Genomic DNA, 61,727 nt, shown 5'->3' on the forward strand with positions numbered 1-61,727 from the left:
TTGAATCGATTATCTGAATTTTTCTAGAGGTGCTTGGTTGCTTAGAAAATTGTAACCCATAAGAAAATGAAAAATTATTGCTAAAATCAGGTCTAATAGACCGCAGCAATTGATATTGCAGTTTTTTGAATTTAAATCAGAAAAATAATCAAAGGCTCGTACAGAAATTAGAAATAAAATGGAAGATATAAAAATGTGTGATGCTATACATAATAATAAAGACTTGTTTTATGCTGTTGTTCTTAGATGCAAATCAAATTAACTGTATTGACTATGGGTCTGTTTGGCATTGCTGTTAAAATTGATGTTGATAAAATTATTTTTTTTAAATATACTAGTTATAGAGTGTTAAAAAATAATTAAAAATTAAATTTGATCAGTTTTAGTTATAAGAATACTAAAATAAAAAAAATAATTTTTTCTAAACTATTTTTCTCAACAGCATCTAAAATAGTACTTTTATTCAGAAAAACAGTTTAAGGCTTTGAAACTCAATGTCAAACAGGACTTATGATTCCTCATTATCTTCTATTTTATGGGGTGATTTTGTAAAATAACTAAATATTCCGTTTATTTTTTGAATATCTAAATTAACATTGTCATGCAATTTAATTATTTAGGCCAATGAGGAGAAAGAGAGGCTAAATAATTTGGAATTTGTGCAGGCAGCTTCAATTTATGCTGTGACTTCCTTCTCAAAGCTCTACCTTTTTGCCAAGGACAAGTCTGGTCCATTGAAGCCTGGTGTCGAGAATTACGGTAAAGAGTGTGGTTAGACCTGTGTATCATAACTACCGTAATGTTTCCAATAGGACTCTTAAGTTTGTAGACAGCACGGTGAGTCTTAATCTTCTATGTTCAACTTTTGTGTTTCTTGATGCATGTGAGGGGAGGTTGAGATCGAAGGACCCAAATGAGTAGTGTTGGTTACTAATTCTGATGAAAAATATTCTTGTGTGAAATTTTAATTGAGTTTGGATTTAAATCACAGCACAAAAGTTCATGCTATTCATTTTTCCATTTGAGTTTGGTTACGTATATACACAACATTTAGAGAGATTAGATACTATTGAAGCATTAAAAAAATTAAATTACAAATTGTCATGATCAATATTATACAGTTGATGATAGTGGGTAATAATTGCAATTTATTGTGATTGAATTTATTTGTGCTCATCTTTCTTTAAATAAACAGTTGCGAAGTTGAATGAAAATTGAACGTTTTTTCACGTGGTTGCAGGTTGATATATCTGTCACTAGTCTAGATTCCTTTGTTCCCCCAGTTTGTCAAGCAGGTGTCTACCCTAGCTTATTCAGTAGCTCGAGATGCCCCAAGAGCTACTCTTGCTGTGGCTTCTTCAGTTTACAATACTGGTTTGAAGGAAAGTGCAAAAACTTTATACACCAAGGATGAACCAAATGCAGAGCAATACGTGGTCACTACCAGGCTTGCCGTCAATAAGCTACCATTTGTCCCTCAAGTGGCAAATACAGTTGTACCAACCGCTGCTTATTACTCTAAAAAGTACAATGAGATTGTTCGTAGCGCTTCTGAGAAGGGATACAGAGTGTCCTCTTATTTGCCTTTACTGCCCACCTTGTCCACTTCGAGAATTGCTAAGGAGGCGTCATAATCCGTACCAATTGCTTCCAACTAAGCAAGATGATGATGTGTCCAAGAATAAATGTAGGATTTGATTATATATCTATTACGAGCTTTTTTTATGTACTTATCAATGTTTAGAATATGCTTTTGATGGTGTGTTTTAAATGTGGAATAAAGGGCCAATTGAATTAATGGCTAACATATATAATTGTATATAAATTTCATTATTTGAGTTGGAATCTAGAGATTTTATTAAAAACTAATGAGCTAAAATGATGTAAAGAACAGAAGAACACTTGTATTTCTTAATTATTTTGTTATATATTCTGTTTAAATCTATTTAAAATTCGAATGGATAAAATGAATGATTGTGACAATTATGATGTATGATTTTTTTTTTTTTTTAGAAATTACAATTTGCGATTTTAAAATACTTGATAAAATGAAAAGATAATTTATATAAAACTGTTATTAGACCAACTAGTTCCATTTATCTCTATAATCCCTATCATACTATAGTAACATTCTCTTAGGTTCCATGCATGCTCGTATTATTTTCCATTTATTATAAATCATTACAGATCTTCCAGCGTTCTAGAATCAGACCTTGAGGAAGAGTTCTTTCTACGTAGATTTATAGGTCATGGCTTGGACAAGTTTGTTCCAAATTTTAACCTTTGGAGGTCTAGTACCCGTTGGGGCTAAGAAGGCTAATCTTGACCTTTTCCTGCTAGATTTTCTCATCGAGTTTCCAAGGCCATTGCTCAATTTGAGAGGAGAATCTTTTGCAAAAGTAATAAATATGGCCATCAACTCTCAACTCTTATGTCTAGGGTGAGCATTTTGATAATCTAATCGAATTAATTAATTTTGATTATATTCTAATCAGAATTGAAAATATTCAATCGCTTAAATATAATTAATATATTAATTAATATAAATTTAATTATTTTATTTAATTCAAAAATTAATAAAAAAAATTTAAAATTATTAATTAAAAATCAAATTTATTCTTTTTAAAATAATTAAAATTTAATGATTTAATTTAATTATAATTAAATAATGCAAACTCCTACCTTTTTTTATTTTATTTGGAGCCAACTTCGTCATTACTTTCCACCTCATCCTTCTCATCCTCTTGTTGGACTCACAGTTTGGAGCAAAGTCAAAACCAAAGCTTGTTTACTGACGGAAAAGAGTTTTTTTTTTTTTTCAAGAAAATTTTTATTTTTATAAAAAGATAGAAAAATAGATGAAAATGGGTTCACTTGTTAATAATAAAGAGCAATTCTCTAATTCAAAATTTAAAAAAAAAATGCGTATTTCTTTCATAATTTAAAAAATAAAACATTATAAGATACTTTTAAAATTTTATTTTATTATTAAAATTTTTTAAATATGTGTCGTTCATTTAATTTATAATAATATGACATTGTAGATAAATATTTTTTAAATAATTATTTAATTATAGTTATGAAAAATTATAATATAATTTTGATGATAGAAATTTATTTTTTTTATTTGAAAAATAAATAAAAAAAAACTTTTGTTGTAAAGGAAAAACAATGGATTATAACTTAAAGTTATTTTTCTAAATTTTGGTTAATTTTTGAAAAACTTAAAATCATGGCACATTTGAATATGAAAATTCTTATTTTAATTTTCTGGGAAGATAAAACAACTCCAATTCTTTATAAGTGAATATACTCCAAAGTCTTCCTTATCAACAAGGTTAAAAAAATATAAAATTCTGTATGTTTTTGAGAAAATAATTTGTCTATATAAAAAACCAAAGATTAGTCGGAAGATATATATTTATTGTTAAAATTATTTTTAAACAAAAAAAAAAAAAACAAATATCATAAGTTTTATATTTAATCTACAACATGAGGTTATGCCCTCTCTTGTAATTGTTTGTAATGTTTGAAACTTTAACATTATTAATAAATTTATTTTTTAAAAATATTGTGTATAAAACAAATTTTTTAAGAAAAATATTTTTAGAAACAATTTATTTGGTTTGAATGCTGAAAAAATGGTTAAAGTATCAAAAAATATTAATTTCATTTATATTTATAATATTATAAAAAATATTTAAATTATAAAACTTTTTATTGTGAAATATATGAAAAAAAATACATAAATGATAAAATACATACTAGTAGGTGGTAAAGAGGAAATAGAAATTCAAGGGCAATATCTCGTTATAGTTTGATTTAGAATTAAAATTAAATTGGTTTAATTTAAAATTATAGTTAATTATTGAAATTAATTAAATTGAATTAATTAAAATTCATTTTCATTTTTATTGTAGTTCATTTTTGGTAAAAATAATTTTTTTTCATAAATTAATTTTAAAAAAATTAACTTAAATTTAATTAAAATCAGAATCAAACTAAAACTGAAGAAGGTTACTCTATTATTTAATTTCAACTCAAAATTGGTCTTGACCAGTGAATAACCTATTTGTAAGAGACAAGTTTTCCGTTGAAAATCTCGCGAAATTACCACAATTTTGTATGGAGGAGGTGCTGTGAGGTTTCTTGATTTTGGGAGATAAGGTCGCATTGATAGATTTCGTTTGGGCGCAATGATTTAGTTTAGGGTTTTTTCCATTTTGACTGGTTTATTTGATTATTGTTAAAAATTAAATTGAGACCTTATAATTTTACAGACATTTAAATATTATTCATTTGTTAATAAATATGCTAAATAAATTTATAAAATATAATTTAATGGTAAAAAATATAAAATAATGTAAAAGATGCTTTTAATTTAATTTATATAATTATATATTTTTATTTCAACAATTTTTGAAAAGGGTGAAGCTATTAAATTTTTATTTTATAATTAATTTAACTGATAAAATTTTATAGTCTTAAAAATAAATTTTTTATTATTAGAAAATTAAAAAAAAAAAAAAATTTAAAATAAAAAGAAAATATTATTTTTTTTTTTTTTAAGTGGTGTACGGTTTTATTTTTAATTTATTTAATTTTTAAAAAAAATAACTTTTTTTTTTTTTATAATTTTACTAAAAAAAAAAAAAATTCTTTGAATTTTTTTTTTTCTTCCGTAAACCAAAATGTTTAAGAAAAAAAAAAAAAATCCTTCTCGTCTTTTCGTTGGACTTACAGTTTGGAGCAAAGACAAAATCAAAGCTTGTTTACCGATGAAAATAGTTTTTTGTTTTTGTTTTTTATTTTTTAAGAAAATTTTTATTTTTTTATAAAAACATAAAAAAAATGTAAGAAAAATGCGTTCACTGGTTAATAACAAAGAGCAATTCTCTAATTCATTTTTTTTAAATAATTGTTTATATCTTTTATAATTTAAAAAATAAAAATTATAAGATACTTTTAAAAAACTTATTTCATTAATAAAATTTTTTAAATATGTGTCATTTATTTATTTTATAATAATATGATATTGTAAATAAATATTTTTTAAATAATTATTCAATTGTAGTTATGAAAAATTATAGTATAATTTTGATTATAGAAAAATTACTATTTTTTATTTGAAAATTTAATAAAAAAAAAAACTTTTGTTGTTATGGAAAAACAATGGATTATAACTTAAAATTATTTTTTAAATTTAAGTTAAATTTTGAAAAACTTAAAATCATGGCACATTTGAATATGAAAATCCTTATTTTAATTTTCTAGGAAAATAAAACAACGCCAAATTTTTCATAAGTGAACATACTCCAAAGCCTCCCTTTCCAAGAAGGTATATTTTTCAAAAAATAACTTGTTTATATAATCTGTATATGTGGTATGTAATAAATTTCTTGAAAAATATTTCAAGAATGAAAAATTTAAATGGTTATTTTAACATTTAAATTAAATAAAAAATTAGTGACTGCTTAGAAAATTTATATTTATTGTTAAAATCATTTTCAAACAAAAAATCAAATATCATGAGTTTTATATTTAATCTACAACAATGAGATTATGTCCACTCTTGTAATTTTTTGTAATATTTGATATTTTAAAATTATTAATAAATTTATATTTTTTTAAAAAAATTATTTATATAACAAATTTTTTAAGAAAAATATTTTTTGAGAAACAATTTATCTGGTTTGAATGCTGAAAATAATGAAAAATGGTTAAAGTATAAAAAAATATTAATTTCATTTATATTTATAATATTATAAAAAATATTTAAATTATAAATCTTTTTTATTGCGAAATATATGAAAAAAATGCAAAAAATGATAAATTGTGTTGTGTTAGGCTGTTAGCGACCACAGGTTACCAGAAATTGGGGCCACAAAGCCCACGACTAGTAGGTGCTTAAGGGAAAACAGAAAATCAAGGGCAATATCTCGTTATAGTTTGATTTAGAATTAAAACTTCATTGGTTTAATTTAAAATTATAATCAATTATTAAATCAATTAAATTGAATTAATTAAAATTCATCTTCATTCGAACTAGAATAGATCAGTTTATTGTAACTATTTTTGGTAAAAATATACTTTTTTTAAATAAAAAATTAAAAAAAAAACTCAATTATTAAATTTAATTAAAATTAAATTAAAAACTCAATTTAATAATGGATGAATATGTAAATTTATGCGAATTAAGTAAATATGTATGTACGAGTAAGTCCATAGCTTTATAAGTATCTTATAATTTAAAAAATAAATAAATAATCACTTTTATATATTTATTTAAATATTATTTATTTATCATTCATGCCAAATGCTGGCATGGGATCACTGGGATACTAGAGTAATGCACGCTAAACCAATAAAACAGCAACACGCTTCCGCGCTCCTTTTCATTTTCCATCTATAAATAAAGAGATTTGGTTTTTGCTTTGAGCCATAATGAGTTGATAGCTTCCGCCGTGTTTTAGGAAAGGCGAATAATTTTTTCAAACTCCAACGACTGCGTTTTGAACTTGTGATCTTCCATTTCTGCTGAAAGGAAATTTTCAATTATGGCTGAAGGGAAAGAAAACGAGAATTTCCAACAAGAGGTGATACTGCTCTCTCAAAATTTTGGCTTGAATTTTTTTTTTAATCTGTCGATTTTTATACTGTTTTTCTTATGATTTGAGAAATTGGGGTTCAATCACCCAATTTTCTTATTATATGGGTTTGAATCGATTATTTGAACCATTTTCAGAGGTGTTTGGTTGCTTAGAAAATTGTAAACCATAAGAAAATGAAAAATTATTGCTAAGATCAGGTCTAATAGACCGGAGCAATTGATATTGCAGCTTTCTTGAATTTAAATCAGAGAAATAATCAAGGACTCATACAGAAATTAGAAACACAACGGAAGATACGAAAATCTGTGATGCTATACATGATAATAAAGACTTGTTTCATGCAGTTGTCCTTAGATGCAAGCCAAATTAAATCTATTGACTCGTTATCTTTGATTTTATGGGGGTGATTTTGTGAAATAATTAAATATTTCATTTATTTTTTTAATATCTAAATTAACATGGCTGCGGAATTAATTATCTAGGCTAATGAGAAGGAAGAGAAGCTAAAGTATTTGGAATTTGTACAAGCGACTACAGATGATGCTGTAACTTCCCTCTCAAACATTTACCTTTATGCCAAGGACAATTCTGGTCCGTTGAAGCCTGGGGTCGAGACTATTGAGGGTGTGGCAAAGACCGTGGTTATTCCGGCCAGTAAAATTCCCACTGAAGCTATCAAGTTTGCAGACAGAGCGGTGAGTTTTTTTTTTTTCTTTGTTCAATTTTTGTGTTTCTAGTATACATGAGGGGGAGGTTGACATTGAAGGGCCATAAATGTTCAAGCTATTCATTGTCCCATTTGAGTTTGGTTACATTTAAACACAAGCATTTAGGGAGATTATAGATACTCCCAAAGCAGTAAAAAAGTGAATTCCAAATAATTTTAATGTTGTCATGATTAATATTATACGGTTTATGATAGGAGTCTTAATGGCAAACTATTGTGATTGAATTTATTTGTACTCGTCTTTCTTTGAATAAGCAGCTAAGATGTTGAATAAAAATTGAAAATTTCTTCACATGGTTGCAGATGGATGCATCTTTCACTACTCTACAAAACATTGTTCCCTCAGTTCTCAAGCAGTTGTCTACCCAAGCTTGCGATACTAGTGTGAAGGAAAGTGCAGAGTAACATGCGTTCGCTAACCTTCCCTCAATTTATGCGATCACTACTAGGCGTGACCCTCAATAAGCTGCCACTTGTTCGTCACAACGAGACTGTACGTAGAGAATTGCCAAGGTGTTTGGAGATGAGGCATCATAATTTGCACTGGATTTGATTATTTATCTATTGTGAGCCTTTTTATATGTACTTATTCAGTGTTTAGAATGAGTTTTTGGTGGTGTGTTTTGGATGTGGAATAAGGGGCCAATTGCATTATTGGTCAATATATAATTATGTATAAAATTTCGTGGTTTGAGTTGGCATCTAGATGTTTTATTAAGAATTAATGGGCTAAAATAATGTAAAGAAGAGGAGAATACTAGTATTTTTTTTTCTCTTTTTTACGGTCATATTGTTGCGTGTTCTATTTGAATCTATTCAAAATTTGGATGGATAAAATGAACGATTGTGAGGAGTGTGGTAGTGATAAAATGGTTAAGCGTGTAAAATATCTGATATAGTGAAAAATAATTTATATAAAAATGTGATCAAACTAAGTTCTTTTTCTGCATGAATCTTTAAGTCATGGCTTGTGATGTGATAAATTCGCAAGTACTATGATCTTTCAAGTAGCAAAGATAAGATAATGCCTCACCATATGGAAATATAAGGAAATAAGTAATAAAAACCTAGAATTAAATGATGGTAAAGGTGATTCTAGAGTTGGGGATTTAGTTAGGTAAATTCAATTTTTAAAGGACAAAAAAAAAAAAAAAGAATTGAAGGTAGTTGATTCTAAACTTCTCTAATCTCTCTCTCAAGCAAATTAAGAAGTCTTTTAAGAGAAATTAAACCCCACTCTCATGCAATGCTAAATTTACCTAAAACCCATTAAGCACTTTAATAAACTAAAAATACCTCTTAATCTCTAGTTTATATATAACACTTGGTAATTAAGTTCAATATCTTGATTATCTATCAATGATTTTCAATTTTTAGTCCTTCAATTAAAGATTAAAAACAAATCTCAAAGAGGCCTAACAAAGGATAAGCCAAGAAAGCACACAAGATATGAATCAAAACTTATATATATTAAAATCTGGATAAATCAAATCAAAAATCATAAGCAAAACTTAAATCATTCCATCAAACTCTGAAATCTCAAATATCTACTCACTCATAATTGTTTTTACAAAAAAGAAAAATGAAATAAAGTAGAAAAATATGAAAATAAGACTGAAAATAAAAGAACCCAGATGGAGAGAATCCAAATCTCTAAAAAAGGACAGTCGGAAACGTTACTTTAAAGAAGATGGTCTTACTTCAAAAATGGCGTCTCCTCTTTCCCTTTCCTCAATTAGATTTTCTCTCTCTTCTTGTTATGGAAATATTGAGAATAAGATGATTATATAAGTGTTAGAAATTTACTCTAAAGTATCTAATAGAAAGAAATGAGTGGTGAGAACTAAAAATAATCTTAGGCAGCCTAAAAATCTGCTGAGCAATACAATCCAGTGTTGGATTTTGATGCATGCATTTTATATTATCATGTAAGTGTAATTTTTGTACATAATTTACCCTTGTTCATAGCTATTATTATAGATATTAACATATATTTAGTCAATTTTATTATTTTTACACTTCTTAGTTTAATTTTTGGAATTTATTTGTTTTATAGGTTAAAATGATTTGGAGGAAATTAGAGTTGAATTGCAAAAATTTTTTTTGAAGTTTACTCTGATTTTATACCTCACTTTCTCTGGAATCTTCCACCTTTTTACCCATTCTAGGGCAGATCTCTGACCCATATAAAACCTCATTTATTTATTTCCTTCCATAAGGAGAAAGGGAGAGAGATTTTGGCAAGAAAGAAGGAGAAGGAGAGGAGGACGTGACGCCAGTTTTCCAGCAGCAGCAAAGGCCATTTTCTGCACTCTCCAGCAGCAGATTCATCAGCATTCTTTTGGGTTTTTCTATTCCTTAGCTTAGATTTTCATTATTTCTTCATTTATACACTTGGGTTTGTCTTGAAACTATGATTTGTGAGTAGTTATTTGAGATTCTAGAGATGGGTTTGTAAATATTATTTTGTATTGTGGTTTAGAACTGATTTAGTCATTTAAATGAGATTTGTTACATTTTGATTTATTGCTTGTGAGCTTGTTGCCTTGCTTGATGAATGGGCCCTCATTAAGTTAAGCTTTAATCCTTAATAGATGGACTGAAAAGTGAATATTTGGAATAGATAATCTTGCAATAAACTTAGTTTTCTTAGTGTTAGAGATAAGCTAAGAGGATTAATTGGGTTTTTGTTAGGTTTGAAATACCGTGAAAACAAGGTTTGATTTAATGAATACCAACTTTGAAATGCTTGAAAAAGGTTTCAAAGATTTAAGAATTGATTTCCTTCAAAATTACAATTCTCATATGTTTGACTAAATTGAAGATAAACCACATGCAAACAATATTGAAAACCCTATCTCTAGAATCACTTTAATTTTTATTGAATTTAGATTTAATTCCTCCAAATTTCATAAATAGCAATTTCAATTTAAATTTTGGTAATCTAGTTTAATTAATTTAGTTAATTATTTGATTTAGGTTAAATTCCTCAAATACCAATCTTAAATTTTAAATTTCATTTTATATCTTTAAATTTTACCATTCTAATTAGCTTATCCTTTTATTTCCAATTTAAGCACAATTCCCTGTGGGAACGATATTATTATTTTTAAAACTATACTACTGTGACCCGTGCATTTGCGGACACACATTCAAATTTCAACATGCCCCATGTGGATAAACTGGTGAAATAACATGGCGCTTGTGACTTCATCTAAAAATCGTTGTCTCCCTTAACTTTTCTATTTACTACGACTAACGAAGTAACATGTCTTATGTCACTTCGTCTGAAAATTATTGTTTCTCTTAAATTTTATTAGCTACTGAACTTAAGAAGTAACACTGCCCAGTGTTGAAGCTCAGGAAGATTTTGGCTTCTCTTTAAGTATAATATCGTCAATTTTTCACCACTCTTAAGACTCTAAATAATATCAAATCATTTCCATTTGTACCATTTCATCTTCAAATCACATCAAAACCTAACAAAAACATAAAAAATTTTAAAAATTAAATTCAAAATACTAAAATTAATAAATTAATTAAATTAAAAATTAAAATATTATAAAATAGTAAAATAAAAGGGTAAAATGAATGTAAAAATGATCCTAGAATGCCTATATAAAATATGTGTATTAGCTTGCGCAAGTTTGCCACAAATTTTAACCTTTGGAGGTCTAGTACCCATTCAGGCTGAGAAGGCTAATTTAACCTTTTCATAAGAGATGTTATTATCCAATTTCCAAGGCCATTGATCGATTTGAGGGGAAAATCATTTGCAAAAGTAATAAATATGGTCACCACCTTTCAATATTTATGTGGGTGAGCGTACAAATAACCTATCTGAATTTTAAACTAACAGAAATTTTATTTGATTCTGATTTTATTAATCAAATCAAATTAAAATTGAGAGAAATTAAACCTAATCAAAATTGAAAATATTCAATCAAATATCGTTTATAACTAAATTAATCAAAAAATTATAATATATATTTTATGTTATTAACTAATTAATAAAATATTATTAAAAATACATTTTTAATATTTTTATTTTTTTAAAAATAATAAATATGATTTATTAATAATAAAAAGTAATTACAAATTAAATATTATTAATAAAATTATAAAATAATAATTATAAATAATATATTATTAAAAATATAATAAATATAAATTCAATTATTTTGATTAGTTCAATATGCAAATTAAAGATAACTAAATCAATAATAAAAAAATCAAATCAAACTGAACTGGCCTTATCCAAATAACTAACTTTTATCGATTCAATTTAATTATAATCAAATGATACACACTGCTACTTATTTCTCTGGAGTCAACTTTCTCACTGCTTCCTATCTCATGCTCCTCATCCCTTTCATTGGACTTATAGTTTGGTGCAAACACAAAGCTCAAGCCTTTTTATTACTGGAAAATAATTTTGTGTTTTTCATTTTTTTTAAAGAGTATATTTATTTTTTTTATAAAATAATAAATATTATATTCACTTGTTAATAATAAGGAACAATTTTTTTATTTCAAAAAAAATTTTAAAAATTGTTCATATCTTTATAATTTAAAAAATAAAACATTATAAAATACATTAAAAACTTAGTTATTATTAAAAATTTTAAATATGTGTCATTCATTTACTTTATAATAATATGATTAAATTTTTACCATTATAATTAAATATTTTTCTAACTAATTATTCCATTTTATTTATGAAAGTTATATTATAATTTAATTATATAATGTCATTATTTTTTATATAAAAATTAGTTGAAAAAAAAAACTTTTGTTGTAAAGGAAAAAAAAAAGTGATTATCACTTAAAGCTATTTTCCAAATTTTAGTTCAATTTTGAAAATTTTGAAAACATGACACATTTGAATATGAAAATCATTATTGTAATTTTTTGGGAAAAATTTTCCAGAGAGCTACTCATGCTCCAAAGCCTCCATTTCCAATAAAGTTAAAAAAAAAAAAAAAAAAAAAATCCATTTGTTTTCCAAAAAATAACTTATCTACATAATCTGTGTATGCCATATGCAATAAGTTCCTTGAACATTCAAATCAATTAAATGACTAATGGCTGCTCTGAAGATTTATCTATTGCCAAAGTCATCTTACAAAAAAAAAAAAAAAAAAATTCAATATCATAAGTTTTACATCTGATTTACAGGAGTGAGGTTCTGTAATTGAAGAAGATTACTCTATTATTTAATTTCAACTCAAAATTGGTCTAGACCAGTGAATAACCTACTTCTAAGAGACAAGTTTTCCGTTGAAAATCTCACGAAATTACCAGAATTTTGCATGGAGGAGGTGCTCTGAGGTTTCCTGACTTTGGGAGGTAAGGTCGCGTTGATAGATTTCGTTTGGCCACCATAATTTAGTTTAGGGTTTTTTTTTTTTCATCTTGATTGGTTTATTTGATTATTGTTAAAAATTAAATTGAGACCTTGTAATTTTACAGACATTTAAATATTATTCATTTTGTGAATAAATATGCTAAATAAATTTATAAAAATATAATTTAATGGTAAAAAATATAAAAAAAATATAAAAGATGCTTTTAATTTAATTTATATAATTATAAATTTTTATTTCAACAATTTTTGAAAAGAGTAAAGCTATTAAATTTTTATTTTATAATTAATTTAACTGATAAAATTTTATAGTCTTAAAAATAATTTTCATACTACAAAATTAAAATTTATAAATAAAAATTTTAAAATTAAAAGAAAATTATTAAGATTTGAATTTTTAAGCGGTGTACGGTTTATTTTTAATTTATTTAATTTTGAAAAACAAGGCTAACTTATTTTTTGATAATTTACTAAAGAAATTCAAGAAAATTCTTGAATGACCATTTTCTTAGTCCGTAACTCTATATGTTTAAGAAAAAAAAATCCTTCTCATCCTGTCGTTGGACTTACAGTTTGGAGCAAAGGCAAAATCAAAGCTTGTTTACCGATGAAAATAGTTTTTTATTTTTTATTTTTTAAGAAAATTTTATTTTTTATAAAAAGATTAAAAAAATAAGAAAAATGCGTTCACTAGTTAATAATAAAGAGCAATTCTCTAATTCAATTTAAAAAAAAAAAATTGTTTATATCTTTTATAATTTAAAAAATAAAACATTATAAGATACTTTTAAAAACTTTTTTATTATTAAAATTTTTTAAATATGTGTCATTCATTTATTTTATAATAATATAATATTTTAAACAAATGTTTTTTAAATAATTATTCGATTCTAGTTATGAAAAATTATAGTGTTATTTTGATTATAGAAAAATTGTTATTTTTTATTAAAAAATAAATAAAAATTTTTTTTGTTGTAATGAAAAACAATGGATTATAACTTAAAGTTATTTTTTAAATTTCAGTTAAATTTTGAAAAACTCACCATGACACATTTGAATATGAAACCCTTATTTTAATTTTCTAGGAAAATAAAACAACTCCAATTTTTTTTGAAAAATATTCCAAGAATGGAAGATCTAGATAGTTATTTTAACATTTAAATTAAATAAAAAACTAGTGACTACTTAAAAAATTTATATCTATTGTTAAAATCATTTTCAAACAAAAAGATCAAATATCATAAGTTTTATATTTAATCTACAACAATGAGATTATGTCCTTTCTTGTAATTGTTTGTAATGTTTGATAGTTTAACATTATTAATAAATTTATATTTTTTTTATAAAAATTATCTATATAACAAATTTTGAAGAAAAATATTTTTGTGAAACAATTTATTTAAATTGTTTGGTTTGAATGCTGAAAATAATGAAAAATTGTTAAAGCATAAAAAAATATTAATTTCATTTATATATATAATATCATAAAAAAAATATTTAAATTATAAAACATTTTATTGTGAAATATATGAAAAAAATACATAAAATGATAAAATACATACTACTTGTGAAATGTATGAAAAAATACATAAAATGATAAATTGTGTTGTGTTAGCTACCACAAGTTATCAGAAATTGAGGCCAAAATAGAAAATCAAGGGCAAGGTCTCGTTATAGGATTTGACTATTTATCTATTGTGAGCTTTTTTATATGTACTTATTCAGTGTTTAAAATATGTTTTTGTTGGTGTGTTTTGGATGTGGAATAAAGGGCCAATTGAATTATTGGTCAATATGTAATTATGTATAAAATTTCGTGATTTGAGTTGGAATGCAAAGGTTTTATTAAGAATTAATGAGCTAAAATAATGTAAAGAAGAGTAGAATACTAGTATTTTTTTTTGGTTATTTTGTTGTATGTTACCACAAAACTTGAACACTTGCCCATGTCAGCAACCCGAGCAATCCAATGGCTAAGATGTTGTTAGGATTTGGGTCCAGCAGTAGCTCACCCCACTTGATATTCAATAAGAGTGGTTGATCTTTCTTCAAATCATCACCATCACTAGCGCCGCCGTTGTCATTAGCAAACCCATTTAGCTTTTCTTATTCTTGATCTTTGCATTCGTTGTGAATTGTTGTTATTTAACATGAAAAGGAAAAAAATCTCGATTGGGTAAAAGAAAGGAAGGACGGAAAGAGAATTCGGGTTGTGAAATTAATGAGATAGGTGATGGGAGTGAGAGAATTTTGAACCCTAACATTGTTTTTCTCCTCTGTTTGTTTATGCCAATGGGAAATTTAAATTAAGGCAAGATGATGGATGCGGATTCGTTCATCATTTAATTGTTCATGAGCCGAACTTAGGTTCTTCCTGTTGTTGCAAATTTATGGATTCTTTAAGGAGAAGAACATTTAGAGAGAATGAATATATTTGGGGATTTTTCTCTCTAAAAGCTATTTTGCCTAACCCAAAAACATCTCCCTTAGCTTATTTTGCCACCTCAGTTTTTTTTGGTCTATTTGGCAGCCACTTGCCAGGTCAGTTGTACGTGTTACTCACTTTCGAGGCATTATACAACTTTGGGTTTATGTGTTAGGTTTTTTTTAAGTTTAGGTATATGATAGGTAAAAAAGATATTTTAAGTGTGTGTTAAGCAAAAATGCGATAATTGATACGGTGTGTCCGCAAGTGCACGGGTCACAGTAGTATAGTTTTAAAAATTGATATCGATCCCACAGGGAATTGTGCTTAAATTGGAAATAAAAGTATAAGCTAATTAGAATGACAAAAATTAAAAGATATTAAAAATAAAATCTAAAAATTAAAATTAAGACAAAAATTAAAGATGTAAAATGAAATTTGGAATTAAAATTGGTATTTGAGGAATTAAAACTAGATCAATCAATTAACTAAAATTAATTAAACTAGATTACCAAAAATTAATTTGAAATTTCTATTTATGAAATTAAGAAGAATTAAATCTAAAAAAAAATAAAGTAATTCTAGATATTGGATTTAAATTGAAATTAAATTTAAATTGGATTTAAATTGAAATTAAATTTAAATTGGATTTAAATTGAAATTGCTATTTATGAGGTTTGGAGAATTTATATCTAATTTCAATGAAAAATAAATTGATTCTAGAGATTGGATTTTCAATATTGTTTGCATGTGATTTTTCCCTAATTTAGCCAAACACATGAGAATTGCAATTTTGAGGGAAATCAATTCTTAAATTTTGAAACCTTTTCCAGATCTCAAAATTGGTTTTCATTAAATCAAACCCCTGTTTCACGGTATTTCAAATCTAACAAAAACCCAATTAATGCTCTAATTGATTTTTGGAAAGTTCCCCTTAATCTTCTTAGCTTATTTCTAACACCAAGAAAATAAAGTTTATTGCAAGATTATCCATCCCCAATATTCACTTTTCAGTCCATCTATTAAGGATTAAAACTTAACTTAATGAGGGCCCATTCATCAAGCAAGGAAATAAGCACACAAGCAATAAATCAAAATATAACAATATTCATTTAAATGGCTAAATCGGTCAAAACCACAAAACAAATCAATATTTACAAACCCATCTCTAGAATCTCAATAAACTACTCACGAATCATTGTTTAAACATAAACCCAAATGAAGAAATGAAGAAATAATGGAAATGTAAGCTTAAAGGGGTAGAAAAACCAGTGATTTGCGCGGTTGATCCTTCTTCTTTGGAAGAAGAAATGCAGAAAGTGCTCCCTTCTCTCTTTCTAATCTTGCCAAAAAATGCCTCCCTTGCTCTCTATATGGAAAGAAAGTGATAAAATGGGTCTTTATATAGGCTAAGGGACTGTTCTAGAATGGGTAAAAGGGGAAGGATCCGTAAAAGGTGAGGTAAAAAGCTGAGTAGGTCGATAAATGCCACGTCAACAATTTTCCATGAAAAACGACATAAGCAGCCGGTGTTGTGTCGCGCGGGTTGTGTCGCTCGTGAATATCGACGATCGACACAACTGCGACATGAGAGCTAATCTTGTCTTTGCGGGTTGTGTCCGCTCTCTCGCCATTTTCTCAACTTCAAAATTTGTGCAAGTCGAATTTAATCTCCTCCAAATGGCTACTCTGATCAAAATACATCAAATTTCTCCAGATTTAACCTACAAAACAAATGAATTCCAAAAATTAAACTAAGAAAAGTGAAAATTGTAAAATTGACTAAATATATACTAATATCTAAAATAATAGCTATGAATAAGGGTAAATTATGTACAAAAATTACTCCTAAATGATGATCTAAAATGCATGCATCAAATTCCCCCATACTCAAACTCTTGCTTGTCCTCAAGCAAAATTTCATTAAAACTCATTTGGAAGGGAATAGAATCCTTTGAAAACTCAAAATTCACTAATCCAAACTACCAACTTACCTCTAGCCACCAACATTCCAAATTCCCACCAGCAAAAGCACAAAGAATGAAGCAAGCACTCTCAACTATTACAGAATAGCTAAGAATTAACCAATCAACCCAAGCAACAAATACCAACCAACTACAAGAGTCAATTGTGCCAAAACAAACCTAAATGAAATAGATAGCCAATGTGTCTCAAATAGATGGTGAGTAATGTATGGAAGATTATATTGCCAAACCCATATGCAAGCATAAAAGATCTAACTCTACTAATGTAACAAGCATTTTTCAAAGAATCATTAGGTCTTTTTTTAAGGGTTGTAATGGGGTCTAATAGGGTAAAATTGTGGTTAACAAAGAAAGGGAATAAGGTAAACAAAATATGAGAATAATATTAATCATGAAACTCAAAGTGCATCCAATATTTTTTTTTTTTTTTTTTATCAAGAGGAAAGAAATTCACAATGAAGCTCAAGTGCTATCACAATGATTATACAAAGGGACTATTTTTTTTTTTTTTTTTTTTTTTTTTTAAATGGCTATTTTGATTTTGTATTGGTCCCTATTTCATGTCACACCCAAAATTACCTTTGGGATATTTTGGTGACCTTTTCAACTTTTCACAATTACTCTAGCACTTTTCAAGATGTTTCAATCCTCCGAAATTTTTTTTTTTTTATTTTTTTTTATTTTATGCACTTAATTGCTAAAATATTATTCTCATAGATAGGTGGTAGTGTTTAGGTTTTATGGCTAGGTAAATGATTTGGGTTCCAAAGAAATTAGGGAATTAAGGTTCAAGGGGGTTTGCAAGGGTTAAAATGAAATTAAGGTAGGTTAAGGCTAAATGTGAGGTTTAAAATATGAAGAAATGCCTAAATCATATTCTTATCAAATGCAAGTTAAAAATTTCGCTTTGAAAGATCTAAGATGCTTGTTCTAGGAATGGTGAGACGACAATGACCATTTTCTTTCTTAAAGGCTTATCTAGACACTCAAAACTCAAAATAACTAATCAGAATCTGTATACCTAGATGAATGTATTAATTTTCAGCTATTAAGTAAGAGAAAGAATAATGCTTAAGACTTTGTACCCAGCTGGAACTTTCATTCCACTAACCATCTAAAGGCAAGTTGGATTGCTTGAATAAGTGGCTTATGGAATTCAAAGACTGGTTCAAAAATTCAAAAATTTTAAATGAGTGAATGATATGCATGAGTGTAAATGTATAGTCAACCTATATGCAACTAAGTATGCATAACTAAGTATATGAAGCTATATGCAAGTGTATGTATGTGAATATGTACAAGTATGAAGTAATGAATGAGTATGTCACTATATGCAAATGAAAAAGGAAAAAAAAATAATTTTTGCAAAAAATTTACCCTCTCCCCCATACTCAGAATGAACATTGTCCTCAATGTTAAAAGATTGCAAGGAATGGGATAATTTGGCTATATGTGCATAAAGAATTATTACCCTGATAGCACAACTTGTGTTGAAAATGACACAAGCTGAGATAAGAAGTGTTACCTCATTGAAGTGCAGCCAATTTAATTAGATAAAATTTGACAAGTCACGACAATTACTCATTACAAAAGAAACAGTACGATGGAATCCATTAAATCAATTAAACTCAAAAAGTTGAAATAGAGAGTTAAGCTCAAAAATGTAACCATCAAGTGTAAATCCGAAGTAGCACATAAAAGCAAGTGAGCAATGTACTAGAGATATAAAAGAAAAATGTATTTTATGAGGAACTAAAAAAAACAACACAAGCAAAATATTAACTAAACAAGTTCAAAATACGAATTAATTAAGCAACGAAAATAAAGACATGAAATCTTTTTTTTTTTTTTTATTATTATTTTTTTTTTATGCTCATTTGCTTGCAATACATTGTATCCCATCTGCACAAGGAAATTAGAACAATGTTAAACTCTGAATAAGGAGTATAGAAAAACTTAAAACAAATATATATATGAAAGAAATAAAGAATCAATGAAAAATTATGAGTTATGCCCAAAAATGCTAAGTTTAGGTCTTTAGCTTGACCATACTCACTCAAGATGTTATGGAGAATGAAAGAGATAGCAAGTTGCTATCTTCTCAATTGGCTCACCAGCTGAATAATGCCTCAACCTTTGCCCATTTACCTTGAAATTACCCGATTTTTCACCAAAAATTTCCACAGCACCATGAGGTAAAACTTTCACAATTTTGAATGGACCGGACCACCTTGATTTTAATTTTCCTGAAAAAAATTTCAACCTTGAATTGAATAAGAGAACCAAATCTCCTTCTTTAAAGTCCTTTTTCTTGATATGCTTATCATGCCATTTTTTAGTTCTTTCTTTATAGATCCTAGCATTTTCATAAGCATCAAGTCTCAATTCTTCTAATTCATCAAGTTGCAAAAGTCTTTTGTGTCCAGCAGCTTGTAATTTCAGGATTTCCTTTTTCACAACATTCTTCATTGTAGGATTCAATCTTCTTTGATGTTCAATGGAAGGTTTACTATTTGGCTCTAGGAAAATCCTATGCATACAAACTGTTGGGCTAATTCCCTTTATATCATCAATTGCATAACCCAAAACTCTTCTATATTCTCTCAAAACTCTCAACAATTTTTCATTCTCAATATCAGTCAAAGATGCATTAATTATAACAGGATATGTTCCATTTGGTCCAAGAAAAGCATACCTGAGGTTGGAAGGAAGAGGTTTAAGATCTACCTTTGGGGCATCCTCTACCTTTAATGATGGTGGTTTGATCTCCAAATTTTGCACTCCTTCAAGTTGAAAGATTGTGGCTTCAGGATGTGGTGGAGAGCTTTCCAAATATTGTGCAAAAGTAGCCATGTTATGATTGTCATCATCAATGCTCCCACCATGGACTAAGCAATTTTCAAGTGGGTCTTGTGGATAGCCTTTTCTAAAATGCTCTTGAACAATCTCATCAATAATGTCTACCCGCAAACAAGACTCAACTTCTTCATGTTTCCTTTTCATGGCTGGATTGATGTTGAATATCATTTGATCATCTCCCACTCTAAGTGTCAATTGCTCACCCTTCACATCAATTAATGCACCAGCTGTTGCCAAGAAGGGTCTTCCCAATAAGATAGGAACTTTTGTGTCTTCTTCCATATCCAAAATGATAAAGTCTACCGGAATGTAGAATTTCCCAACCTTGATAGGCACATTTTCAAGAATGCCTTCCGGATACTTAATTGAACGGTCAGCCAATGAAAGATACATGTTTGTGGGCTTCAACTCTCCCATATTCAACTTCTCATATATTGAAAGTGGCATTAGGCTGACACTAGCTCCAAGGTCACATAAGGCATTTGCCACACAATTATCACCAATATGACAAGGAATGGAAAACACACCCGGATCTTTGAGTTTGGGAGGTAACTGATTATAGCACTGCATTGCTCTCCCAAGTTGATGGTGTCATAATCTTCTAGTCTTCTCTTGTTGGAAAGAATCTCCTTCAAAAACTTGGCATAACTTGGCATTTGGGATAGTGCCTCAGTGAATGGCACATTGATATACAACTTCTTTAGCACTTCAAGGAATTTGCCAAATTGTTTGTCTAGCTTATGCTTGATGAATCTTTGAGGGTAGGGAAGGGTGGGTTTGTAAGGTTCAGGTGGGATGTATAGTTTCTCCCTCATCTTGCTCACTTTTGCTTTCTTCTTCTTTTTCATTTTCTTGCTCTCAACTGAATTTTCTTCTTTTGTGCTCTCTTTTTCTTCTCTCTTGTTTTCACTCTCTTGACCAACTTTTTTACCACTTCTCAAGGTTACAACCTTACATTGTTCATGAGGGTTTTGTGGTTGGCTAGGTAGTTTCCCATAGGAATTGCTTCCTGATGAGCTTGCTTGTTGCGCTAATTGAGTCTCCAACATGCGGTTGTGGACTTGTAATTGATCCATGGTTTGTCTCATGTGTTGCATTTCTTCCTCCAATTTTCTATTCATCTTGCTTTGTTCAGCAAAAAATTTCTCCATCATGTTCTCCAAAGATGGCTTCGGTTCATGGGATGGAAGGGATTGTTGTGCTCTTGCTTGATATCCAGGTGGTGGCTGCCTTGTGGGCTGAAATTGAGGCTGAAATTGAGGCCTATTTTGCTGCATAAACTGCTGGTTATGAGCATAATTTGAGCTTTGGCCTTGTTGAGCAAAGGTTGCTTGTGGTCTCCATGTTGAGTTGTTCACATTAGAATAAGCATTTCCCATAGGTTTCTGTTGATAACTTCCTGCATAAGCAGCTTGTTCTTGCAAATAATCATCACCATAAGAAGAGTAATCAACTCCACAACTTTGAGTTCCATCTGTGAAGGCAACTTGTTGCATAGTTGTAGGAGTTGAGGTTGTTGCCTTTGTGAAAAAATCACTAAGAAGTGAAAAGTCAAATCTTGCATTCATGTAGCTAATCGAGTCTAGTTCATAGATTTTCTTTGGCTCAAGTGCTCTAGGATTTCCCCATAAATGGGTATTATGAGCAATCTTCTCTAATAGATCATAGCATTCTTCACTTGTCATTCTCATGAAATCTCCTCCGCTTGTGAATCAATTGTGTTTCTTATGGTCGAGTAACTCGTGTAGAAATTAACAATCATCCATTTATTTCATGATGAGGACATTGCCTTTCAAGCTCCTTAAATCTCATCCAAGATTCATACAAAGTTTCATCATCCCTTGGTTTAAAAGCTACCATCAAATTCCTCAAATGAGTGGTCTTCCCAGGTGGGAAAAATTGAGATAGAAAAGCTTGAGATAGTTGCTCCCAAGTAGCTATAATAGCTTGTGGAAGTGAGTCATACCACTCCAATGCTGAATCCCGAAGAGAGAATGGAAATAAAGTGAGTCGAATCACTTCATCAGAAACTCCAGGCTGCCTTTGTGTGCCACATATCATTAAAAATTTCTTCAAATGAGAATGAGGATTTTCAAGTGGAGTACCTCCAAATTGTGAATTCTGAACCATTTGAATAAGACCAGTTTTTAACTCAAATTGATTAGCTCCAATAATAGGTCTGTTATCTCTCACATCAGTACATCTAGGAAAAGCATAATCTAACATGGATCTTCTTTGAGGATCATTTTGATTAATAACCACATTTTGCCCGTTTTGCTCGTTTCCTCCATTATCTCCACCAATAGCTCTATTTTGATTCTCCATATTTTCTATTATCTCCTCTTGCTCAAATATTTGTTGTTCTTCTTTTTCGGCTTCTTTTCTTCTTTTGTATTCCTTTTGTTGGCTCGGCAGAATTTTTCAATTTCGATTGAACAACAATTCGGTGTCATCGTCTCATAAACAAGAAAAGTACGAAAAACACAAGGAACAATAGTGAAAATAAAAGAAAATAAAAAATTAAAATATCTTAAAACAAATAAAAACCAACTTAAAACAAACAATTAAAACTTGATACGGTGTGTCGCAAGTGCACACGTCATGAGAGGTATAGTTTTAAAAATTGATATCGATCCCACTGTGCTTAAATTGGAAATAAAAGTATAAGCTAATTAGAATGACAAAAATTAAAAGATATTAAAAATAAAATCTAAAAATTAAAATTAAGACAAAATTAAAGATGTAAAATGAAATTTGGAATTAAAATTGGTATTTGAGGAATTAAAACTAGATCAATCAATTAACTAAAATTAATTAAACTAGATTACCAAAAATTAATTTGAAATTTCTATTTATGAAATTAAGAAGAATTAAATCTAAAAAAAAATAAAGTAATTCTAGATATTGGATTTAAATTGAAATTAAATTTAAATTGGATTTAAATTGAAATTAAATTTAAATTGGATTTAAATTGAAATTGCTATTTATGAGGTTTGGAGAATTTATATCTAATTTCAATGAAAAATAAATTGATTCTAGAGATTGGATTTTCAATATTGTTTGCATGTGATTTTTCCCTAATTTAGCCAAACACATGAGAATTGCAATTTTGAGGGAAATCAATTCTTAAATTTTTGAAACCTTTTTCAAGCATCTCAAAATTGGTTTTCATTAAATCAAACCCTGTTTTCACGGTATTTCAAATCTAACAAAAACCCAATTAATGCTCTAATTGATTTTTGGAAAGTTCCCCTTAATCTTCTTAGCTTATTTCTAACACCAAGAAAATAAAGTTTATTGCAAGATTATCCATCCCCAATATTCACTTTTCAGTCCATCTATTAAGGATTAAAACTTAACTTAATGAGGGCCCATTCATCAAGCAAGGAAATAAGCACACAAGCAATAAATCAAAATATAACAATATTCATTTAAATGGCTAAATCAGTTCAAAACCACAAAACAAATCAATATTTACAAACCCATCTCTAGAATCTCAATAAACTACTCACGAATCATTGTTTAAACATAAACCCAAATGAAGAAATGAAGAAATAATGGAAATGTAAGCTTAAAGGGTAGAAAACTCAAAGACCAGTGATTTGCGGGATCTCAAAGTGCGTAAACTTGATCCTTGCTGGAAGAAGAAATGCAAAGTGCTCCTTCTCTCTTTCTAATCTTGCCAAAAATGCCTCCCTTGCTCTCTATATGGAAAGAAAGTGATAAAATGGGTCTTTATATAGGCTAAGGGACTTTCTAGAATGGGTAAAAGGGAAGGATCCGTAAAAGGTGAGGTAAAAGTCAGTAACGAAATGCCACGTCAACAATTTTCCATAAAAACGACATAAGCCGTCGGTTTTGTGTCGCGGGTTGTGTCGCTCTTTGAATATCGACGATCGACACAACTGCGACATGAGCTAATTCGGTTGTGTCGCTCGGCCCATTTTTCTCAACTTCAAAATTTTTGCAATTCGATTTTAATCTCCTCCAAATGGCTACTCTGATCAAAATACATCAAATTTCTCCAGATTTAACCTACAAAACAAATGAATTCCAAAAATTAAACTAAGAAAAGTGAAAATTGTAAAATTGACTAAATATATACTAATATCTAAAATAATAGCTATGAATAAGGGTAAATTATGTGCAAAAATTACTCCTAAATGATGATCTAAAATACATGCATCAATAATATAGGTGTCTGGTAATGTATTTGGCCAATGAATGTTTGAGTCGCACTTTAAATATTTTAAATGTTATGAAAATGTTCAACTTCTGAACTGTTTTTAAAGAAAAAATGCATTATTTTTCAATTTTAGGTTAAAGTGTGATTGATATGAGTTGCTTAAATTTTGGTTAAATAAAAAGAATTTTATGTTAGACACGTTGTTAGACTTATTATGGGTTTCGACAGCCTTAAGCTGAATCGATCCCTAGTGTCCGTAATGACCCCTAGTTAGATTGTTACATTTTTAGAAAAATTTTCTCAGAAAATTACAATGAGGATTTTCATATTCAAATGTGCCCTGTTTTCAAATTTATCAAAATTGAATTAAAATTTAGAAAACAACTTTAAATAATAATCATTTTTTTCCTTTACAAGAAAAGTTTTTTTTGTCAATTAGTTTTTATATAAAAAATAATGACCTTTATATAATTAAAATTATAATATAATTTTCATAAATACAATTGAATAATTATTAAGAAAAATATTTAATTATAATGATAAAAATTTAATCATATTATTATTAAGTAAATGAATGACACATATTTAAAAAATTTTAATAATAAATAAGTTTTTATATGTATTTCATGATATTTTATTTTTTAAATTATGAAAGATATGAACAATTTTTTAAAACAAGTTTTTGAAATAGAAAATTATACTTCATTAACAAGTGAACGTATTTTTCATATTTTTTAATTTTTTTACAAAAAATAAAAATAGAAATATTCTTTAAAAATAAAAAATGTAAAAAAAAGAATATATTTTCCATTAGTAAAAAAGCTTAAGTTTTGTGTTTCCACCAAACTCCAAGTCCAACAAAAGGGATGAGGTAGGAAGCAATGAGAAAGTTGACTCTAGAGATATGAGTGTATATTATTCGGTTATAATTAAATCAAACTAATGAAATTTATTTTTTATTTTTTTATAAGAGTGAATTTAGTTTGACTCAATTTTCAATTATTAGTTCAGTTAAAATTTGGACCTACAAATATTAAAATTTGGAGCAAACTTGTCCAACCCATGACCTAAAAATCCATGCAGAAAGAACTCATCCTTAATGTCTAATTCTAGAACCATAGAAGATCTGTAATAATTTATAATAGATGGAAAATAATAAGAGCATGGAACTAGGAGAAGGATTATAAAGGCCTTAATGGTAGCTACACTAGGAGAGGGATTCTCACAATCATTCATTTTATCCATCCAGATTTTGAATAGATTGTCTTTGTCTCTGGGGCCATTCTGGTTGTTGCTCTTAAGTACTTTTTTATTGCTGCTTTTCTTATTTTCATTCTTATTACACTTCTTTAGTGATTTTACTTTCTTCATAGTAATTTTTTTCATTGATTTTTGTGCACTTATGCATGTAATTCCCAATTGTATGTTAAATCTTCAGGATTTGATATATATATATATATATATATATATATATATATATATATATATACACACACTGCTTTTATTGCCTATCTGAAAAGCAAGAGCTTTTGTTTGTGTAAAAGGAATAAGGGAATGTATATTTCTAATTGTTCATGTACCGCGTAGATAACAAAACATGTTTTCAATCACCTCTCCTAGTGTGAGATAACACACACACACACACACACACACACACACACACACACACACACACACACATATATATATATATATATATACACACACACACACACACATATATATATATATATATATATACACACACACACACACACTGCTTTTATTGCCTATCTGAAAAGCAAGAGCTTTTGTTTGTGTAAAAGGAATAAGGGAATGTATATTTCTAATTGTTCATGTACCGCGTAGATAACAAAACATGTTTTCAATCACCTCTCCTAGTGTGAGATAACACACAGTGCTAATTGTACAAAATTGGGTTTAATTATTAAGTTTTTTTTAAGTTTAGGTGTGTGATAGGTAAAAAATTTAGTTCAGGCTTGTGTTAGGCAAAAACACAATAGTACAGGTGTTTAAAGATGTATTTGGCCTACATCCATTCATAGAATATGAGAGTATGCTTAAAATTAAGGTAACATTCATACATACTTAACTTAGACAAAACTAATTACAATTCTTTACAATCATGCACAATGTCTGTCCATTTAAAATTTTACATGTCAAATCTAATAACATTAATTATACATAAAGAAATCTATAGCTGCTCTTATTGCTAGCTCTCCCAAAAGATACTTCTATCCTTGCAACTCTACATATGGAGTTAAGGGACTAGGGTAAGCTTCAAAGAGCTCAGTGGGTAAACTAGCTAAACATAAATTATTCATATTATTCATTTCAGATATATGCAATGCATCAATCACATAATTTTTTCACATCACAAACATTTCACATAAGATAGACTTTTCATCAGTGATTTCTTATATCCAATGTACATTGCTCATACAGAGGCTCTTCAGGATTTCTGCTTAAATACATAACATATCCAATGTGTCCAGCTCGTACAGAGGCTCCTCAAGACTTTCGATTAAAAAAATTATGAGCCAGGAGCTTATGAGGCCTCACCTAGTCTTACCACATTATGTCATACATGATCATAAATATATAGCATAACTGTGTCATGAAAAAACTAGTGGGTCGTCAAATATTCATCAAGCATCAACAACAATTATGCAAAATGCAGTATATTCATGTTCTAGATACATATATCCTAATAAGTAGTGAAATGATGCATGTGGATGATTTTGATTTCAATTAAATAAGTTTTCATTTATCAGGATTAGTGTTACTCACCTCTTGTAGCATATCAACCACTAGACTTGAATGGTAGCTATCCTTGGATCTTTAGCTTTCCGAGTTCCTCAAGTCCTATCCTATAAACATCGGACCCTAAAGGGTTATTCGAAGCTCAAAAACTCTATACATAAGCTAAATATGTTATTCTAGGTCCTTTTGGATCATAAAAAAAGTTTTGAAATCTTATAACAAAAATGCAAATAAAGCTAGCAAAACCAACTTCGATTTTCGAAGTAGAAGTCCTAAACCTTAAATGCCCTATTTAGGCAATGGCGACTGCAGCTGCTGAAGTTTTGGATTTCGACAGCTAAACCTGAAAATATCCAGAGATAATGTAGCCAATCCGGCTACTGAAATAATAGTTTTTGGCAGCTAAACTTGGGAATTTATAAAATTTCTAAGTAGAAAATCTGTAGAACCCCATCCCCTAAAATAACCAAAAACACATCTCAAAACTCCAAAACATGATCCAACCTTAAAAATACATTTCCAGAACATCTATCAACTTAAAAACTACAAAAGAAATCACATGCATCCAACCAACAAACAACAATCTAAGATTCTCTCAAAGAAAATATCAAAAACACCATAAAGATGAAACTACCAAAAACTAAATCAAATAACTTTAACATATTTCAAACCCAAATTCCATCATCATAAAACACATTCTAAACTTAACTAAAACCCTAAAAACCCACATGCATTCCAAGATCCTTCAAAATCATCAACATGCAAAACCTTCAAAATCTCAATTTGATTCAAAAAGCTAAAACAATTCTTTTCTTGCATGCAATCTAAACCATTTAACTCACTCATGTAAACATACTTAGAACTTCGCCTAAGTAGTTTGCGCTTAGCCGGTCCCAAGCCCGAATAAAGGAGGAGGGTTGCGGTAGGTGACAACCAGCGTAAAAATTTCGTCACACCCTATGATATGGATTCAAAATATATAAACGTTGGGGCGTCCTCTACTAACGATGAGCTACATCGGAGCCCAGGTGTAGTGATAAATATGCAAGGGTGTAGGGCGTTCACCGAAAGCGACGCGCCATGTCGGCGCCCGGGTGTGGTGTTAAGTGAGCAAGGGTTCCCACATCATGGACGGGTGTGGGTAAAGAAGTTAGTCCATAGGACAGATAGTAGAACAAATAGTGGAACAGAGCACAAGATAGACATAGAAAACAATAAAAGATATCATAGAAGGAGACCAATTAGGAAGGAGCAGGATAGGAGGAGGATCAGGGTTGGCACTTGGAATGTTGGATCACTTACAGGAAAATTAATGGAGCTTGTGGATACCTTGGAAAGGAGAAGGGTGAATATTGCTTACATTCAGGAGACTAAATGGGTAGGAGAGAAAAGTAAGGAAGTGGGTAATTCAGGGTACAAATTGTGGTTTACCGGAAAGGAGAGAAACAAGAACGGAGTGGGTATAATCATAGACAGAACATTGAAAGACGCAGTAGTAGCTGTGAAAAGAGTAGGAGATAGAATTATACTAGTAAAGCTAGTACTAGAAGGAGAAACAATAAATATAGTTAGTGCTTATGCCCCACAAATAGGACTAGACAGTGAGAGTAAACAAAGGTTTTGGGAAGATATGGATGATTTAATGCAAAGCATACCGAATGAAGAGAATGTTTTCATTGGTGGAGATTTGAATGGACATGTAGGAAGTGATAGACAAGGTTATGAGAATGTTCATGGAGGTTTTGGTTTTGGCAGTCGAAATGAGGAGGGAAAAAGCATTCTGAATTTTTCTATGGCATACGACCTAATACTAGCAAATACCTACTTTATAAAAAGAGAGTCACATTTAGTAACTTTCAAAAGTGGGCAACATAGAAGCCAAATCGACTTCCTCTTAACCAGGAAGACAAATAGAGCTCTATGCAAGGATTGCAAGGTCATTCCAGGAGAGGCTTTAACAAGTCAACATAGGTTGGTGGTCTTGGATGTCAAGTTTAGGAACAATTCAAGTAAGGTCAGAAGAAATAGTGTAGCTCGAACAAAGTGGTGGGAGTTCAAAGGAGTAAAGCAAGTGAAGTTCAAAATGAGCTTCTGAGTCCAAGTATGGAAGCTAGATATGGAGGCCAATGATATGTGGATACAGATGGCATCAAAGATTAGAGAAGTAGCTATAAAAGTACTTGGAGAGTCTAAAGGACATGGACCACCCTCAAAAGAGAGATGGTGGTGGAATGAGGAAGTACAAAAGGCAATGAAGAGAAAAAGAGAATGGTATAAGAAATTACCTAAATGTGATAATAATGAGGCATATGAACAATACAAGATAGCAAAGAAAGAGCCAAAAAAGGCAGTTAGTCAAGCAAGAGCACAGGCCTTTGAAAAGTTATATGAGAAACTTGGAACTAAAGAAGGGGAGAAAGATATTTATAGATTAGCAAGGAGTAGAGAAAGGAAATGTCAAGACCTCAATCAAGTTAGGTGCATTAAGGATAAAGAAGGAAAAGTGTTGGTGAAAGATGAGGACATTAAAGAAAGATGGAGAAATTATTTTAATGATCTCTTTAATAATAGTCAAAATGGAAATAGCGTGAATATAGATTATAGAACAATAGAAAAGAATGTAAATTATACTAGAAGGATTAGATCTTTAGAAGTAAAGGAAGCACTTAAGAAAATGAAAGTGGGTAAAGCCTGTGGACCCGATGAAATACCAATTGAAGTGTGGAAGTATTTGGGAGATATGGGAGTGGCATGGTTAACTAAATTATTTAATAAGATTCTAAACTCAAAGAAAATGCATTTAATGGAGGAAGAGTATTTTAGTACCTATTTTTAAAAATAAGGGAGACATACAGAGTTGCTCAAACTATAGGGGAATTAAACTCATGAGCCATACTATGAAGTTGTGGGAGAGAGTTGTGGAGCATTGACTACGTCATGATACTTCTATCTCTCTCAATCAATTTGGTTTCATGCCCGGTCGTTCAACTATGGAAGCGATCTTTCTCATTAGAAGCTTGATGGAGAAATATAGAGATGTGAAGAAAGATCTACACATGGTTTTTATTGATTTGGAGAAGGCTTATGATAGTGTTCCAAGAGAAGTCTTATGGAATGTGTTAGAACAAAAGAGGGTATCTATTAGGTATATACAAGTATTGAAAGATATGTATGAAGGAGCAACTACTATTGTGCGCACAGTGGGAGGGGACACAAGAGATTTTCCGATCTCAATTGGATTACACCAAGGATCAGCCATAAGCCCTTACCTTTTTACATTAGTTTTAGATGAACTGACGAAACATATACAAGAGAGTATTCCTTGGTGCATGATGTTTGCGGATGATATTGTTCTGATAGATGAGACACGAGAAGGAGTCAATAGGAAACTAGAACTTTGGAGAAGTACTCTAGAGTCAAAGGGTTTTAAGTTAAGTAGAACGAAGACAGAATACATGCATTGCAAGTTCAGTGAAGGCCAAACTGGTGATAGGGAAGGAGTTAGTTTGAATGGAGTGGTACTGTCCCAAAGTAATCACTTTAAATATCTAGGCTCAGTCCTTCAAGTAGATGGGGGATGTGAGGAGAATGTTAGTCATAGGATTAAAGCCGGATGGTTAAAGTGGAAACGTGCCACGGGAGTTTTATGTGATCGTAAGATTCCCAATAAATTAAAAGGAAAATTTTACCGTACAGCCATACGACCGGCTATGTTATATGATAGTGAGTGTTGGGCACTGAAAGAGTCGTATGCATCTAAGATAAGAGTTGCAGAGATGAGAATGTTAAGGTGGATGAGTGGCCATACTAGACTAGATAAAGTCCGTAATGAAAGTATTAGAGAAAAGGTAGGAGTGGTGCCAATTGAAGATAAGTTGAAAGAAGGGAGATTAAAGTGGTTTGGTCATGTGAAGCGTAGACATACGGAGGCTCCAGTTAGACAAGTAGAGCACATTAGTTTAGAGGATAGAAAGAAAAAAAGGGGTAGACCTAAATTGACTTGGAGGAGAGTAGTACAACATGACTTAGAAGCATTACACATTTCTGAGGATTTAACCCAAAATCGTTCAGAGTGGAAAAAGTGAATCCATATAGCCGACCCCAAATTTTTGGGATAAAGGCTTAGTTGAGTTGAGTTGAGTTTATGTAAACATACTTAGAAATCATTTCAAAGATTTAAAGAAGTGAGAAAGCACCTTTCTCCCTTGAATTTGAGAGTGATGGAGTCAGTAGAGAAACTTCAATTTACTCTTGATCTTTGAGTTTCCCAACAACATGCAAGCATCCAAGCTCACAAAACATCAATTTAGTAAAGAAAACTTCAATTTGGTCTTCTTTGCATGCAATAGAAAGAAGGACAGAGTAAAAAAAAATTACTTTCTTTGAAATACAAAACAAAATGAGCTATTTATACCTCTGTTGTTGAGGGGACTGTCAACTATGGAAGGCCTACACTATAAGAAATTAAAAAAATAGCTACTAAATTTACCGACTAAATATAATGATATTTAGTAGGTAATTTTAGTTATCGACTAACTCTGAGATGAACAGTAATTGATTATCGTTATCCATTACCGACTAATTATTTTTGTTGATAATTACCTACTAAATATATAGTCGGTAATATAAAATATTTAGTCGGTAATTTTATCGCCAAACCATAAGGTAGGAAGTGAATTAGCTACTTTTTACTTACTAAAATTTAGTCGGTAATTACCTATTAAATATATAGTTGATAACATGTAAATATTAGTAGGTAATTTTGTCCCAAACCTTATTATAAAAAGGGATTTAGCTACGTTTTTTTGCCCGTCGATAATTACCTACTAAAAATATAGTCGGTAATATAAATATTTAGTCGGTAAGTTTGTTGCCAAAGAGTAAAAATAGCTACCATTTACCAACTAGATTCTAATCAGTAATTACCTACTAAAATTATAGTCGGTAATATATAAATATGAGTCAGTAATTACCTACGAATTAAATAGTCGATAGTATGGAAAATTTAGTCGATAAGAAAATGGAATTACCTACTCATTACTAATTTAAATTTAGTCCGTAATTCCTAACTAAATACTTAATTTTACCAACTATAATTTATTTAGTCAGTAAATTATCAGTTATAGTCAGTAATATTTTGCATCATTTAAAATTTATTTACCAACAAAAAGAATAGTAGCTAAATTTTATACCTTGTTTTATGCATATTAATTACCTATTATTTTTTTAAACTTTAAATTTAAAAAAAATTATGATTAATTTGGAACTTAATAATAATAATAATAATAATAATAATAATAATAATAATAATAATAATAATAATAATAATATCTAACAATAAAAATAATTACTAAATATATCAAATTAAATATAAAATCCATATCTGTAAATAAAGCATGCTAAAATTCAATAAGTCAAATATAAAATTTAAAACCCACAATTTTATGAAGATGGAGGTGTTGGTAGGCCTCTGACTAGTCTCATCACTTCCTCCATCATAGAGCTTCTCATGCGTTACATATTCGTCTCCATTTGCAACTCCATTTATCGACTAATTTTTTCATAGTCGCTACTAAATTATTTATACATTATTTATTTTGTCCTAATAGGGTACCGACTAAAGTTTGGTCGATAAAGCGCCCACATTAGTAGCTTTAATTTGCTTGCCAACTTGGCGCGATAATTAGCGACTAAATGCTTTTAGACAGTAAAATATTGTAGGTATTTAGTCGGTAATTGAGTCGCTATAAATAATTAGTATTTAATAATTTCATTTAATCTTTTATTAGTCGGTGAATAGTCAGTAGTTGCCTACTGATTTATTTGGTCGGTAATTTTAGTAGCTATTTTTTTTTATTTTTTGTAGTGCTAGCTTTCGACTGCGAGAGTCCATTCTATCCAAAAGAGCATCTCAATAGTAAAAAGGATTTTGGCTACTAAAAATCCAACCTTTTGCTGTCGAAATTCCTTCTACCCAAAAACGACATTTAAACTCTTACTTGGCCAAAACAACAAATATATATATATATATATATATACATTCTTAAACAAATGCTTAACACATCATATCACACATGTAGAGCTTACCACTATTTTCTTTTATTTGTGAAATCCTAAGTTTCATGATAATTTCTTATTTATGATAGGAATTCTGATATTGGAAAGTGGTGGGTATTACAAGAAACCTACTCTAGTTTTTCATAAGTGAACACGCTCCAAAGCCTCTATTTCCAAGAAAATTAAAAAAAAAAAACTTCTATTTGTTTTCAAAAAATAAGTTATCTATATAATCTGTGTTCGCCATATGTAATAAGTTTTTTGAACAATATTTTAGGTATGGAAAATTTAGAAAGGTTATTTTAACATTGAAATCAATTAAATGACTAATGATTACTTCGAAGATTTATCTACTGTGAAAGTCATCTTCAAAAAAAAAAATTAATATCATAAATTTTATATCTGATTCACAGGAGTGAGATTCTGTCACTTTTGTGATTATTTGAAGCTTTGATATCATTAACAAATTAGTTTCTTTAGAAAATTGTCTACATAAGAAATTTTTGAAGAAAAATATTTTTTGAGAAATAATTTATTTAAATTGTTTGGTTTGAATGCTGAAAATAATGAAAATGGTTAAAGTATAAAAAAGTATTAATTTCATTTATAATTATAATATTATAAAAAATATTTAAATCATATTAATTTCATTTATAATTATAATATTATAAAAAAATATTTAAATCATAAAACTTTTATTTTTTATTGTGAAATATATGAAAAAAAATATATAAAATGATAAAATTGTGTTGTGTTAGCTTGCCACAAAGCCCACGACTAGTAGGTAGTAAAGGGAAAATAGAAAATAAAGGGCAATATCTCGTTTTAGTTTGATTTAGAATTAAAACTGATTTGGTTTAATTTAAAATTATAATCGATTATTGAAATCAATTAAATTGCATTAATTAAAATTCATTTTCATTCGAACTAAAAAAATCAGTTTATTTTAGTTAGTTTTGGTAAAAATATATTTTTTTCATAAAGTAAATTTTTTTAAAAAATAATTAACTATTAAATTTAATAAAAATCGAAATTAAACTAAAATTGAAGAAGATTACTTTATTATTTAATTTCAACTCAAAATTGGTCTAGACCAGTGAATAACCTATTTGCAAGATACAAGTTTTCTATTGAAAACCTCACGAAATTACCAGAATTTTGTATGGAGGAGGTGCTTTGAGGTTTCTTGACTATGGGAGCCAAGATCGCATTGATAGATTTTGTTTGGCCACGATGATTTTGTTTAGAGAGCCTCTATCTTGACTGGTTTATTTGGTTTTTGTTAAAATTTAAGTTGAGACTTTATAATTTTACAGAAATTTAAATATTATTCATTTGTTAATAAATTTGCTGCATGAATTTATAAAATACAATTTAATAGTTAAAATATAAAATAATTATAAAAGATACTTTTAATTTAATTTATATAATTATACATTTCTATTTCAAAAATTTTTTAAAAAGGTAAAACTATTAAATTTTTATTTTATAATTAATGTAAAAAAACTAAGAAATTTTGAAATAAAAATTCTGATCTTTATTGCCGCAGAAATAAAAAATATATATAAAAAATTATAGCTAACAAATAGGTCCCTAATCAAGCTAAACTACCAAAATTGTATCAGAGTCATACAACAAAAGGTAAGAACAGATATGCACACAAAAATTCCTAAACAAATGCCCTAAATAAATGCAAAATAAGTGGCAGCTAACAGCTTCCTTTTCAATACCCCCCTCAAGTTGGAGCATGGAGATCTCGAATGCCCAACTTGCGAAGAAGAAAGTCAAACTAATCATTTCCCAACGCCTTTGTGAAGATATCCGCAGGTTGCATTGAACTACGTACATAATATGTTCGAATGTTACCATTCAATATCTCATCACGGATAAAATGACAGTCCACTTCAATATGCTTGGTACATTCATGATAGACAGGATTAGTAGCTATATGCAGAGCTGCCTGACTATCACAATACAAATTCATAGGTTCAGTATACGTCACACCAAGAGAATTCAATAATTCTTTCAACCATTTAAGTTCACAAGTTGTAGTACTCATAGACCGATATTCAGCTTCAGCGAATGAGCGAGACATTGTCTGTTGCTTTTTAGTTTTCCACGATATAGGGGATTCACCCAAAAAAACAAAATAATCGGTCAAAGACCGTCTCGTCAAAGGACAACTAGCCCAATCAGAATCACATTAAGCAGACGATTTGAGATCACAATTGGCACGCAATAGTATACCCTGACCTGGATTTCCTTTCAAATAATGCACAACTCTAACAGCTGCCTCCCAATGAGCTTTCTTCGTTGTTGCATGAACTGAGCAAGAATATGCACAAAATAAGACAACTCGGGCCGAGTTATTGTTAGATAAATAAGCCGTCCCACCAGACGCCTATACTGAGCAGGGTCATCCACATCATCACTCTCGGTAAGGGCCAGCTTGTGATTTTGTTCAAGAGGAGTTTTAGCCAGCTTGCAACCCAGTAATCCAACTTCTGAAATCACATCCAACACATACTTACATTGACACAAGAAAATACCATTCGAGTTTCTGGCTACTTCAATCCCTAAGAAAAATTTCAGCTTCCCCAAGTCTTTCATATGAAAGCAACGACTCAAATAGTTCTTGAATTTTTGTACAGCAGAAACATCATTGCTGGAGACAATAAGGTCATTCACATAAATAAGCACATTCAATTGAACAGTCCCAGCTCGAAAAGTGAACAAAGAGTAATCTGAATATGATTGCTGAAATCCATAAGCTTTCAAAGATGCAGCCAATTTCCCAAACCAACATGTAGGTGCTTGCCGCAAACCGTATAGAGATTTCCGGAGTTTACAAACCTTCCCTGGTGATTGAGAAGCAAATCCAGGCGGCATCTTCATATAAACCTCTTCCTCCAAATCACCGTGTAAGAAAGCATTTTGGACATCCATTTGATAGAGTTCCCAATTCTTTGCAGCCGCAACAGCAAAAAATGTGCGCACAGTAACCATTTTTGTTGTAGGAGCAAAAGTCTCCTGATAATCTATGCCTTCAACTTGATTATTTCCCAATATCACTAACCGCGCCTTACATCGTTCAACACTTCCATCAGAATTGTATTTAATTTTGTATACCCACTTGCTTCCTATTGCTTTCTTCCCAAATGGCAGATTTTCAACTGTCCATGTACCATTATCCTCCAAAGCCTGTATTTCTTTTCTTATAGCCGCTCTCCACCGTTCATCCTTAACTGCTTCTGCATAAGAGCTTGGTTCATGTCCTGTAGTAATGGCTGCCAAAAAACATCGGTGTTGTGCAGAGAATTTATCATAACTCACATAATGTGCTATAGAGTAAGGCGTACCTGAGGAATCAGATTGGGAAGGTGAGCATACCGAGGAGCTTGTTTTGATGGCGTTTGTCACATAATCCTTCAAACGAACACTAGGTTGCTTGGCCCTTTGTCCCCTACCTAATTGCTCTTCAACAAACTTCGCCTCTATCCACTCCCTCACCGTTTTCATGGATCAATTCTTCCGTTTCAGGATTCACCTCACTTTCTCTACCCACACTTTCATCGTGCTCCTTTCCCAAGTTGTTCTCTAAACCATCAACTTCATCACCCAACTCCTCAACTCCATTTTTAATGAGTTCATCACCCATTATTTTCTCATTTGCATATGGAAATTCTGTTTCAGCGAATACCACGTCTCTTGATACAAAGTATTCTTTAGTTTCCAAATCATACAATCTCCATCCCTTCTTTTCAAATGGATACCCAACAAAAACACACTTACGACTTCTACTACCAAATTTATCTTTATCCCGATTCAGATTATGCATATAGCACAAACAACCAAAAACCCGAATGTGTTTGTAAGAAGGTACTTTTCCAAAGAGCATCTCGTATGGGGTTTTACCATTTAATAACATAGATGGAGTCCTATTAATCAAATACCAGGCTGCAAGTACACATTCTCCCCAAAATTCTATGGGTAAATTTGCTTGGAAACGCAAGGCTTTTGCCACATTAAGAATATGGCGATGTTTTCTTTCCACTCGGCCATTTTGTTGAGGTGTTCCTACACAGGAAGTCTGATGCAACATCCCTTGTTCATCAAAATATTCTTTCAAGCACATAAATTCACTTCCGTTATCACTTCTGACAATTTTCACATTTTTTTCAAATTAGCGTTTAACCATCATAATAAATTTCTTAAGAACACAAGCTACTTCTTGTTCTCCATTCAGCAAATATATCCAAATAGCACGAGAGTAATCATCAACAATTGTTAAGAAGTAAATTGCTCCACAAGAAGTTGGGACTCTATAAGCTCCCCACAAATCACAATGTATCAATTCAAAACAACCATCAGCTTTATTGTCACTAGAAAAGAAAATCTCTCTTGTTTGCTTTGCTCTAAAACAAACTTCACAAGTTTTATTAGTTTTCCTAACTATGCTACTAGCTTCTGGAATTAACTCTACCACCTTATAAGAAAGATGACCCATTCTCTTATGCCAAAGCTCAAAAGACCCCACATCAGCTACCTTGCAAGCATGTACCGATGTCACTCCCTTGAGAAAGTACAGCCCCTAGCATTGCTCACCCGCTCCAATCAGGTTCCTCGAATTTAGGTCCTGTATAGCACAAATTTTGTTAGTGAGTTGAATAACCAAATTTGAATCATTAAGTAGTTGTGATACAGAGATCAGATTGCAATTCAAATTTGGCACATAAAGGACTCGTTGCAATTTCAAGTCTCCTCCAAGCAACACAGTTCCTTCCTTCACCGCCAAGGTCTTTTCTCCATTAGGTAACCCGACTGAGCATGGCACAATGTCACACAATTCACTCAAAAATGCCAACGTTCCTGTCATATGATTGGAAGCTCCTGTGTCAATAATCCAAGGAAATATCCTCTGCGTACCTGTCAGCCTCTCATTGCCACCATTCTGACAAGAATTCAACATGCCCAGTAAAGCAGCCCACTGCTCTTCATTTAATCCACTAATACCCTTTCGATCTGAATCTGTCACAATTCCACGCCCACCATCAACTCCAGTTGCTTGTGTGGTGTTGGCACGAGCAACTCCTCTCTTACTACGTCCTGCTCCATTGCCACGCTTTTGACCACCTCCTCGTCCAGCAAAAGTTCCACGTGGTCTATTACCCCACCATTTTGGATAACCTATCAGCTGGAAACAACTTTCAGCATCATGTCCCTCTCGGTTGCAATTAGAACAAATTGAGGATTTGTCTTTATCCCCCCCTGAATTTCGACCACCTGCCCGAATTGCAAAACTCATAAGATTGCCTCTTTCTTCCTTGGTTCGTGTCATAGTTCGCACCCGCTCTTGCTGAACAAGCATAGCATAGGCACGATTCAAATTGGACAAGGGTTCAGTGCTCAAAATATTAGAGCGCACTGTTCCGTATCCTTCTTCATCCAAGCCCATCAAAAACTGATGAACTCTCTCTTCTTCACGCTTTCTTTCCAATTCAATGGTAAGATTGCATCTGCAGCCTGCACAGACACACACTGGTATCTGATCATAGTTGTTTATTTCATCCCATAACGTTTTGAGTCTTTCGAAATAGGACATGATCGGTTGACCTTCCTGCCTACAATTCGCCAAATCCGATCTCAGTTGCTGCATTCGTGGACCATTCCCAATCAAGAACCTTTGTTTAATATCCTCTCACAGATCCTTTATGTTCTCCATGTGAGAGATGGTCGAGCGAAGCGTCGGTTCAATGGTGTTAAACACCCAAGAAACCAGCATAGAGTTAACCGTCCACCAATCTTCGAGTTCCAGTGAGTCATCTACTGGTTGCTTGACAGATCCATCAATAAAACCATATTTCTTTTTGGCCCGTAATGCAGTCAGCATAGCTCGCGCCCATTCTTCGTAATTCTCGCCCTTCAACTGAACTTGGGTAATCAAGTTACCTGGGTTGTCATTCGAATTCAGTGTTTAAGAACTAGAAGTTTTCTTCCCTGATCCAGAACTCTCATTTTTCTTTTCATCAACCATGGCTCTGATACCATGTAAAAAAACTAAGAAATTTTGGAATAAGAATTCTTATCTTTATTGCCCCAGAAATAAAATATATATATAAAAAAATTACAGCTAACAAATAGGTCCCTAATCAAGCTAAACTACCAAAATTGTATCAGAGTCATACAACAAAAGGTAAAAACAGATATGCACACAAAAATTCCTAAACAAATGCCCTAAATAAATACAAAATAAGTGACAGCTAACAGCTGCATTTCCAATAATTAATTTAACTAATAAAATTTATAATCTTAAAAATAATTTTAATATTACTGAATTAAAATTTATAAATAAAATTAACACTGTTAAAATTAAAAGAAAATTATTAAGATTTGAATTTTTAAGCGGTTATTTAATTTTGAAAAACAAGGCTAACTTTTTTTTTATATAATTTACTAAAAAATTCATGAATGAAAAAAAAAAATCCATAAGTAAACTTACCCCATACGGGTTATGCACGCTAAACCAATAAAACAGAAACACGTTTATACACTCGTTTTCATTTTCCATCTATAAATAGAGAGATTTGTTTTTAGTTTTAAACCATAATCAGTTGATAGCTTCCACAGTGTTTTCCGAAAGGCAAATCTTTTTTCAAACTTCAACGACTGCGTTTTGAATTTGTGATTTTTAAAGGAAATTTTCAATTATGGCTGAAGAGGTGGTACGTGCTCTCTCAAAATTTCGGTTTTTTTTTTTGTTTTCTGTCAATTTTTATACTGTTTTCCTTATGATTTGAGAAATTGGGGTTCAATCGCTCAATTTTCTTTTTATATGGGTTTGTAGAGGTGTTTGGTTGCTTAGAAAATTGTAAACCATAAGAAAATGAAAAATTATTGCTAAGATCAGGTCTAATAGATAGGAGCAATTGATATTGCAGCTTTTTGAATTTAAATCAACGAAATAATCAAACACTCATACAGAAATTGGAAATACAATGGAAGATATAAAAATCTGTGATGCTATACATGATAATAAAGACTTGTTTCATGCAATTATTCTTAGAGTCAAGCTAAATTAAATGTATTGACTATGATTCCTCGTTATCTTTGATTTTATGGAGTGATTATGTGAAATAATTAAATATTCCATTTATTTTTTTGAATATCTAATTAATAACATGGTGAAATTTAATTATTTACGTTAATAAGGAGGAAGAGAGGCTAAAGTATTTGGATTTTGTGCGAGCGGCTGGAGTTTATGCTGTAGATTCTTTCTCAACTCTCTACCTTTATGCCAAGGACATATCTGGTCCATTAAAACCTGGTGTCGATACTATTGAGAATGTGGTGAAGACCGTGGTTACTCCTGTTTATTATATTCCCCTTGAGGCTGTCAAGTTTGTAGACAAAACGGTGAGTTTTTTTTTTTTTTTTTTTTTTTTCTATATTCAACTTTTGTGTTTTTAGTATACACGAGGGGGAGGTTGAGATTGAAGAGCTCAAAAATGTTCATGCTATTCATTTTCCCATTTGAGTTTGGTTGGGTTTATACACAAGCATTTAGGGAGATTATTGATACTCAAGAAGCATTAAAGAAAGTGAATTCCAAACAATTTTAATGTTGCCATGATCAATAATATATGGTTGATGAGAGGGGTCTTAATCGCAAACTATTGTGATTGAATTTATTTGTACACGTCTTTTTTTATTAAGCAGCCGAGATGTTGAACAAAAATTAAAAATTTTTTCACGTGGTTGTAGGTGGATGTATCGGTCACTAGTCTAGATGGCATTGTTCCCCCAGTTATCAAGCAGGTGTCTGCCCAAACTTACTCGGTAGCTCAAGATGCTCCAAGAATTGTTCTTGATGTGGCTTCTTCAGTTTTCAACACTGGTGTGCAGGAAGGCGCAAAAACTCTGTACGCTAATCTTGAACCAAAAGCTGAGCAATATGCGGTCATTACCGGGGGTGCCCTCAATAAGCTGCCACTAGTTCCTCAAGTGGCAAATGTAGTTGTGCCAACCGCTGTTTATTTCTCTGAAAAGTACAACGATGTTGTTCGTGGCACTGTTGAGCAGGGATATAGAGTGTCCTCTTATTTGCCTTTGTTGCCCACTGAGAAAATTACTAAGGTGTTTGGAGATGAGGCATCATAATCTGCACTGGATTTGGTTATTTATCTATTGTGAGCTTTTTTATATGTACTTATTCAGTGTTTAGAATAAGTCTTTGGTGGTGTGTTTTGGATGTGGAATAAAGGGCCAATTGCATTGTTGGTCAATATATAATTATGTATAACATTTCGTGATTTGAGTTGGAATCTAAAGGTTTTATTAAGAATGAATGGACTAAAATAATGTAATGAAGAGTAGAACACTAGTATTTTTTTTTTTTTTTGGTTATTTTGTTGTATGTTATATTTGAATCTATTCAAAATTTGGATGGATAAAATGAATAATTGTGAGGAGTGTGATAGGATAAAATGGATGAGCATGAAAAGTGTGATGAGCAATCTTAAAATACCTGATATAATGAAAAATAATTTATACAAAACTGTGATCAAATTAGCTATTTCTATTTATCTATTTATAATCCCTCTCCTACTGTAGCAACCATTAATGCCTTTATAATCCCTCCCCTAGTTCCATGCTCTTATTGTTTTCCATCTATTTATTACAGATCTTCCTGGGTTCTAGAATCAGACCTTAAGGATGAGTTCTGGCTGCATGGATCTTTGGGTCATGACTTGGACAAGTTTGCTCCAAATTTTAACCTTTAGGGGGTCCAGCGCCCACTGGGGCTAAGAAGGCTAATCTTAACGTTTTCCTAAGAGATGTCATTATCCAATTTTCCAAGGCCATTGCTTAATTTGAGAGGAGAACCACTTGCAAAAGTATAAATATTGTCACCACCTTTCAATACAGATAACCCAACTGAATTTTAAATTAACTAAATTTTTAATTGATTTTGATTTTATTAATTGAATTGAAATTGAAAGAAATTAAATCTAATCAAAATTGAAATATTTAATCAAATATTATTATTAATAAAAAAAATTACAAAGTAAATATTATTCATAAAATTATAAAAATAATAATTATAAATAATATATTATTAAAAATATAATTAATATAAATTCAATTATTTCGATTAATTCAATAAATAAATCAAAGATAATTGCACTGATAATAAAAAAATTAAATCAAACAAAACTCACTTTTATTAAAATAATTAAATTTTATTAATTCGATTCAGTTGTCACTGATATTGCATACCACTCACTTATATCTTTGTAGTCAAGTTCCTCATTGCTTCTATTTCATGCTCCTCATCCCTTTCGTTGGACTTACAATTTGGAGCAAACACAAAACTCAAGCTTATTTATTAATGGAAAATAGTTTTTTGTTTTTTTTTTTGTTTAAAGAATATTTTTATTTTTTTATAAAAATAAAAAATATTAAAAAATACGTTCACTTGTTAGCAATAAAGAACAATTTTTTAGTTAAAAAAATGTTTAAAAAATCGTTCATATCTTTCACAATTTAAAAAATAAAACATTATAAAAGACATTTAAAAGCTCAGTTATTATTAAAATTTTTTAAATATACGTCGTTCATTTACTTTATAATAATATGATTAAAAATTTTATGAATATAATTAAATATTTTTCTAAATAATTATTAATTGTATTTATGAAAGTTATAGTATAATTTTAATTATATAAAAATTATTATTTTTTATGTAAAAACTAGTTGACAAGAGAACTTTTGTTGTAAAGGAAAAACAATGGATTATCACTTAAAGTAATTTTCTAAATTTTAGTTCAATTTTGAAAAACTTGAAAGCATGGCACATTTAAATATGAAAATCCTCATTGTAATTTTATGGGAAAATTTTTTCAGAAAACTACTCTAATTTTCATAAGTAAACATGCTCTAGAGCCTCCATTTTTAAGAAGGTTTAAAAAAAATTTTCTTTTGTTTTTCAAAAAATAACTTATGTATATAATCTGTATACGTCATATGCAATAAGTTTCTTAAAAAACATTTCAGGAATGAAAGATTTAGAAAGGTTATTTTAACGTTCAAATCTATTAAATGATTAATGACTGTTCCAAAAATTTATATTTATTGTGGAAATCATCCTCAAACAAAAAATCCAATATGATAAGTCCTATATCTGATTTACGTACAAGAGTGAAATTGTGTAACTTTTTGTGATTATTTGTAATGTTTGAAGCTTTAATATTATTAATAAATTAGTTTCTTTAAAAAATTGCCTATATAAGAAATTTTTGAAGGAAAATATTTTTGAGAAATAATTTATTTAAATTGTTTGATTCGAATGCTGAAAGTAATGAAAAATGGTTAAAGTATGATAAGAAAAATATTAATTTTATTTTTAGTTATAATATTATAAAAAATATTTAAATAATGAAACTTTTTTTTATTTTGTATAGTGAAATACATGAGAAAATTTCATAAAATGATAAAATTGTGTTGCGTTAGCTACAAGTGATTAGCAATTGAGGCCATAAGGCCCACAACTAGAAGGTGGTAAAGGGAAAATAGAAAATCTGGGGCATTATCACCTTGTAGTTTGTTTCAGAATTAAAATAAAATTGATTTAATTTAAAATTAAAATTAATTACTGAAATCAATAAAATCGAGTTAGTTAAAATTCATCTTCAATCAAACTAAAATAGATCAGTTTAATCAAGTCTCATTTTTGGTCCAAATTTAATTCAACTATTATTCATTTGTGAATTAATATGCTGAAAGAATTTATAAAATGTAATTTAATGGTAAAAAAATAAAATAATTATAAAAGATACTTTTAATTTAATTTATATTACTGTATATTTTTATTTCAAAAATTTTTAAAAAGTGTCAAATTATTAATTTTTTATTCTATAATTAATTTAACTGTATATATAATTTTATAGTCTTAAAAATAGTTTTAATATTACTGAATTAAAATTTATAAATAAAATTTGAAAATTTTTAAAAAGTAAGAAAAATTATTAAGATTCGAATTTTTAAGTGATATATGGTTTTGAATTTAGTTTATTTAATTTATTAATTTAAGGCCAACTTATTTTTTATAATTTACCAAAAAATTTATGAAAATCCACATTCCAAAGCTCTCTTTTGGAACCGTATCCTTGATCCATAACTCCATCTGTAAACTTACTTAGACCAATAAAATAATTACTTGGACCAGTGAAAGAATTACTTAGAACACAACAGTCAAAAGGGTCAGCGCCAACGTCATACACGATGTTGCACACACCATTTCATCACAGCCGTACATCCCATCAAGTTCTATCTATAAATGGAGAGGTATCGTTTTAGTTTCTAATCATAATCGGTTAATAGCTTTTTCGAAAAGGCTGGTCTCCTTTTTTAAACTTCAACCACTGCGTTTTGAATTTTGATCTTCTAATTTCCACAAAAAGGAATTCTTCAACATGCTCGGTGCTTTCTCAAAATCTTCAATCATATCTAAAGTAGCCAAAGGAGTCGAGCATGTCCAACACGATGTGGCAACTGCTGTCTCAAAATCATCACATATGGTTGATAAAACAGCCACAGGAGTCAAAGATATTCACAAAGATGTGGTGAGTGCTGTCTCAGAAGCTTCAAGTATTGTTGGAGAAGCAGCCAAAGGAGTCGAGAATATTCAACAAGGCGTGGCAAGTGCTGTCTCAGAAGCTTCAAATACTGTTGAAGAAGCAGCCAAAGGAGCCGAGAACATCCAACAAGGGGTGTTAAGTGCTGTCTCGGAAGCTTCGAGTATTGTTGAAGAAGCAGCCAAAGGAGCCGAGAATATCCAACAAGGGGTGTTAAAAGCTTCGAGTATTGTTGAAGAAGCAGCCAAAGGAGCTGAGAATATCCAACAAGGGGTGGTAAGTGCTATCTCGAAAGCTTCGAGTATTGTTGAAGAAGCAGCCAAAGGAGCCGAGAATATCCAACAAGGCGTGGTAAGTGCTGTCTCAGAAGCTTCAAATACTATTGAAGAAGCAGCCAAAGGAGCCGAGAATATCCAACAAGGGGTGTTAAGTGCTGTCTCGGAAGCTTCGAGTATTGTTGAAGAAGCAGCCAAAGGAGCCGAGAATATCCAACAAGGGGTGTTAAGTGCTGTCTCGGAAGCTTCGAGTATTGTTGAAGAAGCAGCCAAAGGAGCTGAGAATATCCAACAAGGGGTGGTAAGTGCTGTCTCGAAAGCTTCGAGTATTGTTGAAGAAGCAGCCAAAGGAGCCGAGAATATCCAACAAGGCGTGGTAAGTGCCGTCTCAGAAGCTTCAAGTATTGTTGAAGAAGCAGCCAAAGGAGTTGAGAATATCCAACAAGGGACGTTAAGTGCTATCTCGGAAGCTTCAAGTATTGTTGGAGAAGCAGCCAAAGGAGTCGAGAATATTCAACAAGGCGTCGTAAGTGCTGTCTCAGAAGCTTCAAATACTATTGAAGAAGCAGCCAAAGGAGCCAAGAATATCCAACAAGCGGTGGTAAGTGCAGTCTCTGAAGCTTCAAGTATTGTTGAAGAAGCAGCCAAAGGAGCCGAGAATATCCAACAAGGGGCGTTAAGTGCTGTCTCAGAAGCTTCGAGTATTGTTGAGAATATCCTACAACAAGCGGTAGTGGTATGTGCTCTCAAATTTCTTTATGAATTTTTTTCCATCATTTTTTATATTGTTTCATGCAATTGTTCTTTGATCCAAACTAAATTAACTATATATTTTTTTATAACTATGCATTTTTCAGAGCGTTGGACAGAAGGTTGCACAACAAACTACCAAATTAATTGTATTAACTATGATTCCTCATTATATTCAATTTTATGGGGGTGATTTTGTGAAATAATTAAATATTTGGTTCATTTATTGAATATCTTAATTAACATAGCTATGGAAAAATTGAATTATTTAGGGTAATGAGGAGGAAGAGAGGTTGAAATATTTGGAATTTGTGCAAGATGCTACAATTTATGCAGTGGATTCTTTCTCAAAGCTCTATCTTTATGCCAAGGACAAGTCTGGTCCATTGAAGCCTGGTGTCAACACTGTTGAGGTTACGGTTAAGAGCGTGGTTAGACCTATCTATTCTAAGTTCCATGATGTTCCCAATAAGGCTCTCAAGTTTGCAGACCACACGGTGAGTCTCTCTCTTATGTTTCTGATATACATGAGGGAGAAGTTGAAATTGAAGGAACTAAATGAGTAGTTGATTGGTTTGTGTTAGTTACTAATTCTTCAGGGTGGCAAATATTCTTATGTGAAAATTTTATTGAGTTTGGATTTAAAGCAAAATAGAAATGATCTCTTCAATGCTTAATAATGTTATTCATTCTATTCATTATCCCATTTGAATTTGGTTGTGATTATACACATAGCATTTAAAGAGATTATTGGATACTCCCAATGCATTAAAAAACCAAATTCCAAACAATTTTGATGTTGCCATGATCAATATTATATATTTGATCATAGGAAGTCTTAATTGCAAATTATTTTGTTTGAATTTATATTTACTGTTGTCTTTCTTTGAATAAGCAGCTAGCATATTGAATGAAAATTGAAAGTTTTTTCACATGGCTGTAGGTTGATGCATCTGTCACTATTCTAGATCCCTATGTTCCCACAGTTGTAAAGCATGTGTCCATCCAAGCTCGTTTAATAGCTCGCATTCTGGCTTTATCAGTTCGACTTTATGGTGTGATGTCAAGTGCCTCTAAATTGGGAAAACCTTTGCTGCCCATCGCAACAATTACTAATGTGTTTGGAGATTAGGAGCCATATTCCACACCAATTGCTTTCGGCTGAGCAAGATGTTGATGTGCTTTTTATGTGTACTTGTCCTGTGTGTTCAGACTATTTTTTTGGTCATGTATTATGAATGTTCATAATGGGAATAAGGAGCCAATTGAATTATTGGCCAATATCTATTAGTATTTAAATCAAACTAAAAGTTAAGTGGTGGCTGTTTTATGAGCTTGGAGTGGTTCTCAAGTGTTTGTTTGCTAGAATCTAGGTGTGTTGGAAAGTGACACTTCTTAATGCATTCAGGTGGTAGGTGGCTTAAGTGTTTAATAGAGGATGATATATGACTTTTGTTGATAGTATGTGGTATGAGAATGGGCTTTGTGTAATTATCTCTTTAAGGGAGGGTTGTGGCTTTTAAAAATTCAATTCTTGGAGGAATAATGGTTCTCTGGTCTGCTTGCAATATGTGGTTGCTTTGTTCTTTGTTTTTCTTACTATAAATTGTGCACCTAATGTTTTCAACAAGTGATGCACATGTGAGAAACTTTGGAACTGATTGCAAATGTCGCCCTCTCCCAACATTTCACGTAACCCCACCTCTCACCCAAAGTCTAGCTCCCTAACCATTTACTTTGAAAATTTCCCAACAGGATGGTCATCAAGGGATCTTTGGAGAGTTTTCTCTAGGTTTTGAGATATTGAAGAAATTTTTATTCCAGGTAAACTTACCTGCAGAGGAAGAAGATTTGGTTTTGTTAGGACTCCACCTCCTGCTTGTTTTCATAGGATCCTAAAGGCTACCAATAACATTTGGATTGGAACATATAAACTTTGGGCTTTTCAATCAAAATATGAAAGGAGGTCCTATTCTGCTACTGAACACAACTCTAGAGATCGTGCTATGTTGAGAAGGTCTATTCATGTCAATAATGCAAAGCATAGTAATGGTCAGTCTGGCTTGGTTCATGGGGGCTTTGATATTTTCCCTGGCATGCAGCGACAGAATGTAGAGCAAATGGGCTTCTTTGTGGCAAGACGATATGCTGTATCAGATAATGTTGCCAATGAAAATCATGAGTGGCTTTTGCGCTCTGTGATTGCAACTATTTTAAACATGCATACTATGTCAAACTTGCAATAATATCTAATAGCAGATGGAATTTTCTCGGTTGAAATTTCTCCTTTCGGAGGCAATCTCGTTTTACTTACATTTGATACAAAGGAGATTATGGATGGTTTCTTTATGGTTTCTTTCTTCTAATTATCTTGATCAGTGGTTCAGTGATGTAAAGCCTTGGAAAGCTACTTATACTCTTCAGAAGCATTTGGTATTTATTCATCTTTAAGGTGTATCTCTTAATGTCTAGTCCCCTGATTTTTTCAAATGGATTGGGAATTTTTTGGGGGAATTCATTTCTATTGACAATGTTACCCAGACAAAATCAAGACTTGATTCTGCTAGACTCTTGGTCTTAACTAGCTCTTTCTATTTTTTAAGGAAAATCATAGCAGTCGACATTGACAATGTTCGTTTCCAGATCTTAGCCATATAAGAGTCTTGTTGTGACTCTCTTCCTTCTCTTTTCCGTAACCTTCATGTGCAAAAGCATGTACCCAACAAATATGTTGGTGAGGTGTGCTCCTCTAGGGGTAGCGACGCCAATGTGTCAGAAGATGAGGTTGGTGCTATTGTGGAAAAAGGCATAGCAGAATTGTGACACCCCTTACCCGTCTACAGTGTAGCCGAGCGAGGCATGTGACACTAGGTGTCAGAGCGCCTTAATTTATCTTATTATAGTTTCTAGTATTCATATTTTATTTTATTACTTTGGGTCAATTTATTTACCAGAGAAACTGACAGAGTTTTTCCTAATTTATTAACGATTTTGACGAATCCCACTTGTTTAGAATCTCAGTAATATGATCTCAATAATGTAAATTCTTTCTCATATTCTATTCAAATACTTCATCTCAGCATTGCCATTCATAATTTCAAACATTCTATACATAAATAAATTTATCATCACATTCATAAAAGAAATACTCAATCTTCATTAATTTGCATAATTTACAATAATTACACATGTTCATAATTTACAATACAAAATGAATACATAACGACAAAATGCAAAACTACTAACAAGCCTAATGGGTCCTACCCAAAATGCACTATAGTGGAGGTGACACTGAACTCAATGCAGATCTGAACTCTCACCTAGTCTGAGGTCTGCTGGGCTCTCTTTCTGTGTCTGCAGTACCTACGGGTGGCAAAAAGTGACCCGCTAAGCAATACAACTTAGTGGTGCCAATATAAAATAAAAATAAACTAAATAAATAAATATGCAGAAATTATGTTTTTATTTCATGCAGACTGAAATTTTCATAATTATTAGTAATATTATTAATTTAGTACTTTTTATATTCATTATTTGGTAATAAATTATTAAGACTTATTTTGATTGCCCAAGTAACCTATACCAGTTGACTTGACTGGATAAATAGGTAAACTGACACTGGGTACCAAGTACCTCGGGTCTGTCACACCATCGGACACAAAGTGTCTACCAGATGTGCAACAGAAAGGCTAATAAGTCATACTAAGCATGTTAGTAGTATGCCTTAGAGCATATCATTTAGTATGTATCTTGTACATGTTTTATTAATAAAAATGCATTTTCAATTTTCCGTTTACATAATATATTTATGTGTAATAAAAAAGGTCCATTGATATTTTGTTAGAAATTCTATTCTTAAGTTGTTAAGAATATGAGTGACAGTATTTCTAGCACAAAGTATCATAAATTGGTTCACAATCGAGGATACTTCATAATAAGGACATGACTTATCCAGAAAGATTGTAATCACATTTGTTCCCAAGTTATTTATATAAAATGTAAATAAGATGGAATGGTGAGTTTCATGCCATATAACAAATATGATTGGCACTTGTGCATGATAAGTAGGCCGAACCAGTGACATTTATGACAAGCACATGGAGTTTACTCTTGTCAATGCATTGTCATAGATCATATCAGTGCATATAATCTTTAGACCTGAGATAGCACAGTTATCTTGTATATAGGTAGTTTGAGTTTGATACTGCTTTCATACTTGTACTGTGTATGGGTATATGGGCATGTATTGGCTCCTACTAGTTATATATGAAGGTAGGTGTTGATCAAGATGAAATCTGTTACCCTAAGTAAATAGGGATAAAATCCTATGTTCATTTAATTGTTCTTGATGTTTCAAGTTCCTGACCAGGACAAATAGATTTAATTATAAAAGAGTTTCTGATGAGAAAATCTTTTTAATCAAGAACTGGAATTAAAAGAGAACATAATATTCATAGCAAATGGGGTTTGACATAAACCATGAGTCCAACTTGAATTGGAATTTTGTAACAGAGAGATTCTAGTGCATGGTAACATATGATTATAGGTTCATTTAAGGTAAACCTTATTACTAATTGGGTGGCTATGACATGTTATGCTAGGTGTTAACCATGGTCTATGAGGTGCATAAAATGATTTAAAAAAATCATTTATGGTAAGAAAGAGTTCCGATGATATTAAGAGTTAATATCATATCTCATTGCCAATTAGTGATGTAGTGAGTCACACATACACAAGTAATCACCAAGTTAAATGTGATTTAATTAATTAGTTAAAGAGTTTAATTGATTAATTAAATAGGTTTGGTTTACAATTAGATTGCAAAGTCCCTAGCATGGCTTAAAACTAAATCTAGGTTATTGGATGTATAGTATAAGTTAAATTTATATTTAAAGTGTTTAAATATGAATTTCATCATGAGAAATTAATTAATAGAGATTAATTAATTAATTTATATTTGATATAAATTGATTAGAAGAGGAAAAATAATTATTTTAGGTTGAGAATTCAAAATTAAGACACAAGAGTAATTTGGTCATTTCATAGGGTGACATGTGGCACCATAAGATGGTGACACATGGCACTACACATAAGCTTGCCATTTGTCTTTTAATCATGTAAGATGATCAAAGTCAAGATTAAATCTAAGTTTGACACTTGACACAATGTGATTGGGTCAATTGAACTAAGAGCCAATCAAAAGATGACATGTGGCCAGGGTTTTAAGTAATGACCTAACTATATAAGGGAAAGGATGAAAGAACAAAAAAATGCAATCTAATTTTCTCAAAGAGGTGCCACCACCCTTGTCTTCTTCTTCATCTCTTCTTCTTCACCTCTCATCAATTCAAAGAGAATTGCCAATATTTTCTTGAATTAAAATTGCTAGAATCTAGCATCCTATATACATCTATAACATCTCTAAAGGTAAAACATTAATTTCTAATTGATTGGAAATGCTTGAGAAGCTGTTCAAAGGGCTGCCATTGGTGATCTTGGTGTGGGCAAGCTAGAGGGACAACATCTGGTGTCCTAGGTGCTTCCCAAAGGTACCAAACACATCAACAGTGCATCAAAAGGTTAGTGCATATGTTCTTGATTTATTCTAGGGGTCTAATGAATTAATCTGTTAATTCTAAAATCTTAAATGGCAAACATAGATCCAAATATATATTAAAAGAGTTTTAATATACAATTTAACATTGAAATCAATAGGTAAAAATTGAATCTTGCATTATGCATGAGACCCTAGAAGAAAATTTTTGAATTCAATTTTCTAAACTACTAATTTTCATACTTCCGATCCTTCAGGTTACAATGGTTCGTGTTACACGGCCCGTGTACTATGTTTCTTCTTTGTTTCTTTGGCTTTCTCCTAGCAGCAACTTACACGGGTCTCTGGAGATTACACGGGTTGTGTTACACGGCCCATGTACTGTGTATCAGCAACAATCTTCTTTCCTTGAGCTTTTCTGAGCTTCCTTCATTGCTCCTATACTTTGGAACTTCTTCAAAACACCTAGAAATATGCAGAAAATATAGAATTCAGTGTAGAGTGATGAAATTTATAAACGTTAATGAATTTAGAGATTATGCATGAAATTTCCTATCTAAATACCATAGAATATTGTACAAATATGCTTAAAAACATCTATATAATACAAGTATATTACTTTTCAGTCGGGTGTGTAGTCTCTTGGCTGAAGTGTAGTTCAAGGCTTAACCTCCTTCCTGTTTCCATTCATTTAATAAAACTTTTGCTTATTAAAAAGAAAAAAAAAAGAACAAAAACCAAATTGATAATTGAAAAGCAAAACTTTGTAAAATTATTAGCCGAAAATAAAATTGAACTCACCCTTATCAAAATAGCTGAATTTAATCAGGTCAATTCAATTATTCAGTTATAACCAAATAATACACGCTCCACTTATATCTTTGGAGTCAACTTCCTCATTCCTTCTTACCTCATGTTCCTTATCCCTTTCATTGGACTCACAGTTTGGAGTAACATAAAAACTCAAGCTTGTTTATAAATGGAAAACGATATTTTTATTTTTAAAGAAATTTTTTAATTCACTAAAATTAGTAAATTTTCTTAGAAAATTCTAAAAATTTACCGCATGTTAGTTAACATATCAAATTAAAATATAATAAAAATAATCACATTTACTCATGTAAGATTCAATACAGAAAAGTAAAACAAACAACTATTACTAAAACTAGAGAGATTTGAGAAACAATTTTATAAAAGTTATTCCTATTAATCTATGAATACTTTGAAAAATCAAAAAATACAAGCCAAATCTAGACATGAAAATAAATTTTGCGAAATCATGTTACACAAACAAACAAAAAGACATGAACCAAATATTAAAAATTCATAGAAAATTAAAGAAAAATGCTTTTAAGATTATTCAAAAGGCAATTCTATATGGAAACAACCCAATAAATCTATTAAAATCATCATATCTAGCAAATAGTATCATTTACATGACAACAATTGTAGAAAATAAATATATGTGAGAAAAGCAGGTAATGAAGCTATTCATGCCTAATTAGAAATGGAATAAGGTTCAATTTAGCCCTTGTACTTATTGGAGAGATTCAATTTAATCTATTTTTAACTTTTGATCCAATTTAACTTATAAGTTTTGATTTATGCTCAAATTAGTCCAATTAATAAAAATATTATTTTTTAATATTAAAATATAATATAAAAATAATTTATTTAATATTTTAATTATACAAATTATACAATATAAAAATAATATTTTAATATCATTTTTAAAATATTTAATTATTTTGTTTAAATAATATTAAAAAATGACTTTTGTTAATATTAAAATATTATTTTTATATTGTATAATTAATTAATTAATTTGTTTATATATCAAATAAATTATTTAAATAAATTATTTAATATTTAATTATTTTTTAATATTAAAATATTATTTTTCTATTGTATAATTAATTAAATAAAAATATTATTTTTATTATTCAATATTATTAATTGGAATAGTAATAATTTTAATTTTAATTAATTATATGAAAATATAAAAATATTTTTTATATTTTCAGTTTAATTAATAATATTGAATAATAAAAATAATATTTTTATTTTTATTAATTAATTATACAATATAAAAATAATATTTTTAATATTAAAAAAATAATTAAATAATTGCACTTTTTTATTAATTGGACTAATTTGAACATAAATCAAAACTTATAGGTTAAATTAAACTAAAAGTTAAAAATGAGTTAAATTGAATCTCCCCAACAAGTACAGGGGGCAATTTGAACCTTATTCCAATTAAAAATATACCTTTTGTTTGTTTCTTTCCTTGGAATTATGAGGTCACCTATGCACCCTAAATAGCTTAGAATGACAAGAAAACAATTAAAAAATTAATTTTAGTGATTGTTCAATTAATTAACCTAAAACTAGGTGAATCTAATATTGGTGGATATAAAAATTGAGCAAATTTGATTGGGATGACCAAATAATACACTAACAACAATATATTCATATTAACCTTATCATGTAATATCCCAGAATTAAAAAATAAATATATAAGTTACTAATTTGATTATTTAATATTTTTAATACATTTTTAGATTTATTTTAAAAAGTTTCAAATTTAAACTTTTACTATTAAATTTAAGTGTATTAATATTTCAATTTATTCCTTCAAATTACAAATAAATACTATTACACTAAATACCCTCAAATTTAACAGTAAAAGTTTAAATTTAAAACTTTAAAATAAATCACAAAATGTATTAAAAATAATAAAATAATCAAGCTAATAAATTATATATTTCTTAAATTTTTGGGGGTATTACGTAATGTTTTTAGTGTGTGTATTGTTGGTGTAAATTTTCTAAATTTATTAAATTATGATTAGAAAATGTGAAATTAAGAGAGATGTGAGGAGAGATAAATAATTTTTTATTTATAGCAACCTATAAACCTCCACTTATACATAATGGAGACTTTAGGTTTAATCAAATTGAATTTAAATGAGTTTAAAGTTTTAAGAAAAAAAAAATTAAAGTTAGGTGATGGTATTAAAAAAAACCCAAAGTTGTGTGATTATAAGTGAAAATTAGCTTCGGGTTAATATGAAAACTTGCAATATCCATTCACAGTAACTTTAATAATATTCAAATTAAAGTTTAATAAATTAAAAAAAAATTAAAATTAAGTGACTTTTATGAAATATCTCATAAAATTAAATGGGCTCGAGTGATAATTACTCTATTTTTCTAATTAAAAAATTAAAAAAAAATTTGTATCTTTCATAATTTGAAAAATAAAAAATTATAAAACATACTTAAAAACTTATTTCATTATTAAAATTTTTTAAATATGTGTCATTTATTTATTTTATAATAATATAATTAATTTTTAATTGTAATTAAATATTTTTCTAAATTATTATTCAATTGTAGCTATGAAACATTATAGTATAATTTTGATTATAGAAAATTCATTAATTTTTTTTTTTAATTGAAAAGGGTAAAAGAAAAACAATGGATTGTAACTTAAAGTGAGTGGATTATAACTTCAAAGTTGTTTTTTATATTTTAATTTATTTTTGAAAAGCTTGAAAATGTAGCACATTTGAAGATGAAAATCTATATTTTAATTTTTTGAGATTTTTTTTTTTAGAAAACTACTTCAGTTTTTTGCAAATAAGCACGCTCCAAGGTCTCCTTTTCCAAGAAAGTTAAAAAAAAAAAAAAACACTTTTTTTTTTGTTGTTTAGAAAATAACTTATCTATACAACGTGTATACGTCATTAGCAACAAATTATTAGAAAAACAGTCAGAATATAGATGATCTATAGAGGTTATTTTCACGTTCAAATTAGGGGTGAGTATTCGATTCAAATCGAATCGAATTAAATCATAAAAATTGAATTATATATATTAAAAATCGAATCAAACTGAAATAGGTGAAAAATCGAATCGAACTGAATCGCTCTATTTCGGTTCGGTTCGGTTTAAACTAATCAGTTTGATTTTTGATTGATTTTTTAATTTAGACTTTATTTTTAAGTTATTTAATCCAATTTTGATTTTGGTTTGAACCTAATAACCATTAATCAATGAAATTAAATAATTAATATTTATAAAATTAAATATAATTCATAAATTCTCCATAAAAATAAATCAATTCAAAAATCGATTTGGTTTGATTTGAATATATAAAATTACTATTCAATTTGGTTCGGTTTAACTGATTTTTTTCTCTTCAAAACCGAACCGAACCGAAATAATTGAAATTTTTATAATATAAAATTGAATCGAACCGATTAAATTTTAAAACAAACCGATTGAACTGAATTAGCTCGATTCGGTTCGATTTTTCTGTTTGAACCGAAATTTGCTCACCCCTAGTTCAAATTAAATAAAAGACTAAGAGCTACTTGAAAGATTTATATCTAATGTCAAGATTATCTTCAAACAAAAAGATTCAATATCATAAGTTTGACGTCTGATCTATAAGAGTGTGCGTAGACACCTATATTTTTAAACTCTAGAATGCATATTTTGTAGAGGTAGTGAGGAGCCTATGATGAAAATACCATTGGATGGAGAAAAATCTTAAAGCACTCATGAGGCTATGAAATGATAAGAATATTAACAAAATAAAATAATTTATCCTTTTAGGAAGTAACACATGTATTTTAGTTAACTAATTTCATGCAAATGGCTAAAGTAAATTTGGTTAACCAAAATCATTTTTAGTTAAATAATTTTATTTTAAGAATTTTCTTTTTAGGAAAATATTTTTTTTCCAAGAAGTTGATTGCATTTTTGAGAATTTAAAAAAAAAAAAATTTCAAACGAGCAAGGCCTAAAAGCCTATATTACTTTATTAAACTTAATTTAATAATATTAAAGCTTAAATGGGCCTAGAAAATAATTACATAAATTGAATTAAATAACTAAATTCATTGATATTTAATTTCGACCATATTAAGAAAAATATACCTAAATGGACTTTTGGACTTAATTCTTTTAAGGCCTTTTAATAATGAAAAAATAAAAATAAAAAAATCAAGGAATTATTGTCCCTTGGTAATCAAAATAACCAAGGGATAATAATCCCAAAAACCTTTTGTTTTAATTAATTAATTTTTTATAAATAAAATAAAAAATATAATGAAGAGATTATTATCCCTTGGTAACTGAAATAACCGATGGACAATAATCCCAAATGATTTTTCTTTTTAATTAATTATTTTTTAAAATTCAAGTTAGATAAAATTAATTTAGGGTTATCCTTTTTTCCTATAAATACATTATTAAACATATGGTTTAGGGGATACTAGGTTGCTGAAAAATAGATAATTTAGGGTGATTTTTCTGCTATATTTTGGTATAAGGAGAGCTAATTCATAGTGATTTTCTTCTCATCCCAATCAAATTTGCTCAATTGTACTTTAACCAACATTACATTCGCCTAGAATTAGGTTAATTAATGAAACAATCACCAAAATTATTTTTTATTGTGTTCCTGTCATTATAAGCGGATCCAAGGTGTCAAGATGACCTCAAAATTCTAAGGAAAACAACAAATAAAATGTATGTTTCTGATTGTTTTTCTTGCAGATATTTATTTTCTGCAATTTTCGGCATAGTATTTGCTTGATGTGATGATTTCAATAGATTCATTGGGTGTTGTTCTCATATGAAATTGCTTTTTGAATCATCTTAAAAGCATTTTTCTTTAATCTTCTATGAATTTGTAAAGTTTTGGTTCCTTATTTTACAAAATTTATTACTATATCTTAAATTACTTGTTTTAAGTTGTTATTTTTCTCTAATATGCCTTTAAGATTTCTATATTTGGCTTGTATTTTTGGAATATTTGTCAAAATATTCAGAGCTTAATAGGAATAATTTTTTAAAAATTGTTTCTTAAATTTGTCTAGTTTTCAATAATAATTATTTATTTTATTTTCCTGTATTTAATATTGCATGAGTGAATGTGATTCCTTTTATTATATTTTAATTTGATGTGTTAACTAACATGTGATAAATTTTCAGAAGTTTCTAATATAGCTTGCTATTTTTAGTGATTTTTATAATTTTATTATCTAGTTTTATGTTTTTTTTTTGTGCCAAGCCAGATTTTGACATTTTTTTTTGAATTATTTTAATGCATGAATTTGCGATTTATTTTTTTTCATGACTCTAGGTTTTTTCCCGCATGGTTTTTAATATGGTTTTATTTTGTGAAATAAATTTATTTTGGTAAATGCTCAATTCGGCCACTTTTGGTAGAATTATAGTTTTCATGTCAATAGATTTTTTAAAAAAAATTTACTTGTGTCCTAAATTATTTTTTTGTATTTTGCATGAGTTGAGAGGCCCTAATAAATTAGAATGTCGTAAAAAGTTTGAGATTTGACTAAGGAACAATCTCTTAGCCAAATTCCATTGGAGGAAGAGCACAAATACCATTATAGCTAAAAATTTTACTTTAGTTTAAATTCTTTTTTTTTTTTAATTTTTATCTTTATTTATTGTGATGCATTTTATTTGATTCCCTTTTGTAATTTTTGCAACATTTTCTATTTAATCATTTAATTAATTTAAAGTGAGCAAAAGCCTAACTCCACCTAAGTAGTTTACGCTTAGCCAGTCCCAAGCCCGAATAAAAGAAGAGGGTTGCGGTAGGTGACAACCAGCGTAAAAATTTCGTCACACCCTATGATATGGATTCAAATGATATAAACGTTGGGGCGTCCTCTACTAACGATATGCTACATCGGAGCCCGGGTGTAGTGAGAAATATGCAAGGGTGTAGGGCGTTCACCGAAAGCGACGCGCTATGCCGGCGCTGGGGTGTGGTATTAAGTGAGCAAGGGTTCCCACATCATGAACGGGTGTAGGTAAAGAAGTTAGTCCATAGGACATATGGTAGAACAGATAGTGGAACAGAACACAAGATAGACATAGAAAACAATAGAAGATATCATAGAAAGAGACCAATTAGGAAGGAGCATATTAGGAGGAGGATCAGGGTTGGTACTTGGAATGTTGGATCACTTACAGGAAAATTAATGGAGCTCATGGATACCTTGGAAAGGAGAAGGGTGAATATTGCTTGCATTCAGGAGACTAAATGGGTAGGAGAGAAAAGTAAGGAAGTGGGTAATTCAGGGTACAAACTGTGGTTTACCGGAAAGGAGAGAAATAAGAACGGAGTGGGCATAATCATAGACAAGATATTAAAAGACGCAGTAATAGCTGTGAAAAGAGTAGGAGATAGAATTATACTAGTAAAGCTAGTACTAGAAGGAGAAACAATAAATATAGTTAGTGCTTATGCCCCACAAATAGGACTAGACAGTGAGAGTAAACAAAGGTTTTGGGAAGATATGGATGATTTAATACAAAGCATACCGAATGAAGAGAATGTTTTCATTGGTGGAGATTTGAATGGACATGTAGGAAGTGATAGACAAGGTTATGAGAATATTCATGGAGGTTTTGGTTTTGGAAGTCGAAATGAGAAGGGAAAAAGCATCCTGAATTTTGCTATGGCATATGACCTAATGCTAGCAAATACCTACTTTATAAAAAGAGAGTCACATTTAGTGACTTTCAAAAGTGGGCAACATAGAAGCCAAATCGACTTTCTCTGAACCAGGAAGACAAATAGAGCTTTATGCAAGGATTGCAAGGTCATTCCAGGAGAGGCTTTAACAAGTCAACATCGGTTGGTGGTCTTGGAAGTCAAGTTTAGGAACAATTCAAGTAAGGTCAGAAGAAATAGTGTAGCTTGAACAAAATGGTGGGAGTTCAAAGAAGTAAAGCAAGTGAAGTTCAAAAATGAGCTTCTCGAGTCCGAAGTATGAAAACTGGATATGGAGGCCAATGATATGTGGATACAGATGACATCAAAGATTAGAGAAGTAGCTAGAAAAGTACTTGGAGAGTCTAAAGGACATGGACTACCCTCAAAAGAGAGATGGTGGTGGAACGAGGAAGTACAAAAGGCAGTGAAGAGAAAAAGGGAATAGTATAAGAAATTACCTAAATGTGATAATAATGAGGCATATGAACAGTACAAGATAGCAAAGAAAGAGGCAAAAAAGGCAGTTAGTCAAGCAAGAGCACAAGCCTTTGAAAAGTTATATGAGAAACTTGGAACTAAAAAAAGGGAGAAAGATATTTATAGATTAGCAAGGAGGAGAGAAAGGAAATGTCAAGATCTCAATCAAGTTAGGTGCATTAAGGATAAAGAAGGAAAAGTGTTGGTGAAAGATGAGGACATCAAAGAAAGATGGAGAAATTATTTTAATAATCTCTTTAATAATAGTCAAAATGGTAATAGCGTGAATATAGATTATAGAACAATAGAAAAGAATGTGAATTATACTAGAAGGATTAGATCTTTAGAAGTAAAGGAAGCACTTAAGGGAATGAAAGTGGGTAAAGCCTGTGGACTCGATGAAATACCAATTGAAGTGTGGAAGTGTTTGAGAGATATGGGAGTGGCATGGTTAACTAAATTATTTAATAAAATTCTAAACTCAAAAAAAATGCCTGATGAATGGAGGAGAAGTATCTTGGTACCTATTTTTAAAAATAAGGGAGACATACAGAGTTGCTCAAACTATAGGGGAATTAAACTCATGAGCCATACTATGAAGTTGTGGGAGAGAGTTGTGGAGCATCGACTACGTCATGATACTTCTATCTCTCTCAATCAATTTGGTTTCATGCACAATCGTTCAACTACGGAAGCGATTTTTTTCATTAGAAGTTTGATGGAGAAATATAGAGATGTGAAGAAAGATCTGCACATAGTTTTTATTAATTTGGAGAAGGCTTATGATAGTGTTCCAAGAGATGTCTTATGGAATGTGTTAGAACAAAAGAGGGTATCTATTAGGTATATACAAGTGTTGAAAGATATGTATGAAGGAGCAACTACTATTGTGCGCACAGTGGGAGGGGACACAAGAGATTTTCTGATCTCAATTGGATTACACCAAGGATCAGCCATAAGCCCTTACCTTTTTACATTAGTTTTAAATGAATTGGCGAAACATATACAAGAGAGTATTCCTTGGTGCATGATATTTGCGGATGATATTGTTCTGATAGATGAGACGCGAGAAGGAGTCAATAGAAAGTTAGAGCTTTGGAGAAGTGCTCTAGAGTCAAAGGGTTTTAAGTTAAGTAGAACGAAGACAGAATATATGCATTGCAAGTTCAGTGAAGGCCAAACTGGTGATAAGGAAGGAGTTAGTTTGAATAGAGTGGTACTATCCCAAAGTAATTACTTTAAATATCTAGGCTCAGTCCTTCAAGTAGATGGGGGATGTGAGGAAGATGTTAGTCATAGGATTAAAGCCGGATGGTTGAAGTGGAGAAGTGCCACGGGAGTTTTATGTGATCGTAAGACTCCCAATAAGTTGAAAGGAAAATTTTACCATACAGCCATACGACCGGCTATGTTATATGGTAGTGAGTGCTAGGCACTGAAAGAGTCGTGTGCGTCTAAGATAAGAGTTGCAGAGATGAAAATGTTAAGGTAGATGAGTGGCCATACTAGACTAGATAAAGTCCGTAATAAGAGTATTAGAGAAAAGGTAGGAGTAGTGCCAATTGAAGATAAGTCGAGAGAAGGGAGATTGAGGTGGTTTGGTCATGTGAAACGTAGAAATACGGAGGCTCCAGTTAGACAAGTAGAGCACATTAGGTTAGAGGATAGAAAAAAAAAAAAGGGATAGACCTAAATTGACTTGGAGGAGAGTAGTACAACGACCTAGAAGCATTACATATTTCTGAGGATTTAACCCAAAATCGTTTAGAGTGGAGAAAGCGAATCCATATAGCCGACCCCAAATTTTTGGGATAAAGGCTTAGTTGAGTTGAGTTGAGTTGAGTTGAGTAAAGTGAGCAAAAGCCTAAAAGTCCTTTTATAGATAAATAATATAATAAAATGGACCCATTAATAGATCAAGCTTTAAAGTGGATCAAGCTCAATTTAAAGCCTACGATGAAATTTCAAGACCTCTTGTATGAAGCTAACGAGCCTTAAGACCTTGTAATAGTTTTAAGATTTTTATTGGATTTTAATAACACTATTTTTAATTTTTAGTTTCTTTTCTTCCTCTTCCTTTCTTTAAATTAGAGCTTTTTTCACTTATGCATATAATATAACTTAGATAATTAATTTTGAACTTACGCTTCATTTGGTAATTTAAAATTAAATATTGTATGATAAAAATCTAGAAATAATGTATGTTTAGGTTCCCACGGAGTATAATTGTCTTGGTTAATATACATATGGGGTAGCTTGACTAAATAAAAGATAATATACATGCTAGACTTAGTTTATTTAATTCTTTTACTTGTAATGTGTATAAAAATGAAATTTTATGAAATTAACTTAATTAAATATACAAGTTAGGTAAAATGGTAAATCAGTTAATTAATTTTAGCAACTTAGCAAGATTAGAAATTATGAGTTTGATTCTGCTTGCTTGTATGAATAAGATGTGTGTGTAATAATTTAGCTTGTATAACTTGTGTTAGGGAATTTAATGAAAAAAAGC

General features: G+C 30.1%; 3 protein-coding genes, 1 non-coding gene and 1 pseudogene across 8 annotated transcripts; all 5 read left to right on the plus strand.

The window, feature by feature from the left end:
• The first annotated feature begins 620 nt into the window (after positions 1–620).
• LOC110644932 (small rubber particle protein-like) lies at positions 621–1,921 on the plus strand (annotated as a pseudogene).
• A 4,319-nt stretch (positions 1,922–6,240) lies between these two features.
• Positions 6,241–8,101, plus strand: LOC110644930 (small rubber particle protein-like; the record flags this gene model as incomplete). The annotated part of the gene is given in 3 exon segments (XM_021797911.2): positions 6,241–6,596; positions 7,094–7,306; positions 7,642–8,101. Coding segments are annotated over 3 exon segments (354 nt in total). The 3' UTR covers positions 7,744–8,101.
• Positions 8,102–21,740: 13,639 nt separating this feature from the next.
• Positions 21,741–21,847, plus strand: LOC131177445 (small nucleolar RNA R71). The gene has a single exon (XR_009146921.1). It is a non-coding gene; the product is annotated as a small nucleolar RNA R71 (small nucleolar RNA).
• A 17,617-nt stretch (positions 21,848–39,464) lies between these two features.
• Positions 39,465–41,355, plus strand: LOC110644925 (small rubber particle protein). Of its 2 annotated transcripts, none has more exon segments than NM_001405320.1 (3): positions 39,465–39,700; positions 40,188–40,391; positions 40,740–41,355. In NM_001405320.1, coding segments are annotated over 3 exon segments (615 nt in total). In that variant the 5' UTR covers positions 39,465–39,685; the 3' UTR covers positions 41,136–41,355.
• Positions 41,356–44,321: 2,966 nt separating this feature from the next.
• Positions 44,322–47,985, plus strand: LOC110644922 (uncharacterized). Of its 4 annotated transcripts, none has more exons than XM_021797897.2 (4): positions 44,322–45,622; positions 45,744–45,785; positions 45,909–46,133; positions 47,392–47,985. In XM_021797897.2, the coding sequence occupies exons 1-4, from the start codon at positions 44,450–44,452 to the stop codon at positions 47,533–47,535; spliced, it is 1,584 nt and encodes a 527-aa protein (XP_021653589.2). In that variant the 5' UTR covers positions 44,322–44,449; the 3' UTR covers positions 47,536–47,985. The 4 variants fall into 4 exon arrangements, with proteins under 4 accessions (XP_021653589.2, XP_021653586.2, XP_021653587.2 ...); XM_021797894.2 differs by lacking the exon at positions 47,392–47,985 and adding an exon at positions 46,580–47,182 and having other exon boundaries at positions 44,323–45,622; XM_021797895.2 differs by lacking the exon at positions 47,392–47,985 and adding an exon at positions 46,580–47,182 and having other exon boundaries at positions 44,323–45,622; positions 45,744–45,758.
• Positions 47,986–61,727: the final 13,742 nt, after the last annotated feature.

This window comes from Hevea brasiliensis, unplaced genomic scaffold (assembly GCF_030052815.1).
Source record: "Hevea brasiliensis isolate MT/VB/25A 57/8 unplaced genomic scaffold, ASM3005281v1 Scaf481, whole genome shotgun sequence".
NCBI lineage: Eukaryota > Viridiplantae > Streptophyta > Magnoliopsida > Malpighiales > Euphorbiaceae > Hevea > Hevea brasiliensis.

Bases quoted from the DNA above. Each gene is read 5' to 3' on its own strand.
- LOC110644922 (XM_021797894.2), top strand. From the start codon at position 44,450: ATGCTCGGTGCTTTCTCAAAATCTTCAATCATATCTAAAGTAGCCAAA. The intron at 45,623-45,743 runs GTATGTGCTCTC...TGCATTTTTCAG, and splicing joins TCCTACAACAAGCGGTAGTG to AGCGTTGGACAGAAGGTTGC. The intron at 46,134-46,579 runs GTGAGTCTCTCT...ACATGGCTGTAG, and splicing joins TCAAGTTTGCAGACCACACG to GTTGATGCATCTGTCACTAT.